Source organism: Cupressus sempervirens, chromosome 1 (genome assembly GCF_028749045.1).
Source record: "Cupressus sempervirens isolate cs-2001-9-10 chromosome 1, ASM2874904v1, whole genome shotgun sequence".
Lineage (NCBI taxonomy): Eukaryota > Viridiplantae > Streptophyta > Pinopsida > Cupressales > Cupressaceae > Cupressus > Cupressus sempervirens.
The window spans coordinates 65,473,642-65,545,730 of NC_143118.1; the positions used below are offsets into that span (position 1 = coordinate 65,473,642).

The window sequence follows — 72,089 nt, forward strand, 5'->3', positions numbered from 1 at the left end:
ATACTATAATAGAATATTATTTATATTAAATAAAATAATAAATATAATTATATCAATATAATTTAATTTATAAATAATAAAAATTTATAATATTTCTACAAATAATTTAGCTAATTATCTAAATTTCTTATATGATTAATCTTCACATTCTTTATATTTAAAAGACCATTAAACACGAATTCATTTGATTTCTTTCTCATAAAACATTTCCTTATTAAACTCACGAATAAATTACACAACTTCAAAAATTAAATACACTTTCAAATGTCCATTATTATTTTTCACTTTACATGATTTTATAAATATCACTTTTCACCAATTCTATTGAACTAGTCTTGGCGAACAAGAATGCTTTGACATGAATACAAACTGGGATCAAACATATAGGATACAAAGCACCTATGAATTAATTTATAATCTATTAACCAATCTGTTGCCCAGATATCAAAAATTGCTCCTCATGTCAAATTATGGTTATTCCTTGGATGCAACCCTTTTTAAAGGTTAAAATGATTGCTTCTCCTCAAGCTTTTTAAGCATTTTTGCCTTTCAAATATCTTTGGCTCATTCCTATCTCTGTCCAACACTTTGAATTTTTGAATTTCGGTTCTCGAGTCTCAAGTTATCAAAGGTTAATGAAGCATCCCAAAACACGTATATCATCTTAAAATCTTAACCTTTCCATCAAAAAGGTTAATATAAGTTCCCAAAACACATGTTTTCAAACAAATCATTAACCATTAACCTCATTAAAAAAAGTTAAGGTCATTTCAAAATCTTAACCTCTTCATCTAAAAGGTTGAGATAAGTTTCCAAAATGTGCATTTCCTTCCTAATCATTAACCATTAACCTCTAAAAGAGGTTAAGGTTTGGGGTCCAAAACACACATTTCTAAAATGATTATTAACCTCATTTTTCTGAATGGTGAAAATCTAAAAGAAATTGTGTATTGTCATGGCTTGATGTGATCCAAAAATCCAATGTGGGGAGTATAAGCCATAAATATAATCTTTAAAGTTTGCAAGAAGAAGTTTGATATTTCATTCATTCAGACTATGGCTTGAAATGTGATCAAAAGGGATTGTAAATATGCACTATCATAAATCTCCCAAATAACACAAGGTCATTGGTTATTATTGTGAAGGATATTGAAGGTGTAAGTCTTCATAATGAGAATAGCCACCACCCAGCCTGCATACCAAATGGACTGGAAAACTAGTGAAGTCTATTTCAAGACATTATTATAGCAGTTGTATCCATGCATGTGAACGATTTGATAGAATTTTGCAACTCCTAGTCATGGTATATAACATTATTGAATGAGGGTTTCCAATACATACCTTCTCATGTGGGTTGTGGAAATGATCAAGGTTCTTACAACTACATGGGAAACACAATAATGAGTGTGGCAACATGCTTTGAGTCTATATGCCAAGGTGGATAGGTTGACATGACATTTTTTTGACTAATCTAACCAATAACAAGGAACGTTAACCGTTTGATAAAATGTGTCTGCATCAGCCCAATCATAGACAAATAACATGAACTGTTTGACCAACCTCCCTTCATCTTCCATCCTAAATGCATGGAGATCAGCAACTATTGCAAACAAAAAGAAGGTACAAGAGCCATTTGATTTGAGTTTTCCATCCTCAACTTGATCATAAACAAGACACATGGCTTTTGTGACCAACTTTTCTTTATCCTTCATATGATGTAATGGTTTTAATCTTCTATATTTGTAATCAACGACTTCTATCATTTTGGGGTTAATTTTTTAGAGGTTAATTAACCTCATCCAAATCACGTATTTAAGAAGTAGTTATTAATCATGAAGGAGTAGTTCTTAACCTCAATGTCTATATAAGCGATCATCTTAGCTTTGTAAGGGGACTTTTTGGACTTTGGAATATGAGAACACTTATGTTAGAATTTTGGTGATAAGATAATATTTGGAAAGTGTGTACAAATTTTGTCTTTGTAATCGAAAATTCCTCTTAGGTTCTTGGTGCAAGAAAATAAAGGAATGTGCAATTTGAGTTCTCTTCTTTCAAAATCTAAATTGTTAAAAATGTTGATTCTCTTTGAAGTAAGCATTTTCATTGTATTATACAGATGTTTATGAATCCTTGGATCAACATTGTGCCAGTGGTAATTCTCAAGCGTAGATCTTGATTGTTGTTATTAGCGGTTTAAGTTAATTCAAGAAAGCTGTGAAGTTGTGTGGTGCATTTGTCATCAATAGTTTTCTCTCTATCTTTCAAATTTTTAATCCATTTACGTTGAGAAATCAAATACACCCATCATAGGAGGGAGCTGCCCCTCTCAAATGCAGAGGAAGATTGCAATCTAGTAATGATCGGTTTCAATCTCTCCAACTGTTGGCATAGTTGTCACTGTTCACAGGGCGAACAAGGTCAGTTTGAGAAGTAGCTATCACAGTGACAAATCTATTTACCAGTAGATTTTTGGTGACTCTACTGGGGACCGAGACAAGAAAGATTAATCAGTCACATGTGATGAAGTAGATGGTGTTGCCTCATGAGAATGTGCTTCCAGTTCTATAGCCAAACCTTGGTTTCCAAGACATGTAGGAAGATATTATTTTAGATTTGAACACTCTAGCCTAGAGGTGTAGACAAAGTTCTCAGCAATATCATCAAGTAAATCAAGTTCTAGAAGAAGAAGAAGAAGAATTCAGGAAAATCTTGTGAAGAGATCCTATTGGTCAAAATGTTGTAGTCATTGAAAGAATAGTTGCTATTCCAAGAAGGAATGGGTAAAATCTTGGTCACATCCAAGGTTGAGTAAATAATAATCAGTAAGTTGGCTGATAAAGGTACCTTCCCTTGAATGAAGGTTTGTGACTCTATTTTGAAGTTTGACTATTGGCAATTCTATCTGAGGTTCGAATTCAAAACATGGTTTGGTACAAAGGGAAAGTGGAAAGTGATAGTGACAATGACAGTGATGAGGAATATTTTTCATATCCAAAGAAATAGATTCTTGATGAGCCTTTACAAGTTGAATTCTTGAGGAATTTCTATGGTGATAGGAGGCTAGATCCTAGAATGGTTCATCCTTGCTTGCTACAAATTTTTCAAAAGATCGAGGAAGATGATGGAAAACATTAAAGGTTTCTTTCTCATGATCATGATTCTTTATTTGAAAAAGGTTCAACATATAAAGATAAAGGTCTCTTCGCAAAGTGTCTTTCATATAAATCAGTGATGAAGAATAATGGAAATGTCTCCCATTCACCTGTCTCTCAACAAAATCAGTTTTTCATCGATCCTAAGCAAGGTAGCTTCTTGAAGAGTTTCTATGGTGGACAAAAACTAGATCCAGAAAAGATTCATTTATCTTTGCTCCAAACTTTGCAAAAGATAGATGAAGAAAATGGTAAAGATAATAAATTTTTCTCTCACAAACCAAAATCATTTTTAGAAAGAAGTTCCACATGTGATTATAAGGAAGAAATTAATCAGAAAAATGATTCATGTGAAATGAGGATGGATAATGGTGGTAAAAAATGTGTCCCAGTACTTATACCTATTTCTCATCAAAATCATAATTCCATTGATCCCAATCATGTTGAGTTTTTAAAAAGCTTCTATGGTAATGCACACTTGGATCCTCACAAAGTACATCCTTCTTTACTTCCAACACTGAAAGAAATTGAGAAAGAAGCCCCATGCAAGAATTATTTTCTTGACAACAAAACATCTCTTGATCCAAATTTTAGAAAGGACTCATCTAAATTTTCATGCATGAAAGAAGATGGGGATTCTATGTCTAATCAAGGAGAGGGTTGAGAAATGGAGTCCACGAGAGAAAAAATGTCTGTTAATGTATCAAGGCATCATTGTGAAAATTTCAAAATCTAGGAGAAAGTATTCAATCATCTCGATCCTAATGAGAAAGAAAAAGAAAAATCAAATTCTCAAGAAACTATGCAACATACCATTGAAGATGAGGGAAATGTGGATCAAAGTGAATTTCATATCACTTTTATTCCTACTTGGTGCCTCAATCTTTCAGATGATGACTTCCTATATGGAGAAGATCTTCCTGTTCATCCTTTCATAATCATTCAAGATGACAGATCTATTGACAACATCAATACTTCAGATGTCATTGCACAATTTGGAAACATTACCATTGATGGAGATTAAAAAAAAAAATGAACCTCTAAAAATATCTACTTTCCCTATGGGAATTGAGACCTTTACATTTGATGACATTGAGAACTTGTGATTAAAAGATCAGTTGATGAAAAATTGAAAAATCAGCTTCAAATAGAAGAAGACGAATCATCTAGCCTTCATTCTTTATCATGCATGCCAACCTTCACATTTCATGAAAGATGTCTTGGAAAAGAATTTATGATTCAAAAGGACATAGATATCATTGAACGTATTGAAAATGAAAGTTATATGGATATGAAGACAAGTTCCTCTAATCTAATGGAAGTGAAATTAAAATCCTATAGATCATTCAAAGGTCAAAGAAATCCTCTTTTTGAGCCTTCTCATCAAATAGGAAATCCTATGCCAAAGAACTTCTATGAGAAGAATAACCATGATGAAGAAAGTAATGAGTTAGCAGAGGATCTCATTGAGGAATTTGATGAAGGAAACACTTATGATGTATTTACTCCAAGCTTGTGCTCAAAATCCTTGGATGGTAATTTCCTCTATGAAGAAAATGTTTACTTTAGTCCTTTATTCTTAGAGGAAGGCATTTTTATTGATGATTCTCAAGTTGGCATTCAAAGACAAGGTTCAATGGCTATAACTCCATGGGTTACTTCCCATCACAAATTATATGAAGGAAAACCCATACAAAGTTTGATCTCTTCTAGTCTTAACCACCAGAAGGACCTCCAAAAGAAGAATTTTGATATTGATGGAAGGCAACTTGAAATTATAACCAACCATGTTGATGATGGTATCAATGTAACTCAATAGTACCTAAGAATTCAAGATGATCTTTCAGAAGATAAGGAAGAAGAAATGGATCGTGGGAAGGTTCAACCTAACATGAATGTGCATCTAGGTTGGAATAATTTTACAAAAGATTCAACCATGATCATGCCAATAGAAAAGCAAGAGTGTCCGGTGTCAAAATTGAATTCAGGACTTCATGATGATAAACTACTAGAAACTCAAGTAGAGGGTTTTCCAAGTATAAGAGAATATCATAAATGCATTGAGAAACTTGAGAGCATTATACTTCAACTCTTTCAAAATGAAGTCATCAATGAAATGCAACAAGAAGAAGAGTTGATTTTGAAGTCTGATATTTTTTATGAAGCCTAGTTATTTGGATGCATCTCTTTATCTAGAGATGTGGAGCATGCTAGGGATCTTATAGTTAGAATTCAAGGAGCGAGCTTATATTTGAGTCCACATGAATATGAAAGTTTCCACATGTTAGCATGCCATGGTATTCATTTCCCCCAATCAGTGAATGGATTTTCATGATTATACCTTGACTCATTGGAGGTAGGGAAACCTACCTTGTTCATAGTCTAGTTAGGAGATTTTGTTGTGTTTGGTCTTTCTTTTAGCTGTCCCATTTTTTTATGTTAGTTTCACCCTTAGAAAAGTGGTTCCTCATGTGACTCTATAGCCCAATGTATAAGGAACTATTCTAATTTTTTTAGATTTGAGTTTCATCATTGTTAGTTCTTGTCCCCATATAGAGCCAGCTGTTGCCCGAATATCAAAAATTGCTCCAAATTTTTAAAATCCTCGTCATGTCAAACTATGGTTATTCCTTGGATGCACCCCTTTTTAAAGGTTAAAATGATTGCTTCTCCTCAAGCTTTTAAAGCATTTTTTCCTTTCAAATATCTTTGGCTCATTCTTATCTCCATTCAACACTTTGAATTTTTGAATTGTGGTTCCTGAGTCTCAAGTTATCAAAGGTTAATGAAGCATCCCAAAACACGTATTTCATCTTAAAATCTTAACTTCTCCATCAAAAAGGTTAAGATAGGTTCCTGAAACATGTGTTTTCAAATAAATCATTAACCATTTAGCTCATAAAAAAAGGTTAAGGTCATTTCAAAATCTTAATCTCTTCATCTAAAAGGTTGCGATAAGTTTTCAAAATGTGTATTTCCTTCCTAATCATTAACCATTAACCTCTAAAAGAGGTTAAGGTTCGGGGTCCAAAACATGTATTTCTAAAATGATTATTAACCTCCTTTTTTTGAATGGTGAAAATCTAAAAGAAATAGTATATCATCATGGCTTGACGTGATCCAAAAATTCAATGTAGGGAGTATAGGCCATAAATATAATCTTTAAATTTTGCAAGAAGAAGTCTGAAATTTCATTCATTTAGACTATGGCTTGAAGTGTGATCAAAAGGGATTTGTAAATATGCACTATCATAAATCTCCCAAATAACACAAGGTCATTGGTTATTACTATGAAGGATATTGAAGGTGTAAGTCTTCATAATGAGAATAGCCACCACCCAACCTGTATACCACAAGACATTATTATAGTAGTTGTAGCCATGCATGCAAATGATTTGATAGAAGTCCACAACTCCTAGTCATGGTATATAACATGATTGAATAAGGTTTTCCAATACATACCTTTTCAAGTGGGTTGCAAAAATGATCAAGGTGCTTTAGAAACACAATAATGATTATGGAAGAATGCTTTGAGTCTCTATGCCAAGGTGGATAGGTTGATAGGACATTTGTTTGACTAATCTAATCAATAACAAGGAATGTTAACTATTTGATAAAATGTGTGTGCATCAATCCAATCATAGACAAAGAACATGAAGTGTTTGACCATCCTCTCTTCATCTTTCTAGCCTGAATGCATGGAGATCAATGACCCTTATAAACACAAATAAGGCATGAGAGCCATTTGATCTAAGTTCTCCATCCTAAACATGATAATAAAAAAGGCACATGGTTTTTGTGATCAACTTTCCTTTATTTTCCAGCCGCAACATTCGGAATGGTAGTGGTATAATGATAACAAAGTATGGTAACTATTTGATATAATGTCCATTGACCAGTTCAACCATAACCAAGGTGTCACCTCCAATTCAAGATTGTGCATAGTATAAAAGAGAACATTGCCAATGTTGGAAGTATTGTGGGACAACATAATAACTAAATGCAGAAATCTCACACCTTCCTTGCACCTGTGCACAAGCATATTTAGTGAAATATGGAGTTGCCGATAGGAGCATGCTAAATCTAAATGTTGTCATTAGTTGCCAATGAAATTGGAAGCACAAATAATATGCCTTTTAATCGTCTAACCGAATGTCTCAAGCTTAGAGGCTTTATAAGTAAATGGAAAGCTTTCAAATTGGCTTGAACATGGAAATATGAGTGCACAAAGGTGGCAATATTAATTGACTCCAGAGAGGTGCATGTAAAGTTTTGCAATAGACCATGATTAAAGAAGTGGTATCTGATGAGAGTCTTTTGAAGTGATCACCAAAAAGTTTTAAGGGGGCCTTCACATTCCCTTTTACATAGTCAAAGATCAATGCCAAACCATTACCTCAATATCTAAGCAGGTTGCGAGTTCATTCACACAATGCAATTGATTGAGCTCAAGGCCATGCACTCAAATTGTTTGATGAAGTGCCTCTTAAATATTTGTGGCAGAGATGAAGCTCAAGCTCATTATTTTGGAAAATCCACAATGTCTTCCTAGAAGTAGCCACATATTTCACATGGGTGGAGAAAATTTGGAAAGCCAACGCTTCCAAACATACGGTCATCGTTGTTCCATGATCAAAATAAAAGCTTCAAGGCATTTGATAATGGGGTTTGATGTCTTGGAGAAAATGTGCAATGGCTTGTGCCTTCATTCCTACCGCACACAGATTTTGAAGCAATAACAAGGCTCTCTAAAATGCCTTATCCTTCATATGATGTAATAGTTTTAATCTTCTATCTTTGTAATCAATGAATTCTATCATTTTGGGGTTAATTTTGTAGAGGTTAATTAACCTCACCCAAATCAGGTATTTGAGAAGTAGTTATTAAGCATGGAGGAGTAGTTCTTAAGCTCAATGTCTATATAAGCGACCATCTTAACAAGTTGTAAGGGGACTTTTTGGACTTTGGAATATGGGAACACTTATGTTAGAATTTTGGCGATATGATAATATTTGGAAAGTGTGTACAAGTAATCAAAAATTCCTCTTAGGTTCTTGGTGCAAGAAAATAAAGGAATGTGCAATTTGAGTTCTCTTCTTTCAAAGTCTAAATTGTGAAAAATGTTGATTCTCTTTGCATTAAGCATTTTCATGGTATTATGTAGAAGTTTATGAATCTTTAGATCAACATTGTGCTAGTGGTAATTCTCAAGCATAGATCTTGATTGTTGTTATTAGCGGTTTAAGTTAATTCAAGAAAGCTATGAAGTCGTGTGGTGCATTCGTCATCAATAACGTTCTCTCTATCTTTCAAAGTTTTAATTCATTTATGTTGAAAAATCAAATACACCCATCATACGAGGGAGCTACCCCTCTCAAATGCAAAGGAAGATTGTAATCTAGTAATGATTGATTTCAATCTCTCCAACTGTTGGCACAATTGTCACTGTTCACAGGGTGAACAATGTTAGTTTAAGAAGTAGCTATCACAATGACAAATCTGTTTACTGACACAATCTTAATGAATTATTTTTTGATTAATCAAACATTTCTAAAGTTTATATATTAATTTATTATTGAGTCTAATTTTCTCAACAATGATTGGCTTATTTGATTTGGTCTTATCGAACCCCCTTTTTGGATGCTCTCCATATTGATTTATTTTCGACTATATTTTATTAATATTTAATATTTCTATGTTTTTATTGAAGTTATTTATAAATTTACTTATAATTATTTTAATCTTTTACTATTAAAAATTACTTGTTTATTAACTTTATATATATATATATATATATATATATATATATATATATATATTTTTTTTTTTCTTTAATGTTTTATTATATTACATTTACTTTTTAACAATCAATGAATTAATTTATAAACCATTGTCCAACTATAATGAATTTTTAAATATTAATCATAATATTTAATATAAATAATACATAGTAAAAAATAAAAATGTTTATTTTACAAAATATACATTTATTAGTATTTAATATTTCTATGTTTCTAATGAAGCGATTACTTCTAATTACAAGATAAAAAATAAAAATATTTATTTCACAAAATACATATCAAATTAATATATTTCTAAGTTATATTATATTATCAAATGTTTTATAATATTAAAATTATATAATACATAAAAAAATATTATACATCTATTTTAATGTTGATTGGAATGATTTCAATTGTAAGTTTTAGTTATTTGATTTTTTTGGGTATGTTTGAGCATTTACGAACAATTGTGCAAACAACAAAAATTAAAAAAACATTAAACCTCACCATAAATGACCTTGCCATAAATGCGTCTTTTTTTATGGAGACTTTTTTTAATGCTAGATAAATAGATTGTTTAGGGATTTGGGTGAAAATAATTAATAAAATGAATTGTAATAAATGTTAATAGAATATAATTTTAAGTAAAAAATATTTTATATAAAATTAATAACTTTTAAAGAATGTTAAAATAATAAATTACTTAGATATTGAAAAAAATCTATTTACATAATTTTATTTAGTTATATTTTAATATATTATATTTTTTTAGTGTTTAATTTATTTTTAAAATATTTTGATTTTAATTTACAAATTAGTTATAATTTTTTTTAAATATATAATTTTAATTATGTTTACTATAGTTCAATTCATTATTAATATAATTGAAAAATATTTTTATGTTATAAACATTTTATTTTTTTAATACATATTGCATATTGATTATAATTTAATCCATAGAATGGTATCTAATGAAACATCTATTTTCACATATCAATTATTAATTATAATTTTATGTGTTAATTATATAATCTAATTTAAATTAGTATTGATTTCAAATCAAAATATACTTTTAAATATACAATTAAAATTTAATATTTATATCTTTTTTAAAAAAAATTTAAATAATTGAACATCCAAAAAGAAATGAGTACAAAATCATAGCAGGGGAGGCAAGCCTTAACCACTACGCTCAACCATCTAGTTCAACTGAGATCCAAAAAATAGCTAACTCGCACAATATGAATCAGTTTTTTCGAGAATACAAAAGAAAAAGATGAGAATTAATCCAGAATGTGATCATGGTCTTCAATCCAAGCAGTCCAACCTTGCTCTCCTTCCATCCAAGCTATTTTCTTGCTCTCACGGATATGCGCAAAGAAATCCAGCCTATCAACAGAAGGGCCTCTGGTGTCTCTAATTTCCTTCAGCAGATGCTTAAGGGCAATCTCGAAAGTTGCCTGATCATCTACAATGCTAGCCTGTTCCAGCCCATGGCCATCATGTAGGAATCTTTTCAATTTATTTTCCTCAAGCTTCATGATACAACACACCTGCGAAACAATCTTAAATCGTATGAGTTTCAATTGAAACAAAGTAAGGGATCTACCAATGTCTTGGAACTTGTCCTCATTTCTAAATTTCCAGATAAACCAAAGAATATGAGAGGATAGAATATTCCAAAAGAAATTAGCATCCTTTCTGAGACCAGTAATATTGCCAAGAATAATATCCATAACAGACACATGATCAGTAATAATAATTCCAAAAAATTTCCATATAATCTTAGCAAACTGACAAGTAAGAAAAATATGTCTTAAGTTCTCAAGAGTCCCGCAAATAGAGCAAAAGTTAGTAATGTCAAATTGATCTTTAATAGGAAGTCTATCAAGAAGAAGCTGCCACTTGAAATGCAATATTTTGGGAGGAATATGAGATTTCTAGAACCTATCAAGAATTTTTTGCCATTCAAAAAAATCAAGATTCATATACCAAATAGAATTTAGATGTGAGAGAATGGAATTATCTTTATTAAGGACTTTATAAATATCCTTAGCCTTGAGTTTATGCAAGAGAGAACCATCATCCCAACGAAAGGATAAGAATCTGTGAGAGTCTACATCACACCTACAAGGAAGATTGAATGAACTGCAAGCATTAGAAATCAAATTATAAGTACGTTTGTGGGAATCAGGAAGATTAAACTTAAGCTTGATATCCTGCCAACTAGCAAGATTATCATTCTCAAGGATATCAATGAAACATTTAATACCAAGGCTATTCCATAGCTTAGCGGAACACCCTTGAGTCAGGGCGAGAGGCTTGTCTTTGTGCTTCAAATTCCACCAGATGGAACGTTCACCATGAATGGTATTATTATTGTCAGAGTTAGAATTATAAATGAAACCTCTAACTAGTTCCCAAGCCTTCCAGATAGACTTAAAAACTAGAGAACCTTGAGCAGAGACAGAGAACGTCCCAACAACGAGATCAACAAAAGGAAGATTCTTCCAATACTTGGCCTACTTAGGAAAACTAGATTGAATATTATGTCTCAAAAGAATTTTCCAAGGCTCTTGCCCATGAAGAGCTTGAAATATCCATTTAGCCACAAGAGAGACCCCTTGAATCCTAAGGTTTTTGAGGCCTAGCCCTCCTAACCTCTTATCAATGTGACACCAGCTCCATCTAACAACATGTTTTTTCTTATTTCCTTTACCATCAGACCATAAGAACCTCCTAATGGCCTTCTGAATTTCAAAAATTTGATAACTGCCAAACATCCAAACTGAGGAATAATAAATACTATAAGAAGATAGAATTTTTTGACAAACTTCCACTCTACCGGCGAGGGAAAGAACCCTGTTATCCCATTTGTACAGCTTTTTGAAAATTTTGTCCTTAACCCAAATCCACATGTCTTTGAGTGAAGGGGAGATGGAAAAGGGAACCCCCAAATATCTAACAATCTTGTTAGGTCCCCCCTAAGAATATCCAAACTGAAGGAGCCAATCAGGAGGTTTCTCTTTCCAACCAAGCATAACAGATTTGGATTTAGATATGCGAGCACCGAAAATGGCCTCAAAGAGTTCAAGCTTCTGATTAAGATGTTGAATGTTAATACAAGATAACTCAAGGAAAAGAGAGATATCATCCGCGAATTGGATGTTAAGAATCTCAGAATTTTCAGGAAGCAAAATCCCATTAACCTTGGGGGAAATAATATTATCTCTAAGAATATAGAACAAAGCATCAGAGGCAATAACAAAGAGAGCAGGAGCAAGAGGACAGCCTTGCCTGATAGATCGGGACAAGGGAATAGTTTTGGATAAAAGACCTTTGATTTCAATTCTAGTAGAGGAGTCCTTAAGGAGAACTTGAACAAATCTAACAAATTCAGCAGGAAAGCCAAAGGCCTGAAGAATAGAAAGGATGAAATCCCACTCAATACGATCATAAGCTTTCTCAAAATCAAGGAGAAACATAGCAGCATTTTGATTAGATGACTTAGCCCACTCCATAGATTCCCAACTAGTAACAAGATTTTCAAGAATATATCTCCCCTTGATGAAGCCAGTTTGGGTGGGGCAGATAAAATTAGGAAGAACACTGACAAGCCTAGAGGCCAAGGCTTTGGCAAGAATTTTGTAAGAAACATTGAGCAGAGTTATAGGCCTCCAATTCTTGATGAGAGATTTATCTCCATCTTTGGGGACGAGTTTAATAATCCCCATATTAATAGAGCTACCAAGAGTGCCGCGATCATAAGCCTAAGAGTAAAGCTCAAGCAAATCCTTAGCAATCCATTCAATATTAGATTTATAAAATTCAGCAGGCAAACCATCTGGCCCAGGAGCCTTATCCTTCTTAAGAGCAGATATACCATCAATAATCTCCTAGAGAGAAATCCTCCCTAAGAGTGGCAACATCATTTTCAGAATTTTTTTTAGGAATAAGCACCTTGCATTTATTCCTAAGCTCCTTCGCAATGCTACTGTCCTCAGACCTAAATAAATTTTTATAAAAGTTTTCAAAGGCAACAACAATGTCATTGATGTCATTGAGTTCCTGATTATCGATGACAATTCTATCAATTTTCTCCTTACTCTGTTTAAGTTTGAGATAATTAAAAAAGAATTTAGAGCCCTTGTCCCCAAATTTTAACCATTGTTGACGCCCTCTAATAGCAGCTCCAATGGTTTTAACATGCTGATGTCTCCTCAGGGAGTCCCTGATAGCTGAGACACGTTTAACAATAGGGATTGAAGTGGGATTAGCTTGAGCATCCAATTCAGCAGATTGCAGGCAGGCATTCAAATCATTTTCAACTCTCCTATAATTTTTAGCCTTTCGTTGGCCTAAAGTTTGGAATATAAATCTCCAAGAGGAGACATTCCTATTCCAACGGTCCACATGGGAAGAGAAGTTATTAACAAGATTGATCATTCTAACCATCTTAACTAAAATGAAAATATTTAATATGAGATAGAGATGTTAATTTTTTTTTCAAAAATCTTTTGGCAAATATATTTTTCCATTTTCTCTAACTATTGACTCTTGTTTATGCAATGTCGATGCCCATTTATTGACTCTAAGTGATTTTGTTGTTTTTTAAATATTTACTCAACCCATTATTACTTACACTTTAAAAAGAGGCAAAGTTATACCAAAGAGAATAATTTTTTTTCTAACCTTTTATTTAATGATCATATAATTAAATATTATTGTGATGAATATTTATAATAAATAAAATCATATCATAATATTAATTGATTGGGCTCAAAATTCTCCTATTCTTTATAGCTTGGGTAAAATATCACGTGCAATATATAATATTCTACTTGGATGTAAAAATTAATGTTCTTCAAATGCTTGGACTATTTAAAAACAAGGGTAAGACTTTTCCCCCCCTATAAGTAGTGAAATACAATTGCATCTTCCTACAACCAAAAATTTGATGCAAACTATTGTCACCAAGATAATTTGCCTCTCCTTATTGCAAACATAACATGAGCCTATTGAGATTTCTTTAAAAATGATTAAAATATATGGCTCACAATTCAATGCCTTCTCTTCATGATAAAGTCTTGAAAATACAACTTACTTTTTTCAATAAAACCAAGTTGGAATAGAAAAGAGGGCCAATGATTGGAATTTGGTTCACAGTCAAAGGAACTGAGGTTCTTTTGCAAAAGCTTCCACCCACAATGCAACAAAAAAAGACAATGGTTTATGGGAAATTCCCATTGCAAACAAAATACCCTCCTTTGCAACTAGTACAAATAAGAAAGCTTTGGGAAAATTTGGTTTTGAAAAACCTTTGATGAAGGCAGTTGGCTCTTTAGGATGTCAGACCACAAACCCTAACCCAATGATGAAAAAAACAAAGAATATAATGTGGGTTGTTAACCAAAAAATCAAGGAATAATCTAGGGCATTCAGATAATCCCCAAAATAATAATTCATATTGTCCCAATAATATCACGAAATCCATGATTCTTAGTGACATGTATTGAGGAATGTGGGAGTAGTGTAAGAAGAATGAACTGTATGCAAAATGGGAAGGACACATAATCTCTAGTTTTTGCATGTCCAAATGGATAAAAGCCTCCTTTTAAGTATTTCTACCCTAGATAATGGTTTCTTCTTCATCGATTGCAAAAAGATTTTATTAAAATCTAAATTATTATTTGGACTTCCTATATACTCTAAGGGTTTCTCAATCAGATTTCTTGATTGGACTCATGACTTTTATCCTTTCAAAAAAATTCTCAACCATGTCTATGTAATGGGTAAAAATTCGTAAATTTCCAATAGAATTATTGCACAACCATGCTCTAGCTAGAATAGGGGACGTGCTTAACAATTTTGAGGGTTTAGAGGATAATTTGATTTCCTCAAGTGATGTTAGAATTCTAATAAATTTAACACTAAATTGAATCTTGAGCCACCTATAATTATTACGAATAATGTTGGAAACTATAATTGGAACAATTGTTGTGTTGTCATTGATGTCAAAGCTATTGGGAGACATTTACTAACAGTACATAGTGCCATATCTATTGATTGATGAAGATAATTTGAAAAGAGAGATAACTAGATGAACTAGTCAAGTTGTTGAGTTAAGAGGAGTTAGTATGTTGGAACTACAATGAGCATTTGTTTAGTTAGTCTTTGATAAGATGATGCCTTATTTAATCAATGTATGAAGTATAGAAGTGTTGAGTTAAACACAAGTGAAACCTACTGAGTTGAGGTCGATCAATGAAGGCTAATGAAGCAAAATATTAAGGAACTTAAGAGGTAGCTGAGCAAATAGTATTAGCTGAGCGATAGTTATGGTCGAGAAAGTTGAAGAAGGAAAATGTAGTAAGGACCGCACGTAGTGAAGACTGAGCAAGCCAGTGAAAGCTAAGTGAGACACAACAATAAAGGCCTTATAGAGTAGCTACTCACGCTAGTTTGGCACACCTACAACTTTTAATCCATATGTCAAAATTTGTTGATTTTTTGTTGAACCTTAGTAGATGAGCTTAAAGAAACCTTTCAGCTTTCCCACATTTATTGAGCTCTCTGTAGAGCTTGTAGAGTGCAAGGTGGTCAAAAAATGTCATTTTAAAATGTTCACCCAATAGCTACCACTAAGACCTCTAATAGCCACTAGCCCCAAAAATGGTATTTTTTGCACAAATGAACCAATTAGGAATGAGGAAAACTAAAAAATAAACAAAAGAGAATGACTATTGGTAATCATGGTGATTTGTTTTGGATGTTTGTATACAGGTACATATTTATTTGGGTGGCAATTAGAGGGAAAGGTAACGGTTAATGTGGCAAGAACTAGCTCATTTTACCTAGCACATTTTTATTGGAATAATATATCTTAGTCTATAATAGGTGGGCATAAGATATTTGGATTATCATTTAGAATATTTGAAGTGTATAAGTGGCATGGATTTGTGTTGGTTAACAGTTTGTTCTCCTGTTAGATTTTATAATCTTGACTTTTTGATACATAATGCTTAGAGAGACAAAAGGATGTTTACCAACAAATGGGTCAGTGTATGTATTCTATCACTGCCCTCTAAATTGACTAGGTACAACTCCCTATGATTTGCAAAGATATGCAATGAATATGTTTTTATGAGATCAGAAGTCTTGACATTATAAGCTCTTAACCTGAGAGCAATAAAAGGTAACCAAATTGTTTGTAGGAACAAACAATTTAGGCAAAATAGATTTGGACAACATATCACACCCAATGGAATAACTGTAATAGACTATCTTGAGATTCCTAACTCTTACTTCTATTCTAAATGTAGTGTTAATAATCTAAATGTAAAGAGGAATGTAAGAATAAATGCACATGAGGGAAAATGGAATTGATTTGACTACTAGACTTGAATGAAATGGAATTCATAAAGTTACTAATAGATTCATACACATCTATCCTTCAATTCCCAATGAAACTATCTAATATAATATGAAATGAAATGAACAGGAGAGGAAGCAGAATCATATATGAAGAAAGTAAATGGAATCACCTATACTGCAAATATCAAAATGAAATGGAATCCACCTGATTATCACATGATCACATATAATTGTCCTTTAGCTCTTGATGCAAAACTATCTATGCATGGGAAACAAAACATGACAAGAAAATAGGATAAATGGAATTACAGACCAATTCACCATTAAGTTTTCTTACCTTTGTATTGTCAAATGAGATTACATTTATATTTCTCTATCATTTCTTAATTTTGGTAGAGCAACAATCATATAATGGAAAAGAAAATAAGAATAAAATATGAAATTATCCAATCTGCATTATAATATGAGCACATGGTATCTCTTCTATTTGTTGATGTAAATAAGTATTTACTTATTACACTTACTTAAGTTTACTTAGGTTAATGCATTATTTATTTAATTTGCATTATTTTATTTGTGAGACATTAGGAGTTTGTGCACTCTTGTGAGATGTCATGATGACATCACAAGGGGTCTGCATCTCTTTTAAGCACATGTTGTCTACAACACAGGAATCTTCTACACACATATGACACTCTATCATTCTTATCCATTCATCTAGAATGTTGGATAAGGTACTTAGTTGTCTTATCTTCTGGTTGTTTCTAGAGACATTCTAGGTGCTTCCTGAGAGGCCTTTATATACAGGCACTCCTAGTGTGTTGCACATCACATTCTGAATAGAGCAATGTATTCAGACATACTCTGATTAATTGATCATATGTATTTTGGTCTACAGTTGTGCTTGTGCTTGAGTTCTTAGTTCTTGGGTGAATTTTTCCCTTAGGCGAATTCTTACATGGTATCAGAGCATTTCTCATTGATCAGCATACTACTTTTAAGGGGGGGGACTATCCTATCTCCTTCTTCTCCTTTTTGGGGGGGACTTTTTCCTCATAGGAGGTTTTTTCCTTCTCCAGTCTTTCTTGTATATACATGGATGTATGTCATAATGGGGGGGGGGGGGGGGGGGGGGGGTGTCTTGATTACTCCATCCATCCATGCATCCCTTTTATCTCTCTTTTTGGGGGAGGGTTTTTCCCATGAGGTTTTCCCTCTTTCTCTGCTTTATGAGAGATTTGCATCTTCATTATGTACATGGGTACCTAACATGGCCTAGTAGCTAGGACCCATTCTGTATCTTCATCCTAGTTTTGTGAACTTAAGTGCATTCCCCTAAGTTGCACTTAAGGGGGGGTGTTGGTGTAAATAAGCATTTACTTATTACACTTAATTAAGTTTACTTAGGTTAATGCATTATTTATTTAATTTGCATTATTTTATTTGTGAGACACTTAGGAGTTTGTGCACTCTTGTGAGATGTCATGATGACATCACAGGGGGTCTGCATCTCTTTTAAGCACATGTTGTCTACAACACAAGAATCTTCTACACACATATAACACTCTGTCATTCTTATCCATTCATCTAGAATGTTGGATAAGGTGCTTAGTTGTCTTATCTTCTGGTTGATTCTAGAGACATTCTAGGTGCTTCCTGAGAAGCCTTTATATACAGACACTCCTAGTGTGTTGCACATCACATTCTGAACAGAGCAATGTATTCAGACATACTCTGATTAATTGATCATTATCCATTTTTGGTCTACAGTTGTGCTTGTGCTTGAGTTCTTAGTTCCTGGGTGAATTTTTCCCTTAGGCAAATTCTTACACTATTGACGATTCTAAATCCATGGTATTTCTGAAAATACTTGATGACTGTTCATCTTCATGCGAATTCACAAATCTTGCAAAAACCTTCAATTCTTTGTATTCTTCTATTTGGTGCCAATTTAATATAATTCATATTATAATGATCACTGCATCTTTTACCTTTGGCCATCGATCTTAAATTAATGATCCTGACTAAAACATTACAACCTTCTTTTATAACTTCCTCCATTGGTCCCTCCGTCATTTTATCACATAGATTATTTTCCTTGCAACTTTACATAGTGAGATGGTGACAAACATAGATCCTTTTCTGATTTGATGGTTTCAATAAAATGATGTGAAGTCACTTTCTTTCATGATCCAGATCCACTTTCCAACTAGGTACACTGTGGTAGACAAATGACAGTAATTCATTGCTTGGGGAGTTTGACAATATTAGAATGTAATGGGCCCATTGAGTCACATGCCTTCACATCGCTTTGTTGCATAGATTATCAAATGGGCATCTTTCTATGATGACATAATGACCTCTGTAGATCTTCTTTGATCTGACAGTGATGAAAAAGGTCTTAACCAATTGTTTTGTTTTGCACTGTGGGTCCATTTTCCAGCTATACACAATGTGGCAAACAATTGTCACTTTTTCATTGCTAGGAGAATCTGACGTTGACCTTCCTTACTTCATGGGACCTTGTGACTAGATTTTGACTACACTTCATGAAATGTGTTGGCCCATAGGACATGTGTCATTCTATTGTTATGTTGCTATGAATAATGATCAAACAACTTTTAATAGCGACATAATGATGATCATGGATATAATAAGATCTAATGACTAAAGGCATTCAACTTTCATTTAATATTTGAATGGGACCTGATCTGAAAGAAAATTATTTGGACTTTTCAACTAGCCAATAGCACACATTCTTTCATTCAATTGAATTTTCAACTCTACAACATATACATGCGGATTAAATATTAACCATCGATTTCATTTCAAAAAGAGTCATACCACCTTTGACTTGGTTCCTTTGCCATTTCTTCATTTTTGAGTGCTCACTTTGTATTGCATTCAACTAATCTTGCTTCAGACTTATTCTCATGATTTGTATATCAATCTTTTAACCTTAGTCTTCGATGTTGTTTACTGCATTTGTTTTGTATATGTTTGTGATCTCTTTAAATGTATCCTTCTTTAGATATAAAATTTTGACCATGAAGTTAGAAACTCTAATAGATTTAGAAATGCTTTCATGAAGAACTACTTCACTACATGAATCTTTGTCTTCAATATGATTAGGAACAAGAAAATATGAATTAATAAAACATCAAGATCTTCTCATCAGGATAATGCATAACAAACCCTCCAAACCCTAATCACTTAGCTTCTGACTAATGCATTGTTCATATGATTCCCGCATTAGGTTAACTCAAAGTAATAATGAGAGGGAAGGCCATCTTATAGGCAATCTAGACCCAGACTCAAGACTTTCACACTTGGCTTGACTTAAAACCCCAGAACAAAAGATATGAACTGAAATTCAATTAGCATGCCATTTTAAAAATCAAGTTGTTTGCGCATCAACATATTTAATAGAAAATTGATTATATATAATAATTTATGTTACAAAAAGAAATATACATATATACATACATACATACATATATACATATATATATATATATATATATATATATATATATATATATATATATATATATATATATATATATGCATGTATGTATGTATGTATAATGTAATTTATACAAAGCTTATTATGTCTAAAAATATGATTAATCATGAAACTCACTTGAACATCACCATACAAACTCTAATAATTTAGAAAATAAATATTATGAATCAATTGAAATTAGAAACTTATAATAATAGGCAAAAGCTTACAACACAATGGTGATTTGTGAGCCTCTTAATTGAGAGGTCTTGGGCTCGAATCTACTCTAACTATTGAGATAGTGAAAAATATCTATTTACATAATTGTGTTTAATTATACTTTTAATATATTATAATATTTGATTTTTTAATATTTAGTGTTTAATTTATTTTATAAATATTTTGATTAAATTTTATGAATTTAATTTATAAATTAGTTATGAAAAACTATTAATATATAATTTTATCTATATTTAATATATTTCAATTTGTTATTAATATAATTGAATAATATTTTTATGTAATAAATCTTCTAATTTTTAATTTTTTTTGTCGTTAAATGGCCGAAGTCTTTTGATTATTTTATAACATAAAATTAATCACAAAAATCTCCATTCAAACATGCTTTGGTAGGAAAGAACGAAGAAGAAAATCTCCAAGCTGGCCTAGGACCGAGGTCCTGTATAGATACATACTTAAGAGGGGCATACCCCAATTTTTATAATTTGATGGTAATCTTAATGATTCTTTATTCAAACTTTCCTATTTTTTGATCTTTTATACAATTTATCCAAATCTTCTTTGGATAGTTTGGCAGGCACACCTTCCTTTACTTCACGTTCCAATATTTTAATTACAATAATCAAAGAAAAGATTTAGAGGAGTAAACTCTCTCAATCTCTAGCTAGATTTGCTTAAAATATGAGGCACCTTCATGTCATATCGTAAAAGACAACTTTTTCATCCACATTAGGTGTTAGTTATTTTTTACTTGTAGTTAATGTTATCTTACAATATCCTATCCCTTTAGTTAATATCATTGCTTTGTTGAATAACTTTTTTGTCCAATTTGAAACTTTGTTTAAATCAGGTATGGATTCCTTTTAGAAGGGAGATTGAAAAAAGTGATAATATTGAAATGAGAAAGGCTTAGGATCTCTACAGACCTTACTAATTTAGAACAACATAACAAAATGATCAATCTTATACTAAAGATAAAATTCCATAATCTTACCAACAACAAGAAAATTAAAATATGAATCAAGGATCTCAATCTATCAAAGAGTCTATTTAGATAAATAAAGAAGCTAAGATCAATAGTATGCCAAAAAGGAACTATTAACATAAAACTTCTAAAACTAAAAGTGTATCTAATATTATATTCATCTTCATACATATATACATAAAGAACTGAGACATAACTAGACCGAGAGTAGACAAAAAATACTGATACCTTTGAAGGAAAAGGTACAAAGGTCATTCAAAATGAAGCCCTCTAACTGGAACTAGACCATTGATGAAAGGGCTCGACAGAGCAAAAAACCGACAGAGCAAAAAACCAAAGGGATGAAGATCACCAAAACTATAGATAAAAACCAAAATTGACTATAAAACAGGGCACGAGACCCAAACAAACCCCCAACTTGGTGAGACCCACCATTAGATTTCCCCACCAAATTTCCATGTCACCATGATGATGTTGTCTACTTCATCCAGATCTTTTTCCCTCAAGCTTGGAGGAAAGACAAACACAGTTTTCTCCTTGTTAGATTTGAATAGATTTGGCAAACTAAATTCCAGAAGGTTGATGTCATCAAAAACTACTCTTGGCTCTATGTAGGCATCAAAAGTCTGAAGATAATATAGGATCCAATTCTTGTCTTGGTCTACCATTGTTCCTCTCCAAAAAAGCAAAAAGTTAATACCAGCTTCCATCTTAGGCCACTTTTGATAGAACAAAATGTTGTCTCGAATAACCATTATAGACCACTTCTTAACTTTGACAAGTTCTAGTCTCCCAAGGGGATATGAAATGTAGACTTTAGGTAAGGGAATCCTAAGTTTTTCGTCAATGTAAAGGATTGCATGTTCTAAACCCTTAAGCCAGATTGGTTAAAAAAAATTCTAGCATAGTTGAATAATTTCCTATTTCCCTACATTGGCCCTCACCAAACACCCAATAAAGGAGCCTATGACATTTTTTTTGGTTCTCCAAGTGAAATCATAGTTAAAAACCCTCTCACCCATAACTCAATTAATGACAATCCTAGTCATATTGTCTACATGATTCAATATCCTATTCCATCTCCCAAGTTTGACATTACCCCTAAATTCCATCATGCATACCTCTAGGACATGATACAAAAAGATGGTAGAATCCATTCTCAACCTAAGACACAAAAACACCAAGCAAGCACTTGTCAAAATTGAGAGAAAATAACCTAGAGTGAAATAGAAAATAGTCAACTTGGGGGCCTTAGAAATATCTAGAAGAACATGATACAATACATTACCTACTGATCATCATTATAAATTGTGGTGTTTGCTAAGAGTATGAAACATAATTTCTAGGACCAGTTTATATTGTAATTTTACCTATTTACATGATTTGTAATGTTTATATTACTATATTTTTGTTAGAGTTTAAAGATGATCCCAGTGGGCTTAAACTTAGAAAAGGGGAAATGGATTGCCTCATTAAACTATGGGTTATGAAAATTAACTAAGAAGAGTCTCAGATGCTAGGAGAAATACATCCTCTCCTTCTACTCCTTTATTGGCCAAATGGTCAGCCTCTGCGTTTCCTTCTCACTATATATGTTTCATCCTAATTTCTTCAAACTTATCAACAAGGTTTAGAATGCTCTCAAATTTTGAATTTATGACCCAATTTGGGTATTTCAATTTTCTTAATGAATTCAAAATGATTTGTGAGTCCCCTTCGATAATAATTCTCTTAATCCTCAGTTTTAGACTTTGTATTAGCCCCTCACAGAGTGCTTCTAGTTCTGCTATGTTGTTAGTTTTTATTCCCAAGGGCTTAGCTCTTTTGATGATCCAATCTCCATAATCTAATCTAATTATACAACCTATCCCTTCCTTTCCAAGGTTTCCTCTTGAGGCTCCACCAAAATTCAGTTTCATCCATCCTATTGGTGGTAGTTCCTAGTTACATTCGTTTCTAGCATTTTTGGTTTTTTTTGTTGTAGACTAATGAAGGGTTAATTAAGTGATGCCACTTATTTTTCATTTCTTCATTCCATTTTTTAAAGGTATGTTCTTCTTTGGCAGCCTTCCTTAAGTGGTTATTCACAACTTCTATTATGCTACCTTCTAGTTTGTTGAGGATAAAATAATAGCTAAGTTCTATATTATTAAATATTTGTCTATTCCTTTCTTTCAAGATTTCCCACATTAGTATTGTAAGAGATATGTTCCATATTTTTCCATATATTTTTTATTTTCTTCCATTAGGCCACTTAGATAGATGACTATTCAGATCCCCAGGAAGGGGGGTAGTCCAATTAAGTTTCCATCAAAGCCACTTTGAACAATCCTTAGCAAAGGGGCATTGGTAAAATAAATGCTCTACTATTTCCAAATTATTTTTGCATGGATTACATCTTGAAGGGCCTTTGTACCTCATCTTCCTAAATCTGTTAGCTATTAAGATTCTATTTTGTTTTGCTACCCATAAGAAGATGCCTGCCTTTGGTAATCTAGCAGGGTCCCAAGAGAGGCTCAAAGGCATGTTTACATTTTCTTGCCTTTGAGAGTGGACGATTAGATTGTATCCTTTCTTTACTCTATATGTTCCACCTTTTGAAGCTCCCCATATCATCTTGTCTTTCCTGTCTTATAATTAACTTGATACTCTTTTCAAATTTTCTCTAGGGTCTCTTTTTCTTTAGATGATAGTCCTATATTATCTAGACATTTCCACTTTCAGATTTCTTCTCTATTTAATTTTATGCTTTGTATATAGTTTGCTACCTTTATCCTCTATTCATTCATGAGAATGTTTTTGATGCTAGCTGATATATTTAGTTTATCTAAAGGGGGGTGTTTGTTCCATGAGTCTTCCCAGAATTATGCTTCATCTCCTCTTCCTAAGTCCCAAGTAGCATATGTAGAGGTCATTGAGAGACATTTTTGCATGAAATTCCAAGCCTCTAATCCTTTTGGTGGGTTCCTTGTTCTCAAGAGTGACATGGGATCATTAACATTTAGATATTTATTATATAAAATTTGGCCCATTTACAATCTCTTTCTTGGTACATATGCCAAACTTGTTTAGCTCCTAGTGCTTCATTTTTCCAACTAAGGTTCTTGATTCCTAATCTGCCTAAGTCTTTTGGTCTACATATCTTTTCCCATTTGATTAATGTTGATTTCTTTTTTTCTTTTGTTCCCTTCCAAAAGAAATTTCTAAGCTTCCCTTTTAGTTTTTTGTTGATGTTCTTAGGTAGTGGAAGACATGACATTTGGATAGTTGATAGAATTGCTTTGATTTTTGTTTCTCTACTGACTTTGGTTAGCCATTTCCCCTTCTAGGCCTCTGCCTATTTGTCTTTTCTTTCTAAGACATTTTCCCATCCTTTATTCTTATTTTCTCCTTTCTCTAAATGGATTCCTAGATACTTACATGGGAATAATCTTTTCTTATATCCCAACTTATTGTAAATATAGTCTTCCATTTCCAATGGAGCATTGATAAAGAAATTTCTAATTTTTCCACATTTACTTATTTCCCTTATGCTCTTGTATAGTCATATATTATTTATTTGAAATTTTTAGCTTCTTCCTTTGTGCTAACCCCTGGTAAAATTGTATTGTCAGCAAATTGTTGGTGAGTGATATTGGGGAATTTTTTTTGTTACCATTATTCCTCTAATGTTTTCTTTTGATCGAGCTTTCTTTATAGTTCTCCCAAAAGCTTCTGCCATAATTATGAATAGGAAAGGTGAGATAGGGTCCCCTCGTCGAATATCTCTAGATATACTGAAGAAATATTCCAGTGTACCATTGATTAGGAGTGAGAGTTTGGGTGTTGATATACATTTAAAAATGATGTTGATCCATTGGTGTGAAAAAATAAAAGCTTCTAGTAATATACATAAGAATCTCCAATCCACCATGTCATATGCTTTTTGGATATCTAATTTTATAAGCATACATGCTTCCTTATTCTTAGATGTTGAGTGAATGGTTTCCTAAATGATTGTTATACCATCTAGAATGGATCTACCTAGCACAAATCCTATTTTTTCTTTCGAAATGAGTTTGGGAAGAAAAAATTTAAACCATTTTGCTAAAGATTTTGACAAGATTTTATAGACTGTATTACATAACACTATTAGTCTAAAGTCTCCAAGTTCCTCTGAGACAAGTTTTTTGGTATTAGAGTTAAGAAGGTATGATTAATTTCTGTTAAGAGTGAAACTCCATTTCTAGATGCTTCTACTGCCCTCCATAGGTCCTCCCCTAAAATTCCCCAACATTTCTAAAAGAAGAATGCTTGGAACCCATCCAGTCCAAAGGATCTATCTAAATTGATATTAAAGAGAGCTGACTTGATTTATGCTAATGTGAAGGGTTTATTGAGAAACAAGTTGTCTTTTTCTGTGATTATTCTAGGGATAACTTTTAACATCTTTTCTTGAGCTATTCTGTTAGAAGATTCAAAATTATTAAGGATTTTCTCGAAATAATCTACAAACACCTCTGCTATCTTGGTAGGATTTTATTCCATGTTGCCTACTTTATTTTTTATTCTCATAATTTTATTTATTACTCTATTATGTATTGTGCTGTTATTACTAGTTTTCAATATTTTCCATGAAGTTCTTATCTAGGAACCATATTTTCTCACATTTAAATGGGTTTCTGGTTGGTTTATTAGGTTCTTTTAAGTCTATACTAACAGGATAGTGATTTGAGCCAGCTAGTGACAAGATTGTTACATTTATTTCCAGAACTATATTGCTTAATTCTCCTTTAACAAAGAACCTATCAAGTTTTTTAGAGCTATAAAGCTAAAGTCATTTACCCTGTTATTCTAGATGAATATTCCATTGTTGGTAGGAATATATATTAATGCATTTTTCTCTACCCATTCTTTGAAATCCAATGTTTCCCGTGAAGCCATCTATGATCCCCAATATTTCTTTTCTTTTTTAAGAATTGCGTTAAAATCTCCACCTATGATGAAGTTTTCATTTGGGTGATTTTCCACAAACAAACTTATCTCATTCCAAACATCTTTCTTATCTCCTGTTTGGGTGGGTCCATATACATTTAGAAGTATTATTTGGAGATTATGCCTTAAACCCGCAACTCTACATCCCATCAAGTTGTTATATTTGATTATTATATTTTTTAATTTTTTTTAAGGATTCTATATTATACCTATTCCTCCTTTAGCCCCATTTGATTCCTTAAGGGTTGTTTTTTAGTGACCCAGTTTCAACTCTAACTTATTTCCTTCCTCTTTATTCAATTTTATTTCTTGAATTATTATTATTTTTGACTCAAATAGTGTAAGGTTATGCTTTAGCAAGCATTTCTTGCTAGGGGCATTCAATCCCCTAGCATTCCAAGTTGTGATTCTCATGTTAGGATTAAACCATAGATAGAAATAACAATTACAATCAAATATAACCAATATCAGAAAATAATAGATCACATAGAAAAGAACACAAGACACCAAGATTTAACATGGTTCACCCAATCCTTGGGCTATCTCCACCAAACAAAAAGTCTAATATTATTACGATCTAGTAATTACAACCTGATTACAATCCGTAATCCCTTATAGCTCAATATCGCCGCAAGAACCAATTTTTGCATCACCTTATTAAACAATCCCTAACCCTAAGCCCTTTTAGACAAGTATATTTACCACTTTAGGGTTATAATTAATAATTACATGTCGGCCCAAAATCCTAATAAAATAAGGCCCAAATTTTCTTTTTTGGGGTGATGCCCTAAGCCCTAAAGAATTTATGAAGTATGTACAATACTTTCCTGATCAGTCACCACAAACTAACAATCTCCCACTTGGGGAATGATCAGGCTCTACACTAAACAACAATCTTCCACTTGGAGACTGATCCTATAGCTATGCCGCTACTCCATGAGGCTCCCACTAGATCAAACCACCTTGGACTCTGTTATTCTTTTATTCATGTTTAGTGTAGAAGACCAACCAAAGCTGAAGAGGAGTTCAACTTCTCCCTTGTTACTACCTTTGTAAACATGTCTACTAGATTTCCATCTGTATGTATCTTGTCCAACTTTAATTATCCATCCTCCAAAATTGACCAAATGAAATGGTACCACAATTGTATGTGTTTGGTCTTTGAATATAGACTGGAATTCTTTGCAAGATGAATGACACTTTGACTATCTATAAACAAATAATTATCCTTTTGAGGGTGTCCCAGTTCTTCCAAGAAGAACTAAAGCTGTATCATCTCCTTGGCTACTTCTTTAGTAGCTACATACTCTGCCTCTGTAGTGGATAAAGCATTAACCTTCTATAACCTAGAAACCCAACTCACGGCTACACCACGAATAGTAAAGACATAGCCTGTAGTATTCCGCCTGGTATCAATATCCCCTACCAAATTTGAGTCAAAATAGCCCTGTAAATCAGCAGTAGAGCCTCCAAAGTGTAAAAACTTATTGGATGTTCCTCTCAAATATCTGAGAATCCATTTGACCACATTCCAATGTTGAATTCTTGGATGACTCATATGCTTGCTAACGACTCCCACTGCATGTGCAATATCTGGCCTAGTGCATACCATAACATACATCAAGCTTCCTACAACTGAAGCATAGGGTACCTTGGAAATCTTATCCTCCTCTACTTGTGTCTTGGGACACATCTCCTTAGTCAACTTCAAATGACCAGGTAAAGGTATGCTGACAACTTTAGCATTCTCCATAGAGAAACTTGCAACACCTTCTCAACATAATCAACCTGAGATAACGTCAATTTTCTGTTCTTCCTATCTCTGCAAATCTTCATACCAAGGATTTTTTTTTCTGCTCCCAAATCCTTCATAGAAAATGTATGTGCTAACTGACATTTCAACCCCTTAATATGATCCATGTTAGACCCAGCTACAAGCATATCATCAACATATAAACATAAAATAATGTAGCTGTCATCATCCAACCTCTTAACATAAACACAACGATCTGAATGAAACCTATTATATCCATGCTCATGCATAAAACTATCAAATTTCAAATACCATTTCCAAGGTACTTGCTTCAATCCATATAAACTTTTCTTCAATTTGCACATTAAGTTCTCCTTACCTTTGACCTCAAAACCCTGTGGCTGAGCCATATATATCTCTTCATCCAAATCACCATGAAGGAAGGCTATTTTAACATCAAGCTACTCTAAATGAGAATATTCAATAGCCTCAAGACTTAAAATAGTACAGATAGAAGTCATCTTAACAATAGGAGAAAATATCTCATCAAAATCAGTGCCCTTTTTCTATGCAAATCCTTTCACAACTAACCTAGCTTTAAATCTTTTCTTACCTCCATCCTCTTCTTTTAACCTATAAACCCACTTATTCTGTAAAGCCCGTTTACCTATTAGCAACTTGCATAAATCCAATGTCTTATTCTTTAGCAAAGAGTCCATTTTGTCTTTCATTGTAGACTCCCACTGAATCTTAGTATCCACTTGCACAGCTCCATCATAACATTAAGGTTCACCAACATTAGTAAGTAAAATTGAATGCAAAGAGGGAGAAAATCTTTCTGGAGGTCTAATTTACCTTATTGACCATCTAACATTCACCAATGTGTGTAGTATTTGTTGTTGTGGCTGTTGCACATCATGAGGAATGGTTGGAACATCAGCTTTTGAAGTATCATCCAACACTACATAATCAATTTTTTTCTTCTCATGTTGCTGCAACAGATCTTTGTACAACACTTTCTCATTGAATATGACATCCCTGCTTCTTCCTATAACCAAATTCATTAATTCCATATCCAAAAAATACACATTTCTTTGACTTAGCTTCTAGCTTGGTTCTGTTTTCAGAATCTATGTGAGCAAATGCTTCACAACCGAAGGTTTTGAGAAAAGAATAACTCACCTTCTTACTAGTCCATGCTTCCTCTAGAATACCACAACCAAAAGGAGTAGAGGGACCTCTATTAATTAAATATACAGTAGTATTGATAGCCTTTGCCAACATGTGTAAGAGCAACCCAACATGTAACCTCATGCTCCTTGTGCACTCCATTATAGTCCTGCTCATGTTTTTAGCCACTCCATTTTCCTTTGGAGTCCTTGGAATAGTTTTCTATCTAAGAACACCATTTGTGGAGAAATAATCTTCAAATTCATGACTGTAATATTCACCACCATTATCAAATCTAAGATATTTTAATTTCTTACTAGTCTCATTTATCAACCAAGCATTTCTATTTCTTAAAAGTTTGAAATACATCAGATTTTTGTCTAAGGAAATAAACCCATACTTTTCTATTTGCATCATCAATAAATGTAACATAATAATGAGAGCCATCAAGGGAAGATACCTGAGCCGGTCCCTATACATCTATATGCACAAGCTCTAATTTCTCCTTTTTGTTTTCCTTCCCAGTCTTCACAAAACTCACTCTCTTTTGTTTTTCATACACACAACTTTTATAGAAATCCATATTAACACATTTAGACCTGGTAAAACATTCTTTGAATGAAGTAATTTCATACCTCTCTCACTCATGTGGCCAAGTCTATTGTTCCACAATGCTGTATCAGAATTTACAATAGCTATTTGTTCTCCCTACTCAACTATAGCAACTATTCCTAAACATTAATTTTTCTTTGAAATAATTAAAGTAGAAGGAATAATATGACCTATACAAAGATATAAGGTGCCTACTTTCACACCTTTTTCTACTACAAGGGAACCTTTTGAAACCTTCCAATTTTTATCATTGAAAGTAACTGCACAACCCTCATCACCGAGTTGCCCTGCTGAAATTAAATTCCTACTTAGCCTTGGAACATGTCTTACCTCATGTAATAGCCAATGATTCCCATTCTGCAACTTAATCTTAACTTTTCCCTTTCCAACAATTTGATAGGGTTCATTATCCCTCAAATAAACAAGTCCAAAATCCCCTTGGACATAATCAATGAAATAACCTCTATGAGGTGTGGCATGAAATGAAGAACTAGAATCTAAAACCCATGAATCATCAACACTTTCTAAAGACAGAAGTAAAACATCCTCTTCGGATTTGTTACTTACCACATTTGCCTCCTTGTCTCCATGTGGTTTATCTCCTTCATTTTTCTTTCGAGTCCAACAATCTTTCTTTTTATGCCTTGGTTTTCCACAATACTAGCAGTTGTTTAGTCCTCTCAATTGAGACCTCCTCCCCTTTGACTTTCCTCTTGATTTCCCATGATTTCTAGAATTACTTCCTCTCTCACTTGTTCTGCCTCGACTTTGTAAATTCAAAGCACTTCTTGACGTAGATCCACCTAAGGATTTCCTACGAGTTTCCTCACTCAAAATAACATCGATCACACCATCATATTTTAGGGTACTAGATCCAAGAACATAATTACTCACAACCATTACCAAGCCATTCTAGCTTTCAGGCAAAGAACACAAAATCAAGAGAGCCACAATTTCTTCATCAAAATTGATACCCACAGAAGATAACTGACTAGTAATAGTATTAAACTCATTTAAATGATCTATAAAAAATCCACCTTCTTCCATTTTCATATTAAATAAACTCTTCATGAGAAATACCTTGTTTGAAGCAGAGGGCTTTTCATACAGTGTCACTAGGGTTTTCATCAACTCTTATGTTGTCTTTTCTTTTGTAATATTAAATGCCACCAATGGTGCCAAGCATAATCAAATGCTTCCAAGTTCCTTTCTGTCCAAAAGATCCCATTCATCATTTGACATAGATCCCTAATTCTTGACTTTGCCTTTCAATGACTTCCATAAATCCTTCTAATAAAGATAGTCTTCCATTTGCATCTTCCATAACTAGAATTTCTGCCCATTAAACCTATCAACCCTCAGCTTACCCTCATTTTCCATTGCTCCCACTCAACCGTCAGACTCTCACTCAAATGTGAGACTTCCTTGTAGAGGATAATTGAAAAATAACTTCTCTCTGATACCACTTGTTAGGATTAAACCATAGACAGAAATAACAATTACATGCAAATATAACCAATATTAGAAGATAATAGATCACACAGAAAAGAACACAAGGCACCAACATTTTAATGTGGTTCACCCAATCCTTGGGCTACATCCACCAAACAAAAAGTCCAATATTATTACGATCCAGTAATTACAACCTGATTACAATTTGTAATCCCTTTCAGCTCAATACTGTCGCAAGAACCAATTTTCACATCACCTTATGAAACAATCCCTAATCCTAAGCCCTTTTATAGAAGTATTTTTACCACTTCAGGGTTATAATTAATAATTATATGTTGGCCCAAAATCTTGATAAAATAGGTCCCAAGATCCTGAGCCCCAACAAATTTATGAAGTGTGTACAATACTTCCTTGACTAGTCACCACAAGCTAACATCTCATTGGTCTGTGGGAAGGATCTTCCCCTTCCTTGCATTTAGAATTTCACTTATCTTTATTTGTTCCGTTGCTTGTCCTATTTCCTCTCTTAATTCTTTAAGTGACTTCCTCCCTCTTTTCATTTTCTGTTTGCCACATTTAGAAGTTTTGAATCCTTCATGATTAATGAATATGCCTAGATTTTCCAGGGATGTCTGCTCATTGTTTGTAATGATTAATTTTTTTTCTTCTTTATTGTTTTCTTCTTCTTGAATTAATTCTTTGACAATCATTTCTACTAATGTTCTTTATTTTGTGTCTTGTTCTTTACTTTCTTCATAAACTTGTTCCTTTTCTTTAATATCTTCTTCTTTATTGGTTTGAATTGTGTCCTCTATCACCCCAAATTCTTCCCATATCTAGTTATTTTCTGAATGGCTATCCTGATTCTCTAAATTTGACTCTTTGATATAAGTTTCTATTTCCATGGGTATTAAGGGATCCTTTATCATATATCTATATTTCCTCTATCCCTCTCTCCTCAAATAGATCTTTCCCATTTGCTGACGTTTACCAAAATTTATAACTCCTCTTCTTAGGCTTTTTTTTTGGATTGTGACATTGCTCTAGTGTTATGATGATGTTGTTGTAATAGTAGTATCCCATGCTTGACATTCTTCACTGTTTTTTGTTTTTTGGGTTTCTTGATTCTTTATCTTTGATTTGAGAGGTTCTAATAGTGATGAATCCCCAATATCATAAAACAGTAAATTTGAATTTGACACAAGATAAGTGTTTTAGAATAACATAGCTCTTCATTAAAAAAAGTTCTACAACTCTACTCTCCTCTAAAATGAAAACAAACACCTACTTATTACAAATCCAAAAATTACCATATTTGGTAGATTTTTGGGAAAAACAAAAATTTCCATTTTTGGTTATTTTTAAAACTCATCCTATGAATCCCATTTTTTTCCCAGGAAGAGCCCCCAACTAAGGCAAGATGAATTACCAACTAATCAATGAAATCAAAGATACAATTTTGGATTTATTACAAAAACAAAATTCTAAAAAAAATTGAAAAAACACTAAAATCTAGTTTCAGAGGTCAAGATGAGTTTTTAGGCTCCCAAAAAAATGTCAAAACAGCCGCCTATTGAGCTAAGCTCAATTGACAATCCACATAACTCCTTCTACTACAACCACCTATAAAATTTCAGCCAAAACCCACATCCGAGTCAAAAGTTATGACCCCTGGAAGTAAATCTCGACTAAAACCCACATCTGAGTCAATAGCCTTGACCATCGGATGCCCCTGCATTAGATAGTATCATGCTGCAATTGCTTATTCCAATATCATGTTTTTATTAAGATGATTCTTGCTTCCTCGTATTGTTAAACTCTGTAATGCTTTTACATTGTTTTTTCTTATTTTTGTCTTTTAATAAGCTTCCTTCTGCTTCTTTAATTATTGTTTCTTTAATCTTTTTTGATGTCTGATTCTATAGTATTTTTTCTTCATGCTCCTTATGTTTTTCTCTTCTAATATTATTCGATCTTCTATGTCATTCTATAAGAGCAAGCCCTCATGTGTCAGTTTATTTAAATTTTTCATGTTGACTTCCATATCTCCTAGACTGTCCTTCTCTTTTTGACATCCTTCACATTCTTTGAATTTATTGAGTTTGGACCGATTCTCCTGAATTTTCTTCAATCCAATTGCTAGTTCTTCCATTGACTTCATTATTGCTGATTGGTTTGCTTGTATTACTTCTTTTCCTACTTATGTGATTATTTCTTATTTGTTTTCTTTTCCTTCTATTGTAGTTTATGGATTTTTCCTTTTCCTTTTACTTAATTTTTGGTTTTCTCTCTTACTTCTTGATTTTTCATCTGCTCTTTTCCCTCCTGCACTGATTTTCTTAAGAATCTCTTTGATATTTGTACTGGTATTTTCTAATTCAATTAGTGATCAGATGATTCCCTATATCTCTCCTTCATAGTTTGTATAGCTCAAGTTACAAATTGATCTATTTGTAATTATCTTTTTAGGCTTTTATCTCTGTTTGTCTTAGCTCTGTCTTAACTAAAAATTTGATCTTGTTGGAGGTTTTGAAATTTGATTCAATTCCTATTAAGATTCCTAACAAATTACCTATCTTGTTCAAAATTTCAATGTGATTTAATTTTGGTGGATAATTTTCACATTCATATCACTTTGGTGTTTGTAATTTCCTACTATATATTTGTAGAAGTTTGGTTCCCATGCCAAAATTTTTACTGGATATCCTTTGTAAAAACAATTTGATATTGAAACTAATTCATCCCTAATTTTATTGTTCATATAATGCAAATATAATAAATTCTTAGCATAATTAGTAATACTTACCTAGGACTCGCAGATCTTTGCTAGGTTTCTTACCTGATTTGATTTGCACTCTTCCAGACCATTCCAGAGTACATATAATCCTAGTGTAGAACATTCCTGCCATCTATTTTCACTGAATCTGTTGCTTAATTAAAATGTCTTCTTTTAGTTTTTTTTTTTCTTCTAGGGTTTATATTTTGGGGTTATTTTCCTTACTAACTCCATCTTTGATAGTATTAACATACTGTTTTCTATGAGGAGGGATGTATGCTCTAGGGCATTTGGATAAAGCGAATAAATTACTCTACCTACTGATTTGATCTGATTGCAAGACAAGGCTAGGTTTAAAATATCCTATAGGGATGTTGTTGACAACCAAAATGATTTTAAGGTGAGGGCTATCAATAACAGTCAAAGTATGATTTAGGGCATTCTCTTGTAGGGATGTAGTTCTAGCACATTCCCAATTTTTTGCATACTTTGTCTTGTTGAAGTGAACTCTTTGATTTTTAAACCTCATTGTTTCTATTTTTCCATTTTCACTTGTTTCCTTCTTTATTGATGGGTAGCTTCTCATTTAGCTTTTTGGTAAACTACCTGACGTCATTCACTTTCATCTCGATCTCTATCCTCCTTCCGAGCTTTGGAGATTTCTATGTTTCTTGCTTCATGGAGTCGAATCAAGGAATCAAAAGCATTTTTTTTACTACACTTTTGGTAACCCAGTTTACTTTCTATGATGATATAATTTCAATGACATTACTAGTGCTCAAAGGAGGATGTGCCATTGAGATTTGCCTTTTGGATTTGAATGGTATAGCAGAAGTCTAATTTTCACCAAATATTTTCGTTAGATAATGCACCTCTTCTTTTTTCTCTTTTATTTCTTTATTCACATATTCTTCTTTTACTGCCATTTTTTAGTATAGAAAAATCTGAAACTTAATAACTAAAATACAAATCTTCTAATTTTTAACATATATTGCATATTGATTATAAATTAAACATCTGTTTCACATATCAATTATTGCTTACAATTTAATATGTTAAATATATAATCTAATCTCAATTAGTGTTGATTTTAATAAAAATACATAATTTTAAAAAACATAATTAAAAATTAATATTTATATCTTAACTAAAAATGAAAAATATAATATGAGATAAAGATATATTGATAAAAAATTAAAGAAAATTTAAAAATTAGGATGATATTAAAGTGGTAAAAGAGCATTTGATATATAATAATTTTTATTTTAAATCTAAAATTATGATACATTTATTCAACTAGTAAAACTACTATTTTAATTTTAAAGAATCTCATCATTATGTGATGCTTAATTAAAAAAATTATAATAGGCAAGAGCCTACAACACAGTGGTAAATTGTGAGCCTCATGTTGGGGAGGTCTTGGGTTTGAATCTACTCAAAATTAACACATAATAATAGTTAATCTTAACAAAAATAATCTAGACACACACACACACACACACACACACACACACACACACACACACACACACACAATTATAATTATAACTACAATTTATTGTGATTTCTTTAAACATGATTAAAATATATGGCTCACAATTTTATAACTACAATTTATTGTGATTTCTTTAAACATGATTAAAATATATGGCTCACAATTCAATGCTCAACATTGGTACCTTTAATTATTTTGATGCCCTAAACAACATTCAAGCATCATTAATGGAAACTAAACTTGAAAAAAAAATTCGAGTTGTGGTTCAACAATGTTTGAAAGCTTTTGCATGTCAAAATCATTATCTATTTCAGGACCACCCGCTTCTAGTATCTCTCACACAAAATCTCTACACTCCTATGAGGAAGTCAGATTCCTGAGGGTTTCTAAAGATGGAATAAAAAATGGGCAAATGATTGGAATTTGGTGCACAGTCAAAGGAACTAGGGTTCTTCTGCAAAGGCTTCCATCTATGGTGCAACAAAAAAGAATAATGGTTTATGGGAAATCCCCATTGCAAGAAAAATACCCTTCTTTGTAACTAGTGCTAATAAGATAACTTTGGGAAAATTTATTTTTGAAAACCCTTTGATGAAGGTAATTGACTCTTTAGGGTGTCATACCATAAACCTTAACCCAAGGATGCAAGAAACAAATAATGTAATGTGGGTTGTTAACCACAAATCAAAGAGGAACCTAAGTAATTTAGATAATGTACAAAATGATAGTTCCTACTATCCCATTAATATCATGAAGTCCACGATTCCCAATAACATATATCAAGGACTTTTGGATCAATGTAAAAAGAATGGACTATATGAAAAATGGGAAGGACACATAATCTCTAGTTTTTGCATGTCCAAATGGCTAAAAACATCCTTTTAAGCATTTCTACCTTAGATAATGGTTTCTTCTTCATCGATTGTAAACATATTTTATTAAAATCTAAATTTTTATATGGACCTCCTATATATTGTAAGGGTTTCTTAGTTAGATTTCTTGATTGGACTCAAAACTTTGATCCTTTCAAAAAAAAATTCAGCCATGTCTATGCAATGGCCTGTAAAAATCCCTAAATTTCTAATAAAAATATTGCACAACCACACTCTGGCTAGAATAGGGGACATGCTCAACAATTTTGAGGGTTTAGAGGATAATTTTATTTCCTCAAGTGATGTTAAATTTTTAATAAATTTTAACCCTAAATTGAAGCTTGAACCACTTATAATTATTAGGAATAGATCAATACTCTAAAAGCAAAATCCTTAATGGTTTAACCTACAATAATATAATATTTAACAATCCAAAATTATCCTAGGATTTTGAAAAAGAGAATTTGTTTAATGACTTCAAAATAGAGGAAATTTCACCCCATTATAATAATATTACCATTAAAATTAAATTGAAAAGAGGGGCTTTATCTTATCTTAGGATCCCCTTGCCACAATACTAGCTAGTGACAAGATCCCTCATTTAGATATCAAAGAAGGTGAGATTGTTAAAAAGATGATCTTCATAATGAGAATACTATAAGATTTTATCACAACATTGAATTGCCTTTAAATAAGGATTTTGAACCACTCATAATCTTGGATCAAACCACATATAATCTGAATAATTTTAATGTTGCAAACAATCAATCATCAACAATTAATCAATCTCTGATGAATCTAGATATCAATAGTGCATCCACTAAGAAAATTACCTATGATAAATACAAATAAATCTACTAATGTATCTTCAAAATCTATATACATCTTAAAATGAAAAAAAAAACATGTAAGGATTTGTTGAGTATCATTTTTTACGCAACAAAAATGATAGAAATCTAACAAAAATTTATCTCTTGAAAGTAAGATGCAATCAACCCAAGGTTCCATTAGGCTATTTGTCAACAGTTTGGATATCTCAATTAAAGACTAATGTAATTGTTCACATGGAGGCATTTGTTGGCTTCGTGAAAGTATTTGTAAGATAATATAAAATATCGAGACAAGTTCTATTTTCTATATATTTTTAATCTTTATGATAAATGAAACTAAAATGAGTTTCATAAATGTATGTCCATTGAAAAAAAGATCATCTCTAGAACAAAGCTTAATCCTTAGAGATTCAAATAGAACACCTATCTATTGAAAAATGACAAGAACCGTCGTGGGTTGATCAAGAAAATTGATAGGAAGTTAATCACCTAATCGGTAGATGAGACAAAATAAAATTGATATGGATTATAGGAATCTGACATGCCCCTAGAGATTTGAGAGATCCATAAATAGATTATGGGATAAATTTGATATGGTATATGAGAAATTGAATATACCTCAAGTGGTGAGATGCACCTAGCGATGAGGAATTTGAGTTTTGATCAAATTGATTTGAAGTTAGATTTTTTGATTTAAGAAATATATGGTGTAAGAAATGCATTCATCCTACTCCCTCGGGAGCGAAATTGAAAGATGATATAGAAGAAATGTTATCAAAAGTAATTGTATTGAAGTATAAGATGCAATTGAGGATTCAAAAGAATGTAGAATAGATCGGAACATATGTGGAATGATTTGTAGAAGAATATATGGCAAGATTTTGGGCCTTATTTGACCAAGTTTGACCTTGGTTCACCAAAATTGACTTTTGTTAAAAAATTGAAACTTTTGAGAAAATGTTGATTTGATGAGATTCTAGAATGAATATTGAATCAAAATTATGACTGCACAAGTGTTCAATCACATCGGTCCCAAAATTTTAAATCATAATTTTGAGCTATTTAAAGGTGTTAAATTTTGATTTCAATCCTAAAAATTGATCCAAGACCATCAAATTAGGTAGGAGGGTGGTTTTTGCACCAATAGGAGATTAGGAATATTTTGAGATGTATATATGTAGTAGATGATGTTCATAAGATGTTTCTATATGATTTGTTTTCCATTTCCTATGAGATGTATGGATAATAAAATGTTATTTTTGACTTTTTCCATATGCACTGATTTGATTTGATGCACGATGAACAAGATGCATATGTAGATATGAATATTTCCTTTATTTATATGTACCTTATCTATATAGATGGATTTCTATGCAAAATGAATGCTACTAACATCTCATGCATGTTTTGTTCCATGATAGATGCTCAATCAAGTTCCTAGTGATAGTGTACACAATAGATGACTTGTGTTGTTTAGGTGAAGATGTGATGTGTGTAGAGCCTTCCACCCCTCACTTTGTTAGATTCAAGTGAATGGGAAATTTTGGAGCCATGCTGAAGTGAAAATCCTTACATGAGATGCAAACCTAAACTAAATGTAATCTTAGGACTTGATCACTAAATTAATATGGTATAGTTTTCATCACTGAGCATTTTTTGTAAGTCTACAAGATCTCATACAAACCTCACTGTTAATGCCAACACAAGAATATGAATATGAAAACTAAATTAATATGGTATAGTTTTCATCACTGAGCATTTTTGGTAAGTCTACAAGATCTCATATAACCCTAACTGGTAATGCCAACATGAGAATATGAATACGACATTAGTCAAAATTTTGTTGGAAGAAGATGTGAGAATTAAGGTATAAGTAACCAAAATGACCATAACATCATTTTCTATTGATTTAGCAAGTAGATATAAGCATTAGGACATAACCATCAGGTTGTCCAAAATGTTTGTTGTATACAAGTACATCAAAAACATGAGAGTTTCTTCTCATGCTAAGTACTTTGAATGTCATGTCTATAATGGCCCTTTATCATTCATAATCTAGGATATAATGTAGTGTTCTCTACCCTTAGTGATCCATACATTCACATCCCAAGATAGGTATCCGAATTACAATAGCATAGAGAAGTCACTCAAATAGACAAGGAGAAGATCCAATCCCACCAAAGTATCCACATAGAATGAGTCAAGATACACATGGGAATCCAACACAAGATAGAGGCTCTTTTAGTGGATATCTATTTTATTTGGACCCTTTGGATGATTGGAACTAAACTAGAAAACATAAAACAAAGAAAAGGGCATTCCCTCAATCTTTGCTCCTCTAGTCAAGATAGACATCCCATAAGTTCTCGAAGGGGAATGACAAAGCAAAAAGAAAAGAAATCAAATAAAATATAAGCATAGCTCAAATAGTTTCAATTTTTAGTTTCAGTAGATTGATGTCACATGTTCAATTTCAAAGTGTTTGTGAGAAATCTCTCCAGATGTAAGGCAACAATAGGACAAACTTAACTAGGACAACTAGTGATTGATACACAGGAGATTGTCCAAGATTGTAGGACATTTCCCCCTAGCACAAGTTGGTTTCCCTAAGACTATGAATGATTTCAATACATGAACGCACAAGTAATTTCGCAAAAGTGATTGGGAGTTATGCACAAGAGACAACTAGAAATGAAAGGATGAAATGCGACAAACAAAAGCACTCAAAAGTAGAAAAGCATAAGAAAATAACAACTATATAATAGCCACGAGGTGCACCAATAGATAGAACATTTTTGAATAAGAGGCACTTGTTTACCAGGTTTTTAGTGTCTTGGCAGTATTCTATTTTTGCTACCATGACACATGTTTGTCAAGCTTTCATCAAAACAATTTTTCTTCTTTTTTTGTTCTTTTCTCATTTTTCATTTTTTTTTGGATTTTTTTGGTACTATCAATTTTCCTATATCTAGTTTTTCACCAACATAATAGAATTTGTTTTGGGACTTTTTGCAAATTTTATTATTTTTTCAGGACTTTTAGCTATATACAAAGAGCTTAAGAGAATATCAATTATACAATATTTTCAAGGGAATGGTATTGATAGATTCTTTGTGTATATCTCCTTCAGTAGTAGTGAGATGAAATGTATACAATCCAAATGCTGTAATGATGATGTATTTACCAAGCCGGTTCAACTCAAATTTACCCTTCTATAATTGATGTTGTTGATTCATTGGGATCTCCCTCAAGACAAGGTTACCCACTTAGAATTCCCTTTGCTTTACCTTCTTATTGTAGCTCTTTGACATTCTCTTTTGGTAAGATGTCAAGTGATCAAATGCCTCTTGAAAGTGTTCATCAATTAGTTCTAACTCTTGTAGTCAAGATATGTGATAATCATCATTAGTAATGAGGCTTCTTAGAGAAACCTACATAGTAGGGATCTTGTAATGACCCCTTTCTCTATCCATGTTTCATAAGATAAATTTTCATGAGTGATCCCCCTCCTTTTCCTAAAAAATGACATCCTTATATATTTTTCATGTTTGAAGGGATGTGTCTCTTGTAATGCCCCTATTATAATTATTATGTATATGGTTAAAATATTATTATTATTAAGATTTTCATAATTTTTATTCTTTATTTGATTATTAATTATCATAAATATTATTTATTATTTATCATTTAATAACTAATATTTCAATCATAGTATTTGATGTATTTCTATTTTATATTATATTTATTATTATTATTTTTTTAGGCAAAAGTGGCAAGCCACTGTAATATTTTATTAGATTTGATTCAATGAGGTCAAATGGGAAAGAATCAGTGAAGAAAACCCAACATCATCCCTATTATATACATAGATTTATATAGTTTAAGCAAATAATTACAAGGGTTGTATCAACTACCACCCAACGATGAACCAGGGAGTACCTTGACATTGATTTCTTTGGATTGTTCCACGCACTATCTTCATGAAAAACTTATCCTAGCAATTAGCACTTATCTTAAAAATCTTCCCAATTAGACACAAAACCACCTTCAATTGACCCAAGTCCACTAGGAAGAGGTCAAACTCTGAAGTGCCATGAATCCAATCCAAATCTGAGTTAACCTCATCAATTAAATCTGAAATTTTTTGTTCAATCGGCTACACAGAGGCAACATTCATATCCCTAGAGTTTGAAACATTAGATTCCTTCTGCAAATCAATCATAGCCTGACCCACCATCTTTATTCGTTCCACCAAATGAACACCCATTAATCTTGGTTCAGGTGGCAAAGCATGTTTTAAATAAATGAAACTGTCAGTGTCAATAGCATACTTAAGCGCCTAAAAAACAACATAAAATTCATGATAGTGCAGGAGTTGAAAATGTGAGAACAAACCACCAACTAATGCCACTCTATTCCATAAGTCATACTTTTGCAAAACCAAAATCAAATTTTTATCACCCAGGAAGTGAGGTTGGATTACCTTATGGGCCAAAGCTTATTTATTATTATATTAATATAATATCATTAATATATCAATATGTTGATATATAGATTATTTTATGTTATGATAATATATAACTTATATGATACTTAATGAATATATTATATTCATTTATCATTATTTCAATAGTTAATAGTAATGTATTTAAATGAGATTATTTTATATCATCTATCTATCTCTCTTAGGTGGAGAACACTATAATTAGGGTTCTAAGTGGGGGGCCATGACAGTTCGCACCCCTCTTGAGTTTGCTTGTCCTCAAGAAATTTATAACTCAAATTCTTTTCCCTGCATATGTGTTAAAATAATTTCAAAGTACACATGTTAGTATATGATGGTCTATGAACGAAGACACAAGGTAGACACATTAATGCAAGAAGACACAATGCAAACACAAGGTAGAAACACAAATGTAGGAAGACACAAAGAAGACATGAAGAAAATATATTAATGCAGGAAGAGACAATGTAGACACATAGTATACATGTTAGAATCCTTTGTACAATTTGAAACAAGAAAAGGTAAGGAAATATTTTACCACTTTGATCATGAATGTCGCTCTCCTTTTCCTTGTCTCAAAATCAACACACATATCTTTCCTCAAAAGTTGGCCAAATAGGTGTGATACCTATCTCTGATACCAACACATAAATATTTCCTTAATAATTCGTCAAATAGGTATAATACCTATCTCTAATACAAATACATAAACCATTCCTTAATAGTTGGCCAAATAGGTATAATACCTATCCTTGATACCAAAACATAAATCCTTCCTTAATAATTGGTCAAATAGTATAATACCTATCTTTGATACCAATACATAAACCATTCCTTAATAGTTGGCCAAATAGGTATACTACCTATCTCTAATGCCAACATTACACCCATCTCTATTTTGTCAGCCAAATAGGTAGTAATACCTATCTCTGATACTGACACTAAGAGTTTTCCATTTACTTCATCATAACTACCAAATGAGAATGAACCCATTTTTGATACAATATACGTGAAGTGATAACCTTGGACCATTCCATGACATTCGCAATGAATGCCCTCCACCAAGTTATACTTGGATCATTCCCCACCAAGTGCATTTGGATCATAAAATAACATTCATACAAAATGTCCTCCACTAAACATATTTTGGATCATACTATTTAAAATGTCCTCCTCCAAACATAGTTGGATCAATTATTTCTCTAAGAAATTATATTCAATTATTATGTACATGTCTCTATATATCAATGATCCTAATGCCCTTTTTTATGAGTTTATATATATACATGAAAATTTATATAGATAATTAAATAAAATAATATATAAAATTGATATTAACAATAATAATATTTATAATCATACTTTTCTAGAATATACCTTTTACTTTGATAGGTTCCATGTCTTCCATTGCACCGTGACCTTATTATCTTTTTCTTATAGCAACCTTCACTACTATCTTTATTTTAAATATTGGTGCATTGACGTTCCTCCATGTGACCTGCAGTCTATACCCTTCTTGCCAACTATACATTTATATGTTGATGATGATAATTTATGTGCAATGAGTGCTACGATGACTCTATTTTGTTTCTTTTCTTATTGGTTCAAAGTCATTATTTTCTCATGAAATGTGCATGACTATATTTTTTGTAATCAATTGAGATCTCCTTCTAATATAATTCCCCTTATCCACATCATATAGTTATTTCCCTATGCTTTCCTTAAGCTTTCAATTGTCTATTTTTATTTCTTTCCTCTATCTTATTCTTGTTTATCTTCCTGATGATCAATTTGGTCCATATTTGAAGGACATATGTGATTAAATTCCATGTTTTTTCCTTGGTGACATGTACAAATTTCCACATATATTTTCCATTCTTTGTGTCTCTAGTTATGGCGTTAGTCTCATGGTTATATTGAACATAAAATGAACGTCCTATCTTGGATCCACATGGGGTATATGGAACTTGATGTAGATTGAACAATAAGTTGTATATATCAGTTATATTCCTCCTCCATCCTCGATTGTGGAATTTGCTAATTGGACATCACCAATTATGGTTGGATCTTCGTCTTCCTCTGTAATGCTCCCTAATTTTCTCTATGTTCTTCATTCACCCTTATGATGTAATGGATGGTGGAAACTTGAGGGGTCTTGGTGGACACACATTGTTATGGTAATCATTATAACCATCTTCCTTCCTTCCATGGTATATTCCCCTTTTAAAATATGATTTAACATATAAATTCTTTATTGTTAGGGGCCCATAGATCTAACCTGTAACCATACGATGATCCAAACATTTAATATACTCTTCCCCTGTGGGATTTCCTTGTTATTATTTCCTATATTTTAAATCATTGTATTAGAGATTATTATTTTTCATACTGATATTTATAACTGATCATGTCATTTTCTATTCCCCAATTGGAACATTACTTAATTCATCTCTTATTAGATTTTTTTTTTGTAGACTAGTTACATATCTTCCCTTTGAGGTTGTAATAAGCTTGCCCAATTGAGCTATCATCCTCGAATTCATTAAGAGGTTGTGGTTACATCATACATAATGATAGTTGAATTTTTGATAACACAAGATATCATACACATCTCCCAAGTAGAGGTTGGCGACAAGGTGATATACTCAGTAATCAATCATTTGTAGATTGCACTCAATAATTGCATCATTTTAGTTAGATAGTGACAGAGGCAATATACACAACAATACCTTATTATTGAGCAGAAGGAAGTCTTTAGAGATTAGTATCCACATTTCATTCATTTCATCACATTTATTCGGTCTGCATTACCAATGATTTAATCATAAATGCAAACATACCTTGGAGATCAATATCCATAATCCCATTAAGAAATATACCCTTTCAAGCATAGATTATCACTACTATTCATTAAATAAAATTGATCGCAAGATAATACATCATCACTCATAAGATTCTATCATTGTATTGTGACAATTCTCTAAATTTTTGCCTTCATTAATGAAATTTCTGCCTTTAACTATATGTTTATTGGTGGGTAAAATGTACATTGATGGCATTGTAAAAATTCATGGTTGTGCCTGTATATATTTTTCCTCTTCACTCTCAGGTTGGCAGGATTAAGGCTCTGATACCAATTGTAATGACCCCTTACTCTATCCATGTTTCATAAGATAATTATTCATGAGCGATCCTCCTCTCCCTGAAAAAATGACATCCTTATATATTTGTCACGTTTGAAGGGATGTGTTTTTTCTAATGCCCCTATTATTATTATTTATATGGTTAATATATTATTATTATTAAGATTTTCATAATTGTTATTCTTTATTTGATTATTAATTATCATAAATATTATTTATTCTTTATCATTTAATAACTATATATTTTAATCATAGTATTTGATGTATTTCTATTTTATATTATATTTATTATTATATTAATATAATACCAATATTATATCAATATGTTGATATATATATAGCCAATAGTGGCATGTCATGATGGTTAAGTTGTTGAGTTGTTATCCTTGCCATCAAGGTTCAAATCTAATGGGGATGAGGTCCCCCGTTTGTGGCCTCACTGGTTCATAGCTCTAGGTCAAAGCGTTTACCCCTCTTAAATAAAAAATAAAAAAATATGTTGATATATAGATTATGTTATATTATTATAATATATAACTTATATGATGCTTAATGAATATAATATATTTGTTTATCGTTATATCAATAGTTAATAGTAATGTATTTAAATGAGATTATTTTATATCATCTATCTATCTCTCTTAGGTGGAGAACATTATAAGTAGGGTTCTAAGTGGGGGGTCATGAAAAATCTCTACCTCAATAGGAAGTAGATCATCTTCTCCATACACCAAAGAAAAGGGTGTTGTCCTAGTAGGTGTTCTAATGTTGGTATGGTAAGCCCACAAAGTCAAATTTATTTGAAGGTACCATTCCCTTCCATATTTGTTCACTGTGTGGTGTAGGATTTTTAGAATGGCCTTGTTGGATGCTTCTACTTGTCCATTTCCTTGAGGGTCATAGATAGAAGACCAATGCTATATGATTTTGAACTTGGCATATAGCTCTTTCAGATTAGTTTTCTAAACTACCCACATTGTCTATGATGATTGAGGAGAGTACACCATACCTTCAAATGATGTAGTTTAGAATGAACATAGCTATCATTTTCCTAGAGGCTTGAATTTGAGGTATTGCCTCTACCCACCTTGTAAAGTAGTTTGTAGCTATTATGATGAACTTATATCAATTCAAGGAGGATGGGTGGATATGTCCCACTATATCAATGACCCAATGTTGGAATGACCACAATATATAATTGAATAGAATTAGCTCCCTAGCGAGAGTGTGGATTAGATTACCATGAAGCTTGCATTGGTTGTAAGATTTGGAAAATTAAACGGCTTCTTTTTCCATTTATGCCTAGTAGTAACCAACTCTAATAAGGTTGTGAGCTAGTGTCAGGCCATTTGAGTGCAATCCATACACGTCTTTGTGAACCTCAGCTAATGCTCGAACTCATCAAGTTCTAGACACCTAAGGAGGGTATCATCTAGACCCCATCTATATAAGTCATTTTCTATGATGACATCCTATAAAGCATTACAAATAAGGCAACATTTCTCCTTCTGAGTTAGAGTGTCTGGGATGATTTGGTCCACATGCAAAAAGAGTAAATATGGTGGTAGTGAGATGATTCTTGTCCTTTGATAGGGTAGATCATCCAAGAGTCAGGAGATTTATAGACATGGTAGTATAATGTCTCCAATAGGAACTCATGTTGATGGTCATTTTTTGGCATTTGAAGCATGAAAGAAAGAGTAGCCATGGCATTAGCTACCTTGTTGTTCACTCAAGAAATCTATCAAAAGGTGACATATGCAAAGTATTTCTTCAAGTCATCTATCATTATTGTGTAGGGAACTAGTTTCTCATTTTTCATCTAGTAGACGTTGTTCACTTGATTGATCACTAGTTATGTGCCTCCAAAGATGTTCAATTCATTCGCCCTCCATTCAATGACAATTTTTATCCCATTGATCAAGGCTTCCTATTCAAAAATATTATTTATACAAGGGAAGAGAATCTGGTATGCCTTAGGTAGAGAGTATCTCTGAGATGTGATGAATAATGCTCCAACACCAAATCCCCATTGAGCAAATGAACCATCAAATAAAATTTTCTATATTTTTTGTGTCAGAAGTAGTATAGAATCATTAGGAAATTTAATGCTCATAGGTTGATGATCATGTAGTGGTGATTCTTCTAGCCAATCAGTGATAACCTACCCTTTAATATTCTTTCTATCCACATATTCAAAGTCAAACTCACTCAGAATCATTACCCATTTAGCTAGTCTCCCTATCAAAGTTTCTTTGCTCAATAGATATTTTAGCAAGTCAATCTTTGCAACCAGTTTTGTGGAATGAGCCAACATGTAGTGCCTAAGCTTCTGGGAAAAAAAGACAATTTCCAAACAAGATTTCTCATTAATGTTGTATTTCATCTCATAGGAGGCTATGTTCAATTAATGTAATAGACAACCCTCTCTTTCTTGTTGTAATATTCTTGAGCCAAAAAAACACCCAAGGTTGTATCTGTCACTAAAATGTACACTATTACTAGTTTAGGCATCAATATGAGAGGATTAACAAGATATTATTTTATCTAATTCATGATTTTTTCACATTCCTCATTCCATTTGTATATCACACCTTTATGTAGAGTCTTGGTAAATGGTTGGGACTTGTGAGCTAGTTGTGATATCAATTGACAAATAGATTGGTGTCTTCTTTGTAGTCCTCTCATTTGGATAATATTCCAAGGTGGAGGAATTTTTATGATATCATGAACTTTCTTAGGATCTAGCTTGATGCATTTGGCTAAAATAATGTATTCCAGTAATTTTCTCAATGTGATTGTCTTGGTAGACATGCATGCAAAATTAACAATATCATATTTCCACAATCCATTTGTTATGCAAGTTCATTCTAGATTTGATTGTGTGTGTTTTTAAGCATCATCATTTCAAATCACTCTCTATAATCCATCATCAACCAGATGAGAGAGTGTAGGATGCATGCAAAATGTCAAATCATAGGTAAGGCATGTGAACTATTTTATAGAATGCCTCAAAGAAGCTAAGAATATTGAAATACTTACAAGGGTGTGAGGCACTTCATATTTTTTGATCGCACAATATGGTTTAAGAACTGCTCCTCATTGATTAACTTGCACCATAGACCGACAATCTTCATCTTTTTTGTGGGCTCATATCCCCTATGTGAGTGTTGATGTAGAAGTAGAAGTAGAAAAAATAAGTGAAAGCGTGTTGAATAAGGTTTCTAATCTCAACTTGGTCAACATTGTTTATTTAAGGGCTATGGATTGGGCAATTCTTCAATGTATGACAACTAGGGGTAGCATTGCATGATTTCTTAAAGAAAATAAATGCTGAAGAAAGATCAACAATAGATTAGAGACACAAATTGATGCTTTTAAAATAAGTCAACCATTGGATTTGACAAAAGATATGAAATATATTGTACTTTAGAACCAAAATTATATTAAAGATGCATCATTTCTTTGATTTTGGTTATTTAATTATTAGGATATATTCTTAAACTATCTTGATTAGTAATTTCACAATGCTTTAGAAATGAGTAGGAGTTTCAGTGATATATTTGCAATACAAACTATAAAATAGATGATCAAATCAATTATACAACAAAGATCATTATGTACCAATAAAATTTTCATTTACAAAAAATTGATTTATAGAAAACATCAGAAGATGATCCTGGAAATGATTCAATTACATAGAAATACTTATCCAAGGTCTTTTGAAGAAGCTATGGACAAATATGCATATAATATGTACTACCTTTTTTTAAGAAATGTTTATCTACAGGAAATTTTATTATTTGTAATCACACATCGCAAATTTCAAGCAATTAGTATCCTGTTTAAGCAACAACATCACTTATTTAATTCATCTACAAGAATACATGAAAACTTGAAATGAATTCATTAAGCACAATAAGCACTACCATGGAAAATTTAAATGCCAAAGCAAGTAAACAATTAATTTTTCCACTAGGAAAATCTTCATTCAAACAAGCACAGCCTAGAAGTTCAAAACCATAAGTAGAATGTGCAAGGTCAATAAAGAATAAAAAATTCACTCACTAATTCTTCCTGTTGTATACGTTGTTGCTGCAACCTTTCTTGATGTCATCTTCTAAGAATGTTTTGAAAAGCATCTAAGTTATCACCAAGAATAGCCTCTATGAATTCTGGATCTTTCTGCAAGATTTTAAAGTTAAAATGGAAACTGAAAAGCTAAAATTTCTTTCGAAATGCAATGCAAGGAAGGCTTTGGGACTTAACTTCCCACTTCATAGCTGCTTCCAACTATAAATTAGAGATCAATAACATTTTCCTTAACAAAATACCATACACAAACCAAAGAATACAAAATCTCTATGTAGCTCATGCAGTATGTGCATAACCTCTTAGGTTTTGACTTTCAATCGGTAAGATTTTAGAAATGACATTATAGGTTGAATGAAAATGCCTCCAAACTGAGCTAGACAAGAACACTTATCTTAGTTCTCTGTGATAAGTCCAACACTAGAAACAACATTTAAAAAGTGCTGAATTCAACAAGAAGAAGAAACCATGTGTAGCTTTACATTATTCAAAGACCTTACAAAAATTGATTTGCAATAATTTTAAGCCTCTCGATCAAATAAACATATAGTAATTTATTTATGGAAGGAAATTTAATCTTGAAATAAATGTTAATTAGACAAATCCATGAAAGGCAAAAAATGATTACCAAATGTAGGGCAATAAATTAGCCTAGAAAACTACTAAGTTCAACACTGCATGGGAACATTGTGAAAATAATAATTAAGATTGATTCATATCTACAATCATGAAATTATATTCAAAATCAATATAGTCTAAGCATAATAGCTGCTAGCATTAATAGAGAAAAATTGTAACGCATCAATTATAGACAGGCTAGACTTCAACATACACAACCTATTTAGAAGACCTCAAACCACAAAAGGAATCCAATGCCAACCCAGCTTCAACTACCTTCATCCTCCATATTAATTGAGAAGAAACATTGCCCAAATTTTCTTAAAATTTTAATATAACCCTAGCTTCTTCTCATGAATAGTCATCCACTGTGGAAAGGATGGAGGACTACAACTGCTAGTTTAAAGTACAAATTTTTGCATTCATGAGGAAGGGATAAATCACACTTAAATTCATCAAAGATTGTTAAGTCATGGGCATGAACTATTAATTTCCACATTATCTATTGATCCAATCTGATATAAGCCATGTGCACTCCATAAGGGAAGTCTTCTTCAGTCAGAGATCACCTTGGTTAGATGAAACTACCAAGTTTGCTGCTTATTCAGATCATTCTACTTCTATAAAAGATGGTGAAGTTACAATATACCTATATAGCATTGCTACATATGCCCATATTGTTGGGTCATTTGAAATCATTAGGTAACTTCATTGTCTTATGCTTCACCCTCAATCAATAAGCATGCAATCTTGGTGAATTGTTGCCACCTAACATGTGGCTCTTGGTCCTAGCTTTAAGAATGATACAACTAATTCTAGGTGTGCCTGGCAATTGAACACTAATGGTGTTAATAGCCTCAATGGAAGCAAGGCGTTGTCGACCCATAATCTAATAAAGAGTATAAATCAAGCTCTTGATTATTTCTCAGCTCATTTGTATCAAAATCCTCTTACATTGACTTCTAATGTAGACTATGAGTATGTTGATACAAGGTTGCACTACAAGCTTTGGTTTCTCACCTTGCAAAAATTGATTTAGGTATTACTACTATTGGGAAGCAAGTGTTTGACATTATTTTCAATGGCATCAATTTACACTGAATAGATATCTTCAAGGGAGTAGGAAACTTCATTGCATTTCATTGGCGGTAGACTACTCACAACTTTACCAAACCAACAATGAGCATAATGCTAGCACCTCTTTCTGGAACTCCAATAATCAGTGGTCTTGAGAACTATGCATTGATTCCAATGGATTTCATAACTGAAACATTAGAAGTTTCAACTATGAAAGCATTGAAAGAATCTTTTAAAAATCCTGATTGAATGCAATATAATGGAGATCCATGTGCTCCTTCTACATGGATTGTATGTCACTAATAAAGATAGCTCTACTCTTGTTATACCATGCTTTGATCTTGGCAGTCAAGGTTTAAAGATTTAGATTTTCATTAGTGAGAAAATCACCACTTTCTTGACCTTGATAAGCTTGAACTTGAGCTCTTACAGTTTGAAAGGTAGTTTTTTTTGGAGCTTGAACATGTATCTCTTAAAAAAGGGGATTTTTTGAATAAACACAGGCATGCTTCTGAACAGTCTAGGCTTTTGACAACTTCAATTGGTATTACTTAATGGCAATGAGATGGAAGGATGAGTCCTTGAGGTTTTGTAGGTCATTTAATGATGGATCCATCATCTCACAACACACTAGACCAATCAGTCTTAAAACATTGCATGATTTGTGTTTTAGTAGTTCTAGGCATATCAATGCAATATATCAATGGAAATGGCTATATTAAAAGGCATTTCAAACAACTAGTTATTCTCTTTGTGTAATTGGGTGTGAAAAGAAGGAAATGATGATTATAGAGGTGAACTCCACAATGAGTAGGGTTTGTGTCATGGTAAGTGCTTAGTCATGTAGTCAAATTTATTGCAGTACACCTTAGGAATGTCCCCCTTGGTCAACTAGCGCTAGAAGAGGAGGTCCTACCCTCCTCAATAATTGGTCCTAAAGGGAACTACTTGGTCACAATGTGGCAGGTTTTGGCCCTAAGTTTGACATCCCCAACACTCAAGAAGAGACCTACCTTAAGAGATTTGGTACAAATGCCCTCAACCCTCCTTGGGTTACTGCCAAAAAAACCCCACTCTAGTTCTAGAAATCAAAAAATAAAATCACTTTTAGGCCATCCCATAATTGAAAAGCAACCACTTTTTATTTCCTAATTTTTTTATAGTAACATTTAATATTTGAGAATGTTTAATAGTAATATTTTATAGAACAACTTTCCATCAGTTGAAATTTTCTTTTGTACACAATTTTCTGATATATGCTTGTGTATGTGATCAAGGTAGCTTGTAATTCTCCACTTTTTTCTCTCTTAAAGCTAATTAGGAGAAGTGTGCACAAAAAAAGCATTTAGTTCACTAAAAATCCTCTATATTTCACAGTTTCTTCAATCTACCAAATCAAGGTGCTGACTCCAAGTTTGGGTTCAAAATCAGCATGCCACATCTATTGTACAGTCAAATCTAGCAAGTATGATCTTGACTAAATTCTCGTAGGGATTACACATGTTTCAAACTTGTATCTAAAATTTAATCTTATTATACCAGTTATTTATTTCCTTTTTTCATTTAGTTTAGGATGGGAGAATGAAGTGCTAGTCATTGGAGGGGATAATGCTTGGTCACATAATTTATTTCTTATTCTCTTGTACAAACCATTCTTGTGCATAGAAAGTGAGTTCTACCATTTTCTCTTTAAAAGAGCCATAAAGAAGCTACTGATACTATCATCAGCCCACCTAGCTAAATGAAAATTAAAGCTAAACAATGAAATGATAATTAATATATTTAACGTAAATCATCCAAGTTAAAATCACCATATCCAATTTGTATAGTAGTTATTACTATAAATCTAGTTCAATAATCTTCTTTATGATCAAAATTATATGATTCTTAGGTTTAGAAACAATTGTAGGCTAGTGCTTATAGTCAAAATGATGAAGACAGATTTCAGTGTGTCTATATCATATTACTCTAATAGAATAAATTAATCAATGTAATAAAGTTAACAAGATAGAATGTAAAACAAGTATTATTTAGACAACAACACACAAGAAGGTAGGTATGAGTTCTCCTTTCAGAAGTCTACTGATGAATTAGACAATCAAGGAAAATATTACAAAAAAGCTAGTCCACGAAGCTAGCTTAAGAATCTCTTGTAGGTACAATCTTGAATTTATAAAGGAAATGCAAGCAAACAAATAGTGTCAGTTAAAGCCTCAATCACATACATATACAAAAAATAATTTTATAATATGGTAATGTAATTTTTGGTACATAGAAGTATATACCTATATGTAAAAGTAGACATTGGATTAGAATAACCACAGTTGTAAAATGCATAACAAAAATAAGTTATTTTGCAAAATGTGATGAATTCCAAGATTATTTAAAAAGACATAAGGTACACATATACGGAGCTTTAGTACCTCTGGTATTAGCTCTACTTTCTTTCTAGCTTCCATTTCAAAGGTGTAGACCTTCATGATAGTAGTGACAACATAACCCTATGCTAAATTGACAAAGACAAATAAAAATGCACTAAATATTACTGTCAAAATTTGGAAAGCATGAGAACATTTGTATGGTTCTCTACTAGATATATTCTTTTATTAATCTTAGAGCTTACACACATAAATCTTATTGGAGAAGAACATCAATTATCAAACAAATCACAAATAACCAATATAATCCTATCAAAAGTTCCAAACCCAAATATCCACAATTTCCCCTTCAAATTCTATGTCATCTCCAAATCTTAGAATCATATTGCCCCAATTGCACAAATGTGTACCAAAATCAATAAAAACATGTATGGGAAAGAGCTAGAATCATTTTTCTTTACCTCTTTTGCAATATTTATTACAAAAAGATAACTAATGACTAATTTGAAATTTTATTGCTTAAACAACTAGTAACATCTAAAGTGGAGAGAAGAAATTTAGAAAAAATAAATATTCTGAAGGGCTGTAGTTTTTTCAACATTTTGGCTCTGGCCAAGTGACCACTTGGCCTAGCTCAATCTCTTCACATCCCTCACATTTTCCCTCTGCTTATTGATAGCAACTATATCACTTTGCTAGGTCTATGATGTGATTGCAAAACCAAGTGAATGTTTGATTAGAATAGAGCAAGTAAACCTTTTTTTTTTGTTATAGTCAAATTTTAGGGTTGAAGATCATTTTTTCATCCACTTTAGCTCAAACTACAATAGCATTAATTTCATACCTCATGGATATTCCAGAGAGCACCATGCCAGAATTTTTGGTGAACTCAACGAGCCCAATGCTCCATTCCAACCTGTATACACAAAAATGAATGTAGCATAAATCATGTCAAAGCCAACCACTATCATGGGAAGAGATTTTAGGATTCATATTAGATAGTCTTGTTGGAAAATGTGGTCATATTTGAATCAAAGGTTAAGTGGTGGAGTTCTTGTATTTGTATTCAATAAAAACTAAGATATATAGGACTAGGAATGACAAAACCAATCTTTGTTTGAAGCCTTGAAAGAATTTTGCCTAATTTTCCATATTTAGCCTAGTTGAGGGCTAGTGTCCCTAAAGCCTTAATTTGACCCAAGTTTTCTAAGAGCCCTAGAGAGGGGGTAAGACCTTAGAGAAGTGGAGTCCACTTGGAGAGATAGAGGTTGGCATTGGCTAAAGGCTGGTAACCTTGCTTGGCATCTTGCAATGGGTTGGGTGCTACTATGCACTTAAGAAGATTTTGGTGGATTAAGGCTATAGACTCTACATTAGTTGAGGTGAGACATGAGCACATATTTTGGGCACCTTACGAGTTACACTACCTCAACTTGTGATGCAAGCAACTAGCATCCAAATAAAGTGGGTGAAAGAAATAGTGTGCATTATTCAAGCACATCATTCTTTTCTTTGGAGCGTTATGATTTTAGGATATGCAAATGATGAATTGATTAGGCTTTAGAACCTTCCAAATAAAAGTGGCAGAAAAGATGACTTATTGGGATGAGAAGATGAGAGGTAGATGGATTTGGGTTTTGTGATTCCTTAGTATGTTAGTTTGAGCTTCACTTGGTTTCAAGAATGCTATAATATTCTCTACTTAACAAGGCCAACCACATGAAGGTGGAAGCTCATCTGGCCTCACCCCCCTCCCCCTAACATCAATCTAAATTACCCATTATCATCTAATTACATACTTCATTCATTCATTTATCCATTTATGAAGTATAACATTCAATCAATACAATCACATAACATTCATTAATATGATATAAAATTCATTAATAAATAATACTAATCAAGACTTCATTAACACATAAAAATATTCATTAACATAAAATAAAAATCAATATTAATACGCATCATTCATAGATAATTACTTATAACAAAGTTCTTTTATTATCCAACAAGGTTTATCAAAGAGCATTTTTAAAACATCATTTCTTCTTTTTGTTTTTCTTATCTCTCTTAAGAAAAACACTCATAGGAGCATCCATATCTTCCTCATTCTCCTCCTCTTTTGGCACATGTAATGTCAAATTACGATGGCTCCTTCTCTTTGGAGGAGCAAGAGGCTGCTGCACTAAAGGGTGCTCTATTGCAAGAACAAGTAAACAAGATAAATTGGCATACTCTTTTTCTTTTTTTTTAACTATTACAAGTCTGTAATTAAGTAATAGTACAACATAATATGCATTTTTCTTACTTAACAATGCCACATCATGTTCATTAACATTTTGATCCATCACCACATCAACATGTTGAACACTTGGAACATGCTCCACTCCTTCACCATGATGTTTAACATGCTCTGAAATATTCAAAAAAAGGATACACATCAAATTGCAATTGAAGATGTTAAATTGTATTCATAATTTCATAATTAATTTCCAATAGAAAATTAATATCTCCACCACTATAATGCACATCATGGCCTTCGTCACGAGCAAGTTTTGTGATAGGATATGAAGGTTGTAGTAAAATGTTATGCACATTGTTATGCAGTCAATTTACATTCAAAACTAATAGCAAAAAATAATCTTCTCAACTATTCAATTTCATTTACTTTTCATCCGACCAATTTACCTATGAGATATCATTTGGTGCACTAGATTCTTGGGTAAGGCTTTTAGATTCTTCACGTAGGCATGCAACCACAACTTTATAGCCTTCCTTCAAGGCAATTTTTCTATCTTCATCTGTGAGCTCCACATTGAATTCTGTGCCCTATATTTTTTGCTTAATATCGTCAATTTTCCATGTATGGTTTCATTAAACTAATTTTTTTGTAACATTATATAAAAAAATAAAGACGAAATTTCATTGCTCTTGCTTACAAGTCAAGACTAGAGATTCATATAGCCACCATAGCCAAGTTTGTGTTGGCCAACCTTTTGTAGTCTCACTTTTGTAGCCATGGATGTGTCCTACAATCTATGAACAATTTCAAACATCTTAAATTATATATTTACAAATATCACTAATTAGTGCATGATTACAATTTACTTAATACTATCATGACATACCTTTTTTTTTGCCCTGTGCTGCTTCATTTACTCTATTTTCACAAAGCCTTTTCTCCTTTGCATCTTCTATTATTTCATTCCACTCCATTAATGGAATCATAGGAGGACGATCATACTTTGGGTTCTCCTTAAGAACCCTTCTATATTGATCCCTCACAGTCTTTATATGATTTGATGCTCTTTTCAGAAGTAGGCAAGTGTCAAAAATGTTTTTTTCAAATTTCTCCGCAAAAGATGTAATCAGCTAATTTTTTAATTCCATAGCTTGTAAATTCCACCTTTTAAAAAATAAATTAGATTCTTAGATCAATAACTTTAATATAGTATAATAAATGGAAGAAAAGAAAAATTATGTAGCAATGATATGAAACTACGTACCTTTTACGTATGGTGGGTCCAAATACTCTCAATGTCATATAAAAAAGATGATCAAAGAAAACATTATTATCTACAAAAACATACAGGGATTATCAATTCAAAATGAGTAATGTAAAAGTAAACTAAATTTACACTTTAAATAATAACAATTTTAAAGCACCTGGAAGCTTTTGTAATTTTAACAGAAATATAGTTTTCTTGTTCAACAACAATGTCCCTACATATGAACCAGTACTAATCACACAGACTACTCCAAGAAATGGATCAGCTTCAGTAGTAGTGCTCTCTATTGCTCTATGAATTGAAGGTCTATCTATTAGTGCACAAATTAGGACTGTAGTAAGATCTATATGGCATAACTTTTATCACTAGTTACATTTGCTGATGAATTAGGGAAAACATTTATAGACCATACTATTCTTTTACTACCATTCCTCATGACGAGTTTGAAGATTTAAAATATTTAACTTCATTGACATCCAATGATCCTTAAAGTGGAATTGAATGACATGGTTTTGTAGCTAAAATGACATCTTAAAAGATAAAATGCATGGTTTTGTAGCTAAAATAGAATGTGAAAAATAAATTCTAATTGAAAAACACATTCTAACCAACATTTTACCTGCATTGACATTTTTGCCCCTAGCTTTTAGTTTACAATAATTTAATAGCTACTCCTGCTAGTTAGCTCGTCAAAATTTGGGAAACCTTTTGCAGGCTGTATCACTACATCCCCTCATCTTGGAATTTTAGATAAGCATTGGTGAACTTATTTAGCAGTTGTGGTGAATAAGTGCTAATATTGATTAAACACCCCTTCTAGCCAACCCAAATCAAATAAACAAAAGGTTGGAATGTTTAATGAATCTTCTATTCTGTTTTGACATTTAATTTTTCCAATTAGTTAAGTAAAATTTGTAGGGTGGTTAATATTTCTTGTCACTACTCATTCTCCTTATGTTGACACACAATAATGCTATTACTTCTAAGCACATATATTATGGAAAAGAAAATTTGCTTGAGTAGAAGTGGAGCAAACCTCATTATGTTGAAAATATGTTCCATTGAGTGGAAAGTTGCCTCGCATTGCTATTCTGCAAGGAATCTGACATGTGACCAACAAATGTAAGTTTCAAATGCCAAGTAACCTTTGAGGCAAAAAAATTAGTGACCAATTTATGAATTAAGTTTGAAATTAAAAATTTATCCAAGTCTCAAGTTATCTGTTCATTACTAGTATTGTGAATTAAAGAAAGTTTTCATTACTAGTATTGTGAATTAAAAGAAGTTGAAAATAGTGGAATAATTTAATCTACGAGGAGATCAAAGAAACTTGATGAATTATCTTAAGTTTGTTTTATTAGTAGTCTAGGTGAGTGGAAGTTACGAGACTAGTTAAATATGGATGTAGGCTGAACATGGGCTATCCAATGAGTTTGTTGTTTGCAAATTCATTTTTATGGTGGCAATGATTCAGAAACCATTGCTTTGTGATTTTTACAAACTAAATTTTTTCATATTAATACATAATTACGATTATTTATGATGTAATATGTGGCTTCTCTGAGTTTTATTGTTCTATTAGAGTGGTTAGCATTGAGCTGCACATCATGGTAGCATAGCATGCAATTTCCTCTAGAAAGCCCTTGGTCAAGAGCTTTTATGTTAGTTGGCAGTTGAACTTTGGAGCAATTAGTTAAGTTGTGTTTTGATTTGCAACATTATAGTAGAATTGAATATTTTAGCATGAGTGGTTAGAGCAGTGATATAGGCAGAGCTAGAGTTGATAAAGATTGTGATTGATCACATATTGGCATTGGTGGATGCATGTAGTATAATAATTCTAGATCTGATATTGACATAGTGTAGTTTATACATACAATAACATATAATAATTTCATTTTTAACTTCTGTTTTATGTGTGTGATAATAGTTTTTGAAATAAGAAAAAGGCAACTAATTTTGTGATGGTTTTGTTAGTAGAGGTTTGTGACAGATCATTGGACATGAGCCACTTACTATGGGGTTAAATGCTTGTAATTTTAATTGACCTCATCAGGCATACACTTTAACATTTACACAAAGTAATGAAGTGCCAATGACAGAGTGCATGCACTGACAATCCATTGTCAATTTCTCTAACTGAGGTATCTGTTACTATTTACAAATATACAATAGTCATGTAAAGTAATGTTTTGCCTACTCCTTGTACATGTAACAGTAGTAAAAGTATTCTGAACTATTCAATTGAGCATGTCTAGCAATTCAAATAGGTCATGGAATACAAAATCTATCATTACAAGAACAATAGAAGGCAATACACAAATGGGTGAATATAAATCATCATTTTAATAGTGGGCATGAGCTTTCCATAGTTCATATAGTATGTGCAAGAGTTTCGTAGAAAAAATTGTATATGTCTTTTGAATCGATTGTTTGGTTTGCAGTCAGTGATCCATCATCAGGAAGGGAAAAGTTGATTCAAAAAGCATATACAGTTTTCCCTAGAAACTATTTCACATAATTTGAGTTTTACACCTCAAGCATGTCACTATAGGAGACAACATATTAAATGTTTTATTTAATATGACTTTTCAGCAATTGAAATAGTTGATTTACATTGCATCTAGAGTACTTGGGTTCTCGAGAAACATCCTTCAAGCATCACTGTTCTCTCTAGTTTGTAACTAGAGTGCATGGATAACACACAACTTATGGTGAATTTCACTGTATCTCAATGTTTTTGTGTGTAGTTTCTTTTGTTAGCATCCAATACTAATATTGTTGGGAGGAACCTACTTTGGTACACATGTTTTTTTTCTAGTAGATAGATTTGACTAATAGCATGCATATGAAAGAAAGTAATTTAATATGTGTTGATATCCATACTATCAAGTAGTGGAAAGCATAAATGATCTATAGGCTTAAAAAAGTTCAATAGGATTTTAAATGCATAAACAAAATCTGCCATTAAAGATACAAATGAAAAGCCAAAGAAGTATGTTTTGCATGCAAGGCTTAATAGCTCATGCTTGCAAATCCCAATGTCTTAAATACAATTTACCCCAGGCTCTTATCTATAGTTATACATAGCAATATAGACATAAGGCTGAAAATGACAGTGATGAGGAATGCTTTGTTGGTGGTGGAACTAAGGTATTAATCACACAGAATGCTCCAGGAAATGGATCAGTCACACACACTAGAGTACTAATCACCAAATTTTGTACTCTGGTACATATGATAGGTACATGAGGAAAAAATTGCAATGGATAAAGATCAAATGCGATACTAGCTAGAAGCATCCACAAAAAAAAAAGGGTAAGTATAATAATGTCGATGAAAAAAAATAAAGAAAGAGTTACTTACATGAAGGTTGTGCACTACAACCCTCACCATGTTCACCATGTGATGTCACAACTGTCACATATTTCTATATAAGAACACATAAAATTAGAGATCATGATCCATAAGATACTATAAAATATTAACATCTATTGAACTTCTATTATTGCTTTAGTTGAATTACTGCTTACCTTCAAAGATTGGACTCTACGGTCCAATTCTTTTCTTAGTGCCTCGATGATAATGTTAACAATTTCATTAGTGTATCTTTTTTTGAGTTGCTAGGCCATGAACATAGGGTCAGCACTAAGGGCGATGTCATGTAGAAATAATGCCCGTATTTCAAATCGCATTTGATCAATTGTCATTCTAGCTTATTCCTATCATTTGTGAAATCAAATATCAGTAAAATTTCATCAAAATAACTCCAAATCCATAAAGAAAATAACATAATAATACAACATTTTTTTCTATATTAACATTAAAAATCACAATAATTAATGTTTACCGCTGCTGAAGGTGTGTGAGATGGTGCATCCATGTTGCCCTGTGAAAAAGATTATTAAGTCTTAGAAATCAACAGTGAAATTAAAGTAATACGCTTACCAAAAAAAATATTAATAATAAAGTAAATTATATATGTAAATCATTTGTCTTAAGTTATCCAAAAATTTGGTGTAACTAATGTGTATATCTAAAAAAATATTTGACATGTTCTACTTAATGTATATATCTGCACATATGGTTTGAAAAGAAAAATTTGGTCATACATGACCCCATCATAGTTGAAATTGATCCTACCTGGACATTTCATTGATCATCATGATCTTCATCCATGTCATCATCATCATCATCATCATTATCATCGTACTTGTCACTTTGATCATTGTCATCACCACCACCATCTTCATCACCATCATCATCATCTTCATCACAATCAGGATCATGATCATCATCACCATAATCATGATCGTCATCAACATCATCATCATCATTATCACCATTATTTTCAGCATAACCAAAATCATCACCATCTTCTTCTTCTTCTTCACTGGGTAATTGTCATTCCTGATAATCATTTACTTCATCTTGTGCTTCTTCAATATCTTCTTCTTCCATCACATTATACTTTACTGACCTTCCTCTTGGGTCATGTCTAATGACAAATGACCAACCTAGTTTGTGTGGAACACCAAAGTAAAACACTTGCTCGCATTGGCTTGGAAGAACATAGGGCTCATCTCTAGCTAGCTCAAATGACCTTGTATTAATCATAGTAAATTCACTATCATGTTCAATAATAGTCCTATTAGGATCATTTCAATTCAATTGTAGCCTATACCATTTGATGACAAATAGAACTATTTTGAATGAATTACAGTTGCACTCAAGTATATCATCCAAAATGTCGTAATATCAATTTTCAAATTGTTGAGGATATATGTCAATTCTAGATGAAATATTGTGACTGCAAAGACAAAACTTATCCTAGAATCACATGTTTTCTTCATTTCATCTGAATTTTTTTGTGTGAAATTTATAGCCATGGTAGTACATAGCTTTGTGGTGTTTGACTTGTAATTATTCAAACATGTCAAGATTATATACATCAATCTGTGAGTTGATATTAAACTTATGTCTCATGATTAGTAATCTTATGCATACTTTTGTATCTCTTAAGCCATATACTAGATCAAGTACCATTGGCATAACATTGGGATCTCCATTATGATGAGCTTCTTTAACCAACGATGCAACACCATCCCATATTAATGAGAAATTATTTTTCTGATACTGTTCAATCCATACCATCATCCAATCAAGATTGTTTGCAATATACAAATGTAATGCATCCCACTCATGACCAACTATAAAGAAGACAATTACATCAGTTAGAAACAACTTATATATATTGATGATTTATAAGAATTATTAAACTACAAAAAAAAAAAATTATAATTACCTCTCACTCTCCTTAATTTACCTTTCCCCATTAGGTACTCCTCTTCGAATTTGTCATTAGAGTTGGGATCCCAAATGCGATCTACATGGATATTTGCTGCAAGTTTTGGAATATATTCACTAATGTACATCATGGTCTGGTATACCATATATCCCTCTACTATAGAACCCTCAAGACATGTTCTTTGTCAAACCAAGGCCTTCATAAACTTCAAGTGCCTCTCAACCATCCACATTGACCTAGTTTTTACAGGTCCACAAAATTCAAACTCCTCAACTTGATGTATGAGGTAGTGTTCTTGAGCATTGAAAAAGGTTGGAGGTAAACACTTTTGAATTTCACACATAAGCTATGGAATTTTGCTCTTCCAATATTTTATATCTTTTTTATTATTTTCTTTAGATGATAACCACCTAAAAGAGATTCAACATGCAAAAAAAAAAAAGAGATTTCAAATAAAATTATACAATAGATTTCAAATAAAAGCTACAAATCTGAGAAAAAACACTTCTAACCTCATGTATTTTCCAAGATCATATATAACATGTTTAATACTATTGTCAAATTGGTGTGGAAGGGATAGAGGTAGGACGTACTACAATATTTAAAAAATAATCATTTCAATATATTATTAAATAATGCAATAGGTAGTAAATTCAATTTTATAAATATAATGTAAATAGAGAACATGACTTGCTTTGATGAAGGTATGCCAATCATGTGTTTTCAACCTTGACCCAAAATCACCTTTCTTTGATAGAAGAGTGCTTATATTTGCACCAAATCCTATTGGAAATTTTTCTTTTTTTTATGACTTCTTTTAATGCATCACTTTGTTGCTCCATTAATAACCAAGGAAGGGCACTTGTATTTATGTGGTCTCCATTGCTATTTGATTCAATAAAATCTTTTAGTGCATGATTGGATTCATGAATGTCAATACAAATTTTGGCAATTTATTCTCTATCATTCCTTCCATCCAACATTTTCTGTAGTGTCTCTATTACATTCTTTCTAATATGCATAGCATCAAACAAATGCATGATTGAGAGATCCTTGTAGTATGATAACCTACTAAATTGATTAGGATAATTTTTCATTCCTCTAGGAAGTTGGTCATTGATGCCTGGATGACCTTCACGAGCATTAATTACAACATTAGTAAATATAAGACAATATCAAAATACAAATGTTAAAATTTAAACAACAAATTGAACATTACCTCGATGATTTAGTCGATTGTATTCCAACTTTCATAGATGAGGTGTCATTCTTCATGGCCTTGATGATGTCTCTTCTTTTCCATTGAAAAAATGTTTGCCAAAAATTTGATACCTATGATTATTGTAGAGAAAGTGCCTAAACTCATTGAACACCTACTTTCCTAAACTTTTCGAATGATGAGATCTCATCTTTGGACCACAAACTGGACATACAAATTTTTCCTTTGTCTAAAGACCTAAAAGATCATGTACTATTATCATGTATAACTTAAGCATACAATAGTAATGTGTAAGAACTATAACAAACCAAAAATATGTGATCTTAACAATATAACATACCGCAAAAATGAGTTAGCCTAGGGGCATCATGTATTGTCCATACAAGCATTGCATGGAATTGAAATTGTCAATGTCCTATTAGTCTAGAGATGTCATACATAGTGACACCATTCTATAACTTCAACAACTCGTTAATTAAGGGCTCAATAGACATGTTCATATCTTTAACTTGGTACTTACCTAGTAATTGAATGAATATAAACATTACATAATTATTATGACCATTTTCATGCACTGTTTATAAATTAATTTAGATAACTATAAAATAAAAAAATACCTAGCACAATCATTGACAACATTATGTGCTCCCTCTTTATGGACATCCAAGGAGGAATGTTATTGTTAATAACGAAAATAGGTCACATTGAGTAAGCAGATCTCATATCTCCATATGGATTGACACTGTCCACTGCCAATGAAAGCTTCATATTATGAGATTCTTCTTTAAAGTGTGACCGTGTTTCTTCTATCTCTTTAAATGCATAACCATTGACATGCATTCACATAATGTCATCTTGACTTCTATTACATGCATGGTAATCCATAAATTGTGCCAAGCTAGCACACTTGAATAATCGTTGAAGATGTGGAATAATGGGAATGTATGAAGAACCTTGTGAGGCACCTTTTTTGTTATTTGATCTGATCAATATCTACTAATATGAAAATCAAGGCATTCTATTGTAAATTCATGTTGTTTATGATATAGAATGTGATTATTGGGATATGCATGTATTGTCTGATACTTCATTCCAATCTAATTCATAATGGTAGATAATTCTCAATACGAATGAGGAAAAATGTTTGATGGTGGTAACAAAAACTCACCTATCAACCTACAACAAAAAATATGAATTGTTATTATAATGAATAGTAATTGTATGCTAATATTGAAGATGATAAAAATGACATACGTTAGCATACATGACATTGCTACATTGAATAAACCATTCATAACCTTTAAGTTCACCAACAACACTATAGTCAAGAGTAGAGTTGTTTGGGAGCCTTTGTATAAGGGCTTGTGTGCCTTCTCAAGTAAAGGTATATCAAGACCATCTTCATCATCATTATTAGATTCACTAGTACCATCATTGTGAGCCTCTTCATCACCTTCTCCAATACCATCTTCTTCAATCATGTCCTCTGGCACATTATCATCTTCTTCCATGGGAGTGTTATCCTTAGTTTAGATATTCACACCTCCATGTTCCTCCAGTAGGAAATCCACATATAGCAATGGACAAAAATTGTGGCCCCCTTCAATGTGACCATGTTGCCTACAATGACTCTGGGCTGTTGTGATTTGAATTCTTTGATTCTTTAAGCCTTTACACTTTTTGTAAGGACAATAAAATTTATCAGGTTTTCTTTGGAACTGAGCCCACAATGCAACCATTGTCTCATTATTTTGTTTTGGGTTCATGTTGTCAAGCGTGGTCTTTCTTCATAGGAAAATATATCTACAAATAAATTGGACATGTTGTAGTTAATGTTTATATCTGCACATATGGAAATTGTTGATTAATGTTTTCAAATGTAACTAAAATGATCCTATAATTTCTAGAAGGCCTAGATTTTTCAAATTGTGGAGTTATAGACAAAGTATCTTAATTATTTGCAAAATGCCTCAAAGAGATGTCACAAGGTGAAAGTTACTTAGGTGCTATCAACAACATGCCTTGACTAATCCTGATAGCAATGACTAATGTGATTAATGCATCAACTAATGAAGATGACTAAAAGAACAAAACATATTAATGTATAGCAATGTTTTTCTCAAGGAAATATATGATCTTCAGTAAGATATAAAAGGAAATATGAATTAGATGTGATCTATGTGTGCTCCAGGTAGATGGACATTACCTTTTGAAAATCATTCAACAGGGGCATCATATTTTCATCAATTTATTAAGAGGTTTGTACACTTTGAGACTGGAGTAAGAGACATTTATCATTATCATAAGGACTGCAAACTAAGTGTAATCAAACATTTCATTGTCTATGGTTTTACCAATTTCTCATAAAAATAAATAGATTCTTGAAAGATGGGTTCTTGAAATAGGTTTCTATTTTAAGAACCCATCTCATTTCTAGAACACATCTGTTAAGAATCTATTCATTCTTTCCATTTCAAGAATCCATTCATTTTCATGACAAATAGCTTTTTGAGACCACTGCTCATGAAACGTGAGTTTTTTAATTTTGATTTGAAGGACAACACAATTGAACCTTGAAAACAATATCACAATAATGGAAGTTTTTAGTTACTCAAATGGAAGCTTATAATTTCTTTATATAAGAAACTAATGGAGTGTTTCTTTTCACTTTGTATATTTAAGAATCTAATTGGAGTGTTTCTTTTCACTTTGTAGCAATCAATATGTAGCACCTCAGAATTATTTATCCATCCCAGGAGGAGTGCAGACATATGTTGACCTATCTAGTCCATCACAGGTCCAGACATTGGCTCAAGCTGGCGAACCATCTTCGCTGTCAATTTATTCAAACCACTATTCAGAAAATAATTGATTAGTAGATTTAATTTCATTATAATATAATTACTACAATCCCTATTTAATTTCATTATAAAATAATTACTGCAATCTCTAAATTTAGAATATTTGAGTTTGCAATTAAACTATGTAATGGATGCTATGAATATAATTGTGTGGAACATAAAAATGAACAATTTCACTTGCTATCTCTGATATATACAATTATATATATGATAAAAAGAATTGATACTTCTTGCACTTAGTGGAATGATCCTTGCTATGTCAATTATACCAATATGAACTATATGCAATGGAGATGTAATGGTATTGCCTCTACCAATGCAAATTGTTTTCACTAGTATGACTTTGATAACATGCAGTATCTAATCCTTATTTATTGCTAATGTTGATACATTTTTATTAATGTTGTTTCTAATATAATCCTTCAATGCTTTCAATCAAATCTAATTATTTATTAAAGTGAGATTTGATGATTCCAATTTGCTGACAGGCTTATGAAATTTTGGAAATGCTGCTATGTTTGATATGATCGAATAATTCTTGCAACAGGGGTGCTATGTCTGATCTTTCTTTAAATGTGTACAACCAATAATGCCAAAGGCTATTGTTAAACATAACATGTGTATTTCAAATTGATGTTGAAATAAATGATAACAAATGTCCTTTTATACCATGTGCTTGGTGTGAGAAGTCACATAAGATAAAGAATGTTCTCTGTCTCTTTGTAATGTCACTCTTCATAACAACTAATTATAACATAGCCTTGTAATTTCCTCCTTCCATTATTAATTACTTATTAGAACATATCATAATTTGTTGTCTTAATCCAGATCAAGCTTGATTACCATCGTCAAGGTACCTATTCATGATTAGTAATTGCTGAGAATGGATTAACATTTTGTCTTTGCATAATGACATCATTTGTTAACAACTCAATGCTAACATTAACACAAATTATCATATTATGGATAAGGTAGTTTTCTTAATCTTTATCGATAATTATTTATGATATTGATTATGGATGTTATTCAATCATTAATGTTCAAAAACATTAGCCTCTAATGTGATTGGTTCATGCCTTAACCAATATTAGTTGCCAATGGCTATCATTGATTTTTTGAAAATGTTCTTTATTAATTCTATTCTTTGATGGAAAACATGGATCCTCCTCTTAATCAATCTATTAATCTTTCTCTTGCTCTATGATTGTTTAGTTATTATAGAGCTAAATAGATATACTGATATTTGAATTCACTCTTCAACCTTCAAAATTGTTTGTTGTTCCTTATCAACCATTGATGCTTCTGTCAACTCCCTTAATCTTGTTTGTGATTTTTGACTGTTGTCTCGACTGAGGTTCTAATCTTGCTCACTACTCTGCAATGTATTTGTTTCAAATAGGTATCTGATCAATATCTTCAATTAATATTAATCAATGTAATATTATCAATATCTTCTTTTTGATGCTTAGTGACCTTCTTTATTGGTTAGCTTTGTCACAATATTAATTATATGATCAGTTTTAGTAGGATTCAGATGAATCATTAATATGCATTAATTCTGATTGTCCTCTGCAATTGTTGATCAATTGATCTACACAATCGTAGTCTATAAAATTCATGATAATTTCTAGAATGTTTCAATGAAAATAAAGATACATACTTGGTATGATTGACATGTTGCCCACTTTCTTGGAAAAGTCATCAAAATCTTGGATTAATCCTTATTCCTCTGATGCAACTATGAACTGATGTTGGAAATATTCAAGATATAATAGGTTACTGAGAGGGGAGGGGTGAATCGGTAACAATAAAACTTTTAAGTCAATTCAGAATAACCATATACAACATTTACTCATCTAGCCTACTGCATAAAAGAACTATTAAACATTTAAACCATATATGCACAGAGATTTGGTGACCCAGAAACCTTCCAAAATAGAAAGTAAAACTGGGGTGGGGATGATACCCACAAAGCTTCATTACTGCAGTATGAAGTTGACCAGTTAAGGCTTACAATGATCACTTATGGTGATCTGCCCTATTAGGAGCATAGAGGATTGCTAGATCCACCTTGTTAGAGGATTTACAAAAATACTTTACAAGTATGCACTCTGTTAGGAGATTTGAATAAAGATGGTTAAGTCTACCCTATTAAAGGATTTACAAGAATGATTCACCTATTAGGATGAACCAATAGATCAACTTACAACTTGACTGGATTCTTTATTATAGATCACCTTCTGTGATTGATGAAATCATTTTTGCTTCTTGTAGACCTTGCTGAGTATTCTTTACTACTGATGAATTCGCATATCATATCTTACGTCCCTCTTTTGTGCAATATTCTATATCTTCCCTGTATCAATCTATCTATCTTTTGAATGATATAATACATTACACATATATGCCATTCCAATAATTATTCATGCAAGGTTGGCCAAACACAAGCAAACAAAATATAACTGAGTCGGCCAAATAGTGAAATAAACTCGGGTTCTTCAGACAGACTTGATGACCTTCTGATACGCGGCATCCACTACGTTACTCGGCATCATCATGCACTTGGTAGAGGTAGGGGCTCGGTTCATACTAGTCATACAACATTTCCTGGAACTCGGTAACCAATGGTGACTTGGTAGATATAGTGTCACTTGGTAGAAACTAATTTCTTTGTTAACCTCCAGAGCTCAGTTATCACTGAGTCCTTCTTTACTTGATCATCACTGAGTGCTTCCTCACTCGGTTAATGCTAAGTGCATCTTTACTCAGTTAACACTAAGTGCATCTTCACTCAATTAACACTAAGTGCATCTTCACTCGGTTAACACTAAGTGCATCTTCACTCAGTTAACACTAAGTGCATCTTCACTTGGTTAGCACTAAGTGCATCTTCACTCGGTTAACACTAAGTGCTTCTTCACTCAGTTTGGACTGTGTCTCCAGTGCTCAGTTTGAATTGTGAGATGAGTGTTGTCACTAATGGCAAATAACTTTATGCCAACAACTGATTCTTATCCCTCTAATGCAACTAGGAAAACCATCTTATTCATAAGACTTCACGATTTTCAAAACATCTTATTCTTCTACTGATACATATGTAAATCTAATTTTAAATGTCAATGTGCTATTTGTGTCAAGGACTGCCACTCCTTGTCCACAAAAGTACTTTATTGTCTGGATGCTATTAGTTTGATAAATGGTATACCATAGTAGAGTAGGTATGTCAATATCTCTAGTTCCTTTGGTATATGGTTACGCACATAATCTGGTAGTTTTCAATTTTGTTATGCATAATTGAATATTGTTATATATTATAAACTGTAGGTCTTATTTTGTCACAAATAAACTTTAGAAATGTTGATTGTATTTGTCAAAAGTAGAATTTGAGTAAAAAAACATTATATGCTATGATTAGGGTTTGAGAGGAAAATTTTAGTTTCTTTCTAGCTGTTATAGTGAAGGAGTGTGTCTTTTTATACAAGGATTATATCTATGAATCAGTGGATAGGATACTTCAATAGAGGGACCCAATATATATTGAAATATCTAAAAATTTATCAACTTGAAATTGCCTAACACAGAGACAATAATAGTTTAAGAGCACCAATTACAAAAAGTTCCTGTAGCAGAGTATATGTTAAAAGTTAAACCCTCTTGAACCATTGTGGTTGCATATTCCATAACATGAAAGAAAGATAGAAGAGATACTATAGGCTTAATTAATTTGAGTGGCATAGAACTTACAAGAGCACTCAAATCATCTACAATGAGCTCATAAGAAGGCTAGATCTTTGGGGACAAAAAACAATATCATCCACAACATTAGAAAATGTGTTAAAATTTAGCTAGTTTAAAGAATATAATTTGTTGGTGTAAATACGTAATTACTATTTATTATATTGCATTATTTTATTATTTATTTAGGAGAGACACTTAGGAGTTTGTGTCCTCTCATGAGTTGTCATGTTGACAACATAGAAGTAGACGACTCTAATTCAACACATGGTGTCTAAAACACTAGAGTTTGCATCATTCATTGAGTTGTCATGTAGACAACATAGTTATTCACACTCCCTTTTATCACATGTTGTCTACAACATTGATTTGCATGCTACACCATTGTAGGCTTATCCTCACATCATCACACTTACTTCCCGTGCATGCTTAATGGAGGATAACCCATATTTGGTGGACATGTGCCTAGTTGTATGACTTATCATGTTGTTGACTTCTATGCATTCTAGAAGCTCTCCAGAGGCCTTTATATACAGGCACTCCTAGTGTACTTGAATATGACATATTGAATGAATATATCATCATTTTGATCATACTATTTCTTTGGTATACTGTTGTGCTTGTGTTTGAGTTCCTTGGTCTTAGGTGAATTTTGCCCTAAGCCAAATTCTTACATGGTATTAGAGCTCGGGGAGATTCTCTACGCATAGCCATTTGAGACTATTCATGCTTTAGCACTTCGACCTGAATCTGGAGAATTTGTATAAATTAGGAGTGCCTAGAGCCAGATCTAACCTCACTATTGCATCCAGAACATCGATTCAGTGAAGATTGACTATAAATTTGCTTATGTTGGGCTAAAGTTGATCTTAAGACAATTTTTTTTTGCAAACCAACACCTGAAGGCACCAATTTGCAAATTGGGTATGGTTATTTAATTGATCTAATTATTTGTTTCTCAGATTTGCATTTCATTTCATCTTTGCAATTTATTATTTGATTTGGGTATTTTTCAGTTTTTTCCTACTCATAATTTTTTTTTTGCAGAACCAAGTAGTCACACCTCAACTCTACAATTGTATTTATTTTGTTGGATATTATTTATTTATCAACAGGAAAGTCTACATTATTTCAACTACAATTAATTTTCAAGCCATACACCATAGAAATCAGATGGCCGAACCAAACCCAACGGACTCCATCCTACCGACAACCCCCTATACCCATCGATGGGCTTCTTTACTAATGCACTCATGGCCATTTCTATTTAAATGTCATTGGAGTTAAAAACCCCACCAATGTGGGATATATCACATTAGCTCTGGAGGTCGCTAAAATGTTTTCGGCAACTTCTTGGCGGTTAAACACATACTCTGGCTATGGTGATTAGATCAGTGGTAGTGCAAAAAAAACCTTCAAAATTTTGGCCGAAGTCAAAAGGAAGACTGATGCTCGCTGCAAGGATCCCAACCCTCACCAGAGCATATTCCAGCATTAATGTGAAAATTTTTTCTATCCACTTGCGAAGTGTTTTCAGTGACTTTTTAAAAATTCTAGCACCCGCGACACATTTTGCCACACAATCCCCTGACACAGGACGCCACGCAACATTTTTCCATTTGCCTAGTGACACATAAGTAGTAGTCCAGTCACTAGTGACACATAAGTGCCTGTATGCCTACGTGTACTTACAATAAGCAAGACCATACAATTACGTACAATACTGACATCATCACAAGCTTGAAGGTCAATGATGTCATCATTTTATGAGCCTAAATTTGATGGCCTTTTGACCATCATTTTAGGGAAAATTTGAATTACTATGACAGTTGTATGACCATCAAATTTAAACTCATCTTTTGTTGATACAACCCCTCTCCAGATTGATTTTTTATTTTGTAGTCTGACTTTGGGAGGCCATATCTCAGTCATCCGGACTCCAAATCATGTGCAATTTTTTTTGAAATTGGGTAAAGTTTTCTAAAATTTTTAGTGGTGCAGCTCTTTTTTGGTTTTGGCATACAAATTTTTCAGAAATTGCATCTTTTGGTGCCTGTACCTATCTAATCCTGCGTTTTGCAACTTCAAATGCTCCATACGGGCACATCTGGACTCGAAAATAGGTTCCATTTTTTTTGAAAGTGTGTTATTTTTTGTCTTATTTTTATATCCACAATAAAATTGTAGGGTTATGTGGACAAAAGTGTCACTTTCAAAAATAGTGGTTTTATTTGCTTTGTATTGCTTCTGAATTGTAGCACATTGTAAAGTTCCAGATTTGTAATCCATTAAGAGGTTGTAACAAGAAAAATCATAAGTCAACAAAGGCCAAAATTGGCAAGTGGCCATTGTAATTGCACTACTTATAAAGTGCAAAAAGCATCTATTTTGGGGGGGTTTCTTGATTTAGTGAAAAGGGGGAGGTGTTCTTGGTGGTGTGTTTTTTCTTTTCTGCAATTTTCTTTTATTTTTTGTATTATGGAAAATTTTAAGTTTCCAAAATTAACTCCTCATAACTATTCTACATGGTCCATCAAAATGTGGTATCACTTAATGCATAATGGAGTTTCTCAATATGTAGATGGCACCCTTCCTAAACCAATAGGTGATAAGATATCAACAACTAATATTTCAGTTTGGGTGGCAATGGATAGGAAAGCCCTAGGTGATAT

General features: G+C 32.4%; 1 pseudogene; it reads left to right on the forward strand.

Moving 5' to 3' along the window:
- Nucleotides 1-15,671: 15,671 nt before the first annotated feature.
- LOC149576174 (receptor-like protein 4) lies at nt 15,672-50,984 on the forward strand (annotated as a pseudogene).
- The last annotated feature ends 21,105 nt before the right edge of the window (nt 50,985-72,089 follow it).